Source organism: Gobio gobio, assembly GCF_949357685.1.
Source record: "Gobio gobio genome assembly, chromosome: 11".
In the NCBI taxonomy this organism is placed as follows: Eukaryota; Metazoa; Chordata; class Actinopteri; order Cypriniformes; family Gobionidae; genus Gobio; species Gobio gobio.
This window is the reverse complement of record NC_137104.1, coordinates 8,369,573-8,440,673: the sequence shown is the minus strand read 5'-3', so window position 1 is coordinate 8,440,673 and position 71,101 is coordinate 8,369,573. Positions and strand designations below refer to the sequence as shown.

The window sequence follows — 71,101 nt, the reverse complement described above, 5'->3', positions numbered from 1 at the left end:
ATATGTATATATGGGTTTCAGGCTTAAATAACCCACTTTGTAGTTTGTATATAATGTCATTTCTATTTTTGTATTGCATTTTAGTGCCATTTTTGTTGAATATTATTTTTAGCAACTGTATTAATTAGTGTTAGCTCTCAGCTCTCATTGACCTTTTTACCGTTAATGACATAAATGTGATCAAATTTACCACACATTGTCCACAAATATTATAAAACAACTAACATGTCGGAGTTTTTATTTTTAATTTTGACATGAGCTCTAATTTGTCCATTTTTTTGTGTGTGTGTGTGTGTGTGTGTGTGTATATTCATTGTTTTTAACATCCGGCTTTTTGAATGCAAGAACGTAAATAAGGTGACTGAGCAGAGAGGGCAGAGCGAGCGAGGAAAGACCAAAATGACAGGGAGTTTAGTGCCGAATCCTTTTAGTAGACCACTGACACATGAATGAGGGGAGAGTGAGAGAAAGAGAGAAAAAAGTAGACAGCCAATTTGGGAGTAATGCAACTAAAAACAGACAAGTGTAATTTCATCCATCTGGACAGATGTGTAAAAGCGCTCCTCAGAACATTCCCCATGATTCCCCCTGATTGATCTTCCCCCGGACTGAAACACCTATTATTAGCCACGAGCCTAATAGCACCAGGATGGCTTGCTGCTCTCCCAGAGGCCAATTCTCTGGTCATATCTCACTCGCTGCAGCTGTAGAAACTGAACAGGGGTGACGGAGAGGAGAGGAGAGGAGAGGAGAGGAGAGGAGAGGAGAGGAGAGGAGAGGAGAGGAGAGGAGAGGAGAGGAGAGGAGAGGAGAGGAGAGGAGAGGAGAGGAGAGGAGAGGAGAGGAGAGGAGAGGAGAGGAGAGGAGAGGAGAGGAGAGGAGAGGAGAGGAGAGGAGAGGAGAGGAGAGGAGAGGAGGACGTGTAGATGAGGTCCTTCATATTCAGTCAATAGAATTCTAAAGCAGGCACGTCGAACAAAACAATAACATTGTTTCGTCCAGGTTTCCATTGTTATTTAGGAAGAGCATTTGCACTCCCACCTGATTATGCAGCGAGGAGATGCTTTTGTACAATACAATCATTGTTTTTTTTTAAATATATATCATAGTTTAAAGCTACATTTTTTACTCTGAAAGAGATGTTTATTGAAGGCCAGCTGTGAAACATCAAACGATGCTGGATTTGCTTGAATTTGGACTTCACAAACACTCGCCTTCTTCCTACGCCGGTCTGCTGGCTTGTGGAAAAGAAGGAAAGCGGTTGAGGCGAGCATGAGAGCTTAAGATTGACAGCTCACCACCCCTGCCATGCCATTCAAACCGCCACATGTCCAAGTCTGGTGTGATCAGATCCATTTTGATCCAGATCCAAACACGAACAACGTTCCCACTGTCCTTCATCTTTGCTGCTCTATATGGAGATGATTTTCAGCTCAACGCCCTCCCCCAGTCCCCCCCCCACACACACACACACACACACAAATCTACCCCGCGTGAAAACATACCTGCATCTCTGTTATTTCTATGCCAGCTTTGGTGTAATGTGTGGAAAGCTGCTTTACTTCTGTAGGATTATTTCGCTGTATATTCAGCATTCTTTTGAACACCCTCTCCTTACATTGATTGAATGAGCTCTATGGTTTAATGCATTTCCAAGAGCAGTTATCACTGTGATTGCCGGCGTGTGTTTTGGTAAAATGGGAAAAGCCTAAAACCCTTCAGCTGAAATGGCTGTTAAATTTTATGAAAATAAACGCTGAAGCGGATTTGTTTTGCAGCATTAACAAGCTTGTATGAGCTTTAACAACATTTGTTCAAACGATCTTATGAATAAATTGAACGTGCACGCTATTATTTGTTTTGTTTGCTTCTCCCTGTATACACTTGTGTTGTTAATGTTACTGCACACAAGACCAAGACATAGGGCCCATTCTTTTATTAGATAAGATTTGTTTATTTATTAAAAGAAAAACAATTCTCCAATCTACACAAAAATAAGTACCTTGTGCAGTTGTGTCTTCCATTAACCCTACAGCCATTAATTCATTACTATGCAAAAACAGACACAAATCCTGAGACTAATGTTTTTATACACTGCATAAAAATACATAAATCCTCACTTGTGACGTAATGTATAAAGGACTTGCCTTTTCATTCTTGGAGTTGAATATTTCAGTAATCTACTATATTAAACAGCTTGTGTTTTTAAGCATTAATTGTTGGCGACCAGCCGTTCTTTGGCTTCACAGTCTTCATAGCTCCCGCAGAAGCTTTTGTGTGTGCATTTCAAATGTTCTTCACCAGCTAGAATGTGGAAGTTTGTAGTTTCAGGCAGTCTTTGTGTTATTGCTCGTCATTTGTGATTATTAAGCCACGAACAGGAGCTTGGGAAAGGCTCCTGCAGACTGGTTTTCACTGGTGAATGAATGTGGTGTAGGAACAAGGCGGTTCTCCAGGTGTGACTTTTTTTTTTCTCTCTCTCTGCTGTTTTTACGCCTCATCAAACTCACTGTTCTTGAGTTTCAGGAAAACTATTATTGTCTGTGCTTCATTGTTTGTGCCACTTCCTCACCTGACAGAAATTGAGATCAGGGGAAACTTCTTAAATCACACGCAACATCAGCCCACCAAATGCCATGAGCTACAGCATTATTTTTTATAAATATCAGCTTTGTCATTTATAATACCTTTTAAAGCATTATTTGTGCAATGCAATTCTCAGCTGCATCCAAAAAAGAAAGAAAAAAACAAAATATCAGCACACAATTAAGCAAATACAATTGCTATGTTGTATGGATACATGATTAACACACAAAGAAACCGTAACCATGGTCCCTCGAATCAGATTAGCTGGACCAGCTTCAATCAAAGATCAAAATCTATCAGAGCCAGCTAATAGCAATGATTATAAATAATGACTATGGGTGGATAAATAGCTCAGGCAAATGTACTGCAGGACATAAGCTATATGTTCAGACAATGCGGACATGCATTCAAGGTAAATGTGTGTTTTTACTTTAATTAATACAAGGGTAAACCACCTGCATGCAAAGATTCATATGCAAAATACTCTCCTTCCAAGGCCACATGATCTCCGTTTCACGTAAATATTAATATAGCCATTGATTTCACCCGCTTTCAGAGATCAAAGAGAATTCAGTGTGAATAAATGAGTGTATGATGATTTTTTTTACGCACTCCATTTTTAATTCTATCTAGCGTTGATTTATATATTTTGGAATTGTTTTGAATGCAATTGCATCAATTGTTAACGACAGCTAATTTGCATTTCGATATGAGTAGCTATAATAAACCAACATGGCTTTTTATTATTATTTATTATTAGGCTATACGATTATCTTTCTTATTTCGTTGTACGTCAGTTTAACATTTACAAAAATGCTGATCTCCTGCTGTTGATATTTACGAGTTTCCCCCGTTTTGGCGAGCAATGACAACTGGTGCTGTTGCTTATCAAAATTATGATTATATGGTTGTCTTCTTGCTAATCTTGGCTTTTTTCACCTGTGAAATGTCTGGACAAGGAGTGTTGGTTATTCGAGCATCTTTTTTTTTCCCCTCGCGCGATTGTTTACCAAATGTTGTGGTCGGCCACTGCACACCCAAATAACAATAAAGCATGTGTCTGTCATGACACGTAAACCCACTATTCGTTGGGTGTGTTTTCAAACTGTCATAACAAGTAATATTCTGGCAAACCCCTCCCCGAGATTTTGTGGATTACTCGTTAATAAATATTATCAATACGAGGCGAATGACGAGCCACTTGTCGAAACGATTAATTTAGAATGTCTGTATTTTATTGTTGTGCTGATTTAATGAATGTGCAGATATTTCAATGGACCTTCAAAATTAATGAAGTGATATTGTAAACAGTGGTATGCAAACAGGAACAAATTGCACTTTGCTTTACATTTTCGAATTTATTGAAAATGTGTAATTATATCCGGTGCACATCAGGAGCCCATTATTTTGAATTCAGTGAATTCAAAGGCTCCGAAAAAGCAGATAACGAAAATTTACAAAATGAAAGGAGGCTCGGCGCAAGGAAATAAAGTGTATCTTTGTTTGCCCCTCTTTGTTTACCGCGGGATTTTTTTTTTCTTTCTTCATTTTACTAATTCATTTCAATGGCTTTCAAACTGGAAAATGGAAATGTTGCTCTTGCCCTCTATTTCAGCAGCCGCGTCCTGGCAACAGAGCAATTTTCTATCATCAGGGATAAACGGCATCGAACAGTACATTCGGATAAAAAAGCCTGTGATTGCTGGCCTTCCTGTCTGTCATCTCTCTAGAAAATCCTCTCCCCCAGACCTGAGCCGTGTGCTGTCAGAGCTAATAATGTCTTCTATTAAGTCGAAAAAGAACCCCGAAAAATCCCACTGTTCTCAATTGTGCGACATTCTCAAAAGATAAAAGATATTTCAGCAGAGCCACCTTCATTTGGATGAACTGAAAATTAATGCGAGGCAACGTGCATGCGCCTCTGTGTTGGCTGCAATTTTGCATTGAAGTTTCACACAGCCTTGTGTTCTTATTTTCTAGACATAAACAAACTTGTTGTACATTGGGATGAAATATCCGATGCAGTCAAATGCACAGACACAATATGACATAATATGCCTGTTGGTTCATTTGCTCATGGCTATCAAAAAATGGACAACCCCTGCTCTTTAAGCCATGGTCAGCAACCCGTGACCACTGTTAATATGAAGTTATAGGCTAAATTAATCAACCCACCAATCAGTCAGGTGGAGCTTTTTGCAAGAGTGAAAATGACACGATAATTAAACACAGCAAGTCTTAAGAGAGCATTTCGATAGGCTCTTGCTTTGTGGTCAGATACATTTTTATACAATCTCAAACTTTAATAATGATCAAGTGACTATTTTTTTAAATATTTGAAATGTTTGAATCGAATTTATGCATATTTAATAGGTAGCCGACACCCCTTTTGCCTCCTCCTTTTTGGTCTTTAGCCTATTTAACTTTATTTACATCGGCTTCCAATAAATGAAGCAAATTCTCCGAATATTAGTTCAATATTTAGTGTATATTTTTAAACTATATGTGACTTAAATGGCAGTTCGGGGTTCTGGTGATATGCGTTCTCCTCTCTTGATTTCTATTGTAGTGATCTCGTGCAGAATGCCGACAGCTGCGCGTGCTATCCATCTGCCTTCGCTTTGCCTCGCCACTTCCTCTGCTCAGCAGCCGTGGAGATCCGTAGACGCCTGCGTGTCTGTGAGTTCGCTTCTACCGGACTGGCAACGCTTTACAATCCGAGCCGGTCAACATGCCTGTTCGGACCGATGACAAGAAGGTCCTGCGCGTTTCGGAATGAAGACCAATGCATTTCAAACTAGTTTTGTGTTAAGGCTCAGATAGGACCGCATGGATGCACTCGAGCGCCGGCATGTCCACACACATCCCCTCTCTTTCTTTTTATTTTTGACAGATTTGTAATATGATGCTTATGGGTTTGCCAGCATGCTTTGCTATAATATTCTGAGCAGCATTAATAAAAAAAAATAATGCAACACAGTTAACACACATTTTTATTTAAAGAAATTTAGATTTTTTGTTTTGTTTTAGCAATAGTTTTGTTTTGGTGAAATTAGACGCCATTATGATACTAAAATATTATAGTATCCAACAAATAGTAATTTATTTTTTAAAGGTCAATTTAAACTATCAAAACGTCCTCAAAGGCACTCATACTTTAATTTAATTTAATAAATTTTTTTCAATTCCTGCACATTTTTTTTTTCTATTTTAGATATTGGCATACAACTTATGTAGCGAAACAACACCATTTATGATCATTCAACAGCTTGTAAATATAAGCTATTGAGTTTTAATCGAAATACGCATCCTGCGGTCAAGATACGCTGAAACGGATTCACTGGCCTGTTGTAGGATTTGTATCCAAATGACTTTAGATCAGTCCTTGGAAATATAAACCGTTCTAGATGTATGTCCTTAACTGTCAAATGTAAAGTGTCAACGCAGGTTTTATAAAAGGATGTCATTTTAAAAGTACCAAACCATGAAGTCTCGATCAATTAAGCACTTAAAATGCCAGCAAGAAAGCGTAATTGGAAGATTTGTTTGTGCCATGCCATGGCTATATGTGTCTGGTTTCGCTCTCACTTGCTTGACAAATATTTTCACACTGATGATCATGCAGCAGCAATAATCAATCAAATTCCTGATCAAAACGAATGCATTTAAGCAAATCATGACAGCTTTTTTTTTTTTTAATCAAATTCTGAAGAAGACAAAATTAATAAATGAAATTGCTCAAACAAATGCTCCACGTTTCCTCTTACCTGCATGCACAATTCGAAAATGTTTGATATCTCGACTATAAGCAGAAATCCACACGCTTTCAGAGCGACCAGATGCCTTTCTGTCTCTCCCAAGTTCAGTCCACCATGGAAAATGGTTATCTACGCCGCTTGTGCACTCTTAAATCCGGCAAAGTAAATAACATCCCTGGTAATAATAGCAAGGTACGCAGTTCTTGTTACAGAAAGGGAGAAAATTGAAACTAAATGCTGCATTTAGGGCTACCATTTTTGATAAGAGGATAATTGAGGCGACACTGGTGTATAATTAGCGGATAATTTATGCTATATCCACTTTTAATCCACCTCCCAAAATAAACAAGGTCCATAATCATTACAGACGAATTGTTCTTAATTTTATAGCGCCAGTGTAACGGATAATCAAAGAGGATTTGGGTATAACTGATTGCGAGCGTAATTGCTTTTTCATTACCATTTAAAGTAAATGTATGCCATATCATGAGGAAACTCGTTGTCTATAAAATAAAAATTGAGTGAAATGAGAATGAAGAAAGCCTCGCAGTTGTAGGGTATATTTACATCGTGGTTTATAATGTGATCGCGATTTGCCAAACCACAAACTGCACTCGTAATTTGCATATATTTTCAACTGTGACTGGCTCGTGATTACTACAAGGAAAGGCTGTCACTAACCCGGGCCTTTCAGTGACTGGGGCTTAATTAAACCAGACCATATCTGGCGTGTTTATAGTTGACGTGAATCCTCACTGAAGAGGCTTACAACTGAACTAGACGTCGCACCTAATTTTTTCACCTAATGTGGCTTATATTTTTATTGTGTAGGCTACTACTGTAAATGACCTTAATTGTGCTATTGTGTTATTATTTTACTGCTGTGGTTTGTTTTCGCTGTTTTGCAAATGCATTGAGACATCAACTTGCATATAACGGGCTTTTTTAGCTGTGCATGTGCCACTATGTTCGCTGTATCCTACCTAAAACGATTCGATTCGTGTGGTGTTCTCGCGGTTTGTAGACTAAGCGTTATTTGGCACCTCAGCTGCGGTTACGAACCACGCGATTAATTACTTCGATGGCAGCGACATTGTCTCCGGAGTCGTATACTATCTGAGTGGGAATTTTGCGAATATCAGAGGGATATCCCAGCATTATTATTCTCCACATGGTTATGGCTACGGTGGGAGCTGTTAAGGTAGGTTAACTCACTGTGAAGTCTCAGCTAAAGCAGAGAACTGATGACGTTAGGTTGAATGACCAATCGGAAGGCGCTGCCCTTTGGAGACAAACCATTTTACTTGTAGTGGCTGCATCAAGTCTGGAAGCAAGGACTCAAATTTAACAGAATCCACCTTAAAATCTCTGCCTTTACTCAAGCCCACCTTCCACCATACCGCGTGCGAATTACAGGACAAAAAAGGATAAATTGTGGAGGTAATAACGCAATATCCCCTAACCAAGGAGAGAAAGAAACGAACACGGACTCATTGGGACTTCAGAGATAGGGGGTAAGTGCTCTCAAAGCAGAAAATTTGATGATGACCATGACTACGATGGCTGACGGTCTGGAGGCTCAAGACTCGTCAAAATCTGCTTTCATGGAGTTTGGACAGCAATCGCACTCACAACAGAGCTCCCCGTCGATGGCCGCCAGCCATTATCCGCTCCACTGTCTCCATTCCGGGTCTCATCATCATCATCATCAGCACGACAGCTCTCCGTACTCCGGCTCGAACTCCTATAACAGGTCGCTACCTTACTCCTATGTCAGCCATCCCCACCACAGTCCGTACCTGCAGTCTTACCACAGTAACGCCAGCGGAGCACAGACGAGGTTAGACGCCACAGGTAAGCGTCAAGATACAGCTCTGTTTTCATGGTTGAATTCTACGAGGAAAGCCGTATGCTATGTCGATAAAATGTACATTCAAAGTTCTAATCTAAGGCACCTTACCCGTTCCCCTTTTGTTCTCGCCTAGTTTGCCCGTTGTATGTCAGCAATAACGGTGTTCTCAAAATGATTTACTGCGTTCCTCCAGTGATTCTACCCACCATTGCAAATTATAATTAGCATCTAATTGTCTCAGTCTCGACATGTCACTACATGCAATTTCCTAAATATGACAGACAATGCAATTATGCTATATAATGCTTGAAAGAACGTTACCGATTGTATGATGTGTTTGTCAAAAAAAAAAAAAACACATTTAAAAATTCTTATAAATATTTATGTGCGGGAATCATTCCACAATATTCACCCTTTTCAGAACAGCAGAAAACGACAGTGATTGAAAACGGAGAAATACGTTTCAACGGAAAAGGCAAAAAGATCCGAAAACCGAGGACGATTTATTCCAGTTTGCAGCTCCAGGCATTAAATCACCGGTTCCAGCAGACCCAATACCTGGCGTTACCAGAGCGCGCGGAACTGGCTGCCTCTCTCGGGCTCACACAGACGCAGGTGAGATATGTGGACTCGTTTGCATTTAATGGCGAATTATGCTTTTCGTTTTGGTTGAGTATTATATATCTCACACATACACAGATGAAATGTGGACTCGTTTGAATTTAATAGTGAATTATGCTTTGCATTTAGATTTTTGTTATTAATAAAAGTGAACCTATATCTGTGAAGATAGATGATGACAACAAAAACAAAAAACTCAATTAGACACTTTCTACAATTTACAAATAACCCGATTTTTTTTTATTTGTATTTCTTTTCAGGTAAAGATATGGTTTCAAAACAAAAGGTCCAAGTTCAAGAAGCTGTTGAAACAAGGCGGTAACCCTCACGAGAGTGACATTTTGCCCGGCTCCATCGCCCTGTCCCCGCGCTCTCCAGCCATTCCGCCTATCTGGGACGTCTCAGCCTCCTCTAAAGGAGTAAACATGTCTGCTAACAGCTACATGCCCGGCTACTCACACTGGTACTCGTCGCCTCATCAGGACGCCATGCAGAGATAGGCAACTAGCTCTGTTTTAGGCCAGAGGCCTTGACGTTGACATCTTGTCTTCGCCCAGACGTTTAACAGCCCTAATAGAGACCTATTCTAGTCTATTAAGGGGACGATTTCTTTTGAAGGATGAAGACATGTGGTGTGGCGAAGCTCGACAATGGAACTAAATGTCAGTAGCATCTTAAACGGATGATTAAAAATCTTTTCTCACGTTTGGCTGTAATCAAACACAATCATCACCAACATGAAATTGGGACATGCAGCGAAACGTTTTGTCACGCGCTTGAGTCGCATTTGAAAACGAACTCAAACCTCCTGCGTTTATGTTTTTGATCATGCAAACGAAAGCAGTTTGATTGTAAATATACTGTCCGATTTTAGTTGTTAAAAACTTTTTATGTTTTGTCATAAATGGAGTAAACCATGACTTCAAGCAACGTGTCGTGCCTTTCTTTTCAGGGAATACTATGCTTTCAAAATCAGTTATTGGACTAATCTGCATTGAAAACGTTTCTTTATAAAATATATTTAAAATAAAATAAAAATAGGACCAATAAACAACCTGCACAGTCATTTGAAAGTAATCACCTCTACATTGTGGCATTTTAAGATATGAAGCAATAACAAAATGGCTTACCCGGGTTGGTGATTTCTCAAAGTGTTTTTCCTACAGAATAGAGCTGCATCTTGTCCATCTTGTCATTCTCTAGCTCAATTATTAAGGTATTGACAAAATGTTTTTCCCCTTTCTCTCTGCCTTGATCTGCGAGACGCTGAATGCCTTTCGCCACAGGATCGATCCTGAACAAAGCATCCAGCTGCAGTCTCGTTCAATATGAAGGAGATATTTGGGACAATTTATGGGTTTTATCCAAGAGAGGTTTTTTTTTCCATTCTCATAAATGCAGACATAATTAGGGTAATTTTTGATGTAGCCCGCTGATTACAGCGTTTTTACCGTCAAAGATAATTACCTGTAATTTTCTACCACTTTTAATACTAAAAGGCATCTTTATTTGGATTTGAAGTGGCAAAGACGAAACAAAAGATGAAATTATTCGGTTATTCATGTACAAATTGCCGAGGAGAGTGAACGCTAGGGATATTATCTAAAATTACAATGTTGAATAGGGAGACGAGAAGCCCCTGCAGCTGTCATATCGTGGATGCCCCAGCCGCGGAGAATGGGGCTTGATTTTCTAAAAAGGTTTCCTCATCAACGGATTGGGATGGTTCATTTAAGTGTTTGCTCTGCCTATAAGAACATAACATGTATCTTGAAATGGGAACAGTCAAAAACACATTTGTCATTGGTTTTTTAGCAATCTGCACACAGTAGCCTATGTCTAAAAATATTTGCAAAAAACCTACAGCTAAATAATCTTTGGAGGAATGATTCTGCATAATACTAAAAATAAAATGTATTTGTGGGAATAAGGCCCCTACACATATACTAGCCCCCCTGACAGACATGGACAGACAGAATAGCCGGATCCCGACATCCTCAATATAGATATACTGAGAATTAACCAAGACCAAGAAGCTAATAATTCTGAGTGTGTGTGCCTATGAAAAAGAGAGCGATAAAACAAATACAAATCATCACCGGTTTACTAGATCCCAGCGTTCCTACATGTTACACGTTTTCTTGTAAAATAGCCTGCCTTTCCCAACAAGTCGAACTGCAGTTCATAACAACACCCACACATCAGCGGCACGCATATTAGCCAACAACAAAACAACATGCTAGGCTAATGGAACAACACTTACCTTCGGTATAGCTATTGTTTGGCATAGACCAAAATCTCTGGTTTCAATGTTTCAATAAAGATATCGTTGTGAAAGCGGACGGTCCTGTGTACCGCTTGTGTTGAGTAAGCAAATCCAGGTGTGAAAGTGTTTGCACACCCCGACACCTCTTATATATTGCCTGCAAAATTAGCCGTTATTACTGTCACTGTTTAGAGATGGTGAGCTAGGGAAAAAACCGTCTGCAATCAAGAACCAGGCGCATCTTTGCAAATTATAGATAATTGTAAATGTCCAGATTATGATAATGGAGCTAATCCTGGTGGAAGTATAATTATTGTTGAGTGTTACAGTTGAGGGTGTCCAGTAAAGCTAACTGTCATTATTTATACACGGTTTGCCGTGAATTCGTTGAGTGGAAAATGTTCAGTTGGAATTTAACAAGGCTCTCGATATAATGGCATGGGATATAGCGTGTTTGTGTTTGTGAAATAGGAAGTGAGGCAAAGTTACAGTTGATTTGGCGAGTGTGTTTTGAACGTGAAGCGTGTGTATGAAAGCGCGTGTGGGCGGGGAGGGGATATAAACAAAATGCATATTAGTAGGCTACTACGTACTACAATTTTCTCATGATCATGTCATGGGTTTCTATTGGGTAGATATGTGTCACGTTGATTTGTTGTGCAGGCTTCACTGCATATTAAACCATAGGCCTATGTTTTATAGCCTAGTTATTGTTAACCAAAATTTCAGTGTTCAAAACATGGCAAATACCAATTCGTGGGTGTTATGCACTCTATAAAATGCTGGGTTTCAACCCACGTCTCGGTTGGATAACCCCAACCGTTGAGTTTAAAATCTGAATTTAAAAATGTAAACCAACTGTTGGGTTTGTTCATATTTGACCCAACCATGGGTTGAAACAACCCAGTATTTTAGAGTAGGGGAAACCGTGTGACAAAGTATGAACGTGATGAATGATTGTTTATTTTGAACATTTAAACGACCATCGAGGACTTGTGTGGAAATATATTTTCCAGTAAATTACCATGGGCCGATTTTTTTATTCATCATTATTTAGGATATAGGCCTACAATAATATCATAGTCAACAAAGAAATCTCCACCTTGCCCTGGTGGCCTTATTCACGATTTATCCGTGGCAGTCAGCTGTAGAAATGTTAGCACTGGTTTTAATGAGATGTTCAGCATTTTTCCATGAGGAGGATCTGTCAGGGCTGGGTTGTGGTCGCTGGAGCCGGTTTGCCCCCACAGGCATGCGGACTGACTCAGATCCCCGCGCCGTTCCTTCGCCTCCTCACTACAATTCAAAGCTACTAATTGTAAGGAACACAAAGGCAGAGCAAACTGTTTGCCAGACTAACAACCAATTTTTTTTCGTTCGTCATGGGTGGTTCAAATATTCAGTCCTGCTAGCGTAAAAACAATCTAAAACTTGTTTGGAATTAGCCAATAATAATACTGAATATTAATTAAATTCTATTAGGCTAGCAGAGGACCAAGACCGAAGTAAATCCGTTCCCCCATTTTTTTAAGAAATGTTTTCCATTTCTTCGCCATTAAACAGTGACTCATCCTAGAACACATGATCCTAAAATGTTAAAACAATATCATGGTTTTCTCGAGCTATAATTTCCATTCGACATTTCTTTTTAGACTTGAAAAATGAAAGTCCCTTTCCCAATCACAGGAAAATAACACGCTAAGGCGGGCTAAAATGCTCGGTGCGTTTTGAGTTACCTTAAAGAAGACAAAATGTTTGATAATTAAAGAAAAACACACGTTTATTTGGGGCTGTCCTTAATGTTTTGGCACATCGTCGGATGTACGCGTTGAGGTCAAAATTCAAGGCACCATTCAGAGTGTTTGGGTCCATTGTCCATTTAAAACATTTAATAATTCTTCCAAATGCAATAAATTACATGCACACAATTTACACATTATACACGTTCTTCTAGGACTGCCATATCGATACATTGCATATTCCTCAAAAAAAATTGTTAACATCAGTCCAATATACAACAAAATAATAAACAAATTTCAGTACAACGTTCCTGATCCGAGTGCCAACGAGTGCTGTAACGTGCCAGGCGCCTGAAGGTGAGAATTCATGGCCCCGGCGGCGGAATACCAAGAAGAGCTGGCGCTTTCCAGAAACGTGGATGCCACTGTGTTGATATTTTGCGGCTGATGGTGAGGTCTCTGAGGACCCTGTGAGTCCCAGACCGCGGGAGACTGCGGGGAGTTACACGCCATCGGGTCGCTGGAGCTGGGACTGTGTTCCGGAGGCAGTTCGCCGTTTTTCATGATCTTCTTTAGTTTTGATCTCTTGTTCTGGAACCAAATTTTCACCTGTGAAGAATTAAAAAAAAAATGTTTTTTAGTTTCTGGGGACAAATAAATACTAATGCACGACGACTGCCAAATGTATAAATCTTTTTTTGTTATATCGTTTTACAACCTATTAAATGTCTTAACGTGCATTTTCTGCAGAAAGCTCATTTTAATACAGGCTATAATAAATAGGCCTATTACTTTTTGAGTATTACACGAAGACAATGCAATAAAACAGTATAAAAAAATAATAACATCGTAAAATATCGTCGAACCTGTGTCTGTGTGAGTCCCAGCGACGCCGCGAGCTCGGCTCTCTCTGGAAGCGCGAGGTATTGCGTGTTCTGAAACCGTCTCTGTAGAGCCGCGAGCTGAAAACTGGAGTAGATGGTCCGGGGCTTCCGGACTTTCTTGGGTTTTCCATTGACCATCCTCACCTCGGGCTCGGCTGTTTCTTTTTCTGACGGGTGAACAGAAATTGTAGCTATAAATGCACGGGGAAAGAAACGAACTCTTTTGATTGTTGGGTAATTATTGCCGTGATTTATGTCAAGTGTCGCAGTGCTATAAAATTGCTACTTGCTAGTGGAATAATTTGTCAGAAAATCTTTATCCATTTTACGCTTTTCTATTGCCTCTCTATTAAACACAGTAAAGCCTTAAAGAAACTATTTCGAATTAAATGCAATACAATAACAGCTTCGTTACTAAATTCAGACCTCACAACAAGAAACAACTCTAGTTACATAATGTTCAATAAAATGATTATTATGTATAACAATATGCTTAAATATAGTACTATAACTGACCTTGTGGGCTCGGTTGTGACTGCACCCTATTATATGTTCCGGCATATTGGTGGTATGCTGTGGAGTATGAGCCGTAATCAGGGTAGGATTTTGCAGGGTAATTTCCAGAAGATCCATTGACTCCGTGGTATTGGTACTGATAGGCATTAAGAGGTTTCCCAAACGTGCCCGAGTTCGGTGAACAATAGCCATGATGAACTCCTCCAGCAGGGCTGTAATAGCCAGAATCCGTGGCTGTCGACTCCGGTAGGGTTGGAGATTCCTGAGATGGATGATGCATCGTGGAGAGCTGAAAAGGGTTTTGGAAATCTGCAGCTTTAATACTCGGAATCCTTCTGTCGAATACTCCAGTCATAGTTTGGATAAGACAACGTAAAAAGGCAGTCTAACTCTATAGGGGTCCACAGAGTCTACACTAACATTGTGTGTGCAAGCGTCGAGCGTCTCTCTTGAAGACTGCTTTAAGCCCCGCAGCAAAGACTTGGTTAAATCCTAAATTGCGCTGTTACGCACTGCAGGGAGGATCTAGTGCCATTGGCCAAGGAGCGCAGCAGACGGCAGTTACTCCCCAACTCGTTCAACCAGTTTAAGAAGAACAAAAAAACTTAATAGAGGTATTTATGGTATGTTTACAGGCAAATGGAAAGGGAAATTGATTATTATTTGATAAGTCGCTCACCGGGCATAACGCTTTTTGATCTATTCCATGCAAATCAACCTCTCACCAGCAGGAATGTCTGATTCCTTAAATTTGTTTGGAACTATTAAATATCCAGATATTGTTTTGTATAATTATATATTTTCAGACGGCTCAACGCCATTTTTTGTTTGTTTGTTTTGCTGTTCTGACTAAATCCTGCCCTATTGATGTTTCGTCCTAATCTACATATTCATTTGCATCTTTGTTTCACATCAAAACGTGTCATATTTTTCAGATTTACAGTAGTATGTCACTAAACACTGAATTAAATGGCCTATGGACGCGCGTCTGTGTCTGCCGCGGGTGCTTGAGGTTTGTTTATGGCACCAATGCATTTTATGATAGCCTACATCATTGAAAAACAATTTTGCTCATTTGTACTATTATTGTTCCTAAACCTTAATGAAGAGCAATTAGCTAGCAGGCATTCACAGCGACTAAGGTAGTCAGCAATAGTGGTGAAATGGTGCCACCAAGTGGAGATAAGTAATATAAGTCATCGTAGTAGGCTACTCGATGTTTCCTTCATCTGCTATCCTTCTCAAAGAAGACAATGCAGGCCACCAGTGCATTAATGCCGGTGTTGACTACTCATAAACATGTGTTACAAATGAAAAATTGACAGTCTAGTAATACATTAGTGATTAGGTTAAGATTTAGGTAAGACTGATCACACATTTAAACTCCTATATAGGCATAAACCAAACAATCTAATGAATTATGTTTGTCCAAAAAATTATGAACACATTTTTTTGTGAAAGGAGTACGTATGTTTCAAACAAAAGCAAATTAATCGAATTAAACTAGGTAATACAGTTGTTCAAACACATGCTTGAATAATCAAATGATAAAAACATTCACCCTCTGGGTCAAAAAATACACACATTTTGAGGTAAATATGAGAAATAACTCAAAAACATATAAAATAAATATAACAAAATAACACAGATTAAATATATTTTAAAAATGATTCAGCTGCATATATGAATGTTAAAAAATAGGTTTTTATTTATTTTATTAACACAATAAATATAACCACAAATTTGTACATTCATTGTTTTTATTAGACATTAAGGACATTAAAAAAAAAAAACATTTACAACTATAACGACATCCAACAAGACACAATTTGGGTTTACAATACATGAAAAAAGAAAGGGGAAAATAGGCCATATATACAAAATGATATTGATTTAAATAGAAGTAAAGATAATAAAAAATAATTAGTAAAATGATTCAGCTGCAAATATGAATGTTAAAAAATAGGTTTTATTTATTTTGTTATATTTATTTATAAAAATAAACAAAACAAAATAAATATAACCAAAAATGTGTACATTAATTTGCTGTTAAATAATTTTTTTTTATTGTTTTTATTAGACATTAAGGACATTAAAAAATATTACAACTATAACAAGACATCCAACAAGACAAAAAAGAGAGGGGAAAATAGGCCATATATATACAAAATAATATTGATTTAAATAGAAGTAAAGATAATAAACAAATAAAACAATAACTAGTAATTAAAGAAAGAAGACAACATAGCCTACAAATAAAATGTTCAAGTAACTTAAACTCTTTAGTGAATAAAATTGTATCTACATTTTGTGAGAGACTCAATAAACAAATGAAAATCAGCCATAGGCCTTCAAACAAGGTTTATCATTATTTATTTTATTTTTATGAATATGAAATTAACCAAATAAACCATAATATTCATTATGAAATTAACAGATTTCCAAATATATAATATATTTTTATGTTAATTCACAATTATAACCAGATTTCTGTTGAACATAAATATTCCCAGAATTTTCTGGCTCATCTGAACAAAATGAGCATTTTTCATCAATATCCATACATTTTGATGAAGTATAATTAATATACTAAAGCTAATTACCTTCAAACAAGGTTTATAATTATTTCTTTCACCTTTATGAATACGAAATTAACCAAATAAACCATAAGATTCATCACGAAATGAACATACATTCTTGATTCAAAATATATAATAACTTCTTTGGATGTTAATTCGCAATTATCACCAGATTTCTGTTGAACATAAATTTACCCAGCATTTTCTGGCTGATCTGAACAAAATGAGCATTTTTTCATCAATATCCATACATTTTGATAAAGTATAATTACTTATATAACATAGCTAATTACCTTCAAACAAGGTTTATAATTATTTATTTCACCTTTATGAATATGAAATTAACAAAATAAACCATAAGATTCATCACGAAATTAACATACATTTTTTATTCAAAATATATAATAACTTCTTTGGATGTTAATTCACAATTATCACCAGATTTCTGTTGAACATAAATATTCCCAGGATTTTCTGGCTGATCTGAACAAAATGAGCATTTTTCATCAATATCCATACATTCTGATCAAGTATAATTACTAACATGTTATTTTGAACAACTTTCAAATGAAATCATTTTTCAAATCCTCTCCATACAATCCCGGAAATGACGTAACACGAGCGCCAGTATTATTTAGACGTTAAGTTAAATGTATTGAATGTTACTACTATTGGGGAATTTGAATAAACAGACGTACAATAAAACGCAAAAGCGTCGCCAGATACCTCTCGCATAGATAAGTGTGTGTGTTCCCTGAGCGTGTGTGTGTGTGTGTGTCGGGTAAATAGGCGCTCGTGCTGTGATGGGGGGATGGGATGGGGCCACTCAGAGCTCTCGTGCTCCACTAACTCAGCGCGCTCATTAATCGCAGTTTTCTCCTCTATATCGATGCTGTTTTAAAATAAAATTCAGCTTTCCCGTTACCGCATGTGTTACCTGGCATCAGAAGAGCAAAAAGTGTCGGCCTGCGATTGAATTTCGGTGCAGAAAGCGTTTAAAATGTATCCCATTGGAGCAGCTGGTGGTGAGTATTATTATGATTAGCGAGCATGCTAGCGACGAGATGCTAGCTGAATAAGTGTAGCGTTTTTGGTCATAATAAAATATGTGGTTTAGTGGCGTTCGGTTGTGCACGACTTCGATGTTCAGATTATGTTTTAGCTTATAGTACTGAAGTCTTGTTTTCCATCTCTGTCGAGGTTTTGTTTTGTAGGCCCATTGTTATTGTTAGCCTGCTAGCTAAGCTGGTTGACCTGCTGGGTTTTGAATTTACAGCAGCTGGTTTACATGATATCTACGTCAAACTTAAAACCTCGATATGGTGTACGTTGTAACTATTGTAGATTTGGATACAGTGAAGTAGTTTATAGGCCTCAGTCTAGTTGTTTTATGTGGATTTTAGACGTTTGAACGGTGGTTGTTTGGCACCAGTTTGACTTTCCAGCTAACCAGGTACTGAAAGTTACTAACTCAAGTTCTAGTCGATACACAGTTAACTATTCCACTTCCAAATGTTTCCTGTCGTTTTGTAATGTATTTGAACAATCGAGATGTTTAGCTAACTTGCAAAGTTGTCTACTAGAATTATTATTGGAGTTTAGGAAATGTTATTTTACTGTTTTATACATGTCAGTAAAACGTGTTGATGCATAAACTGCATTTGACACATTTTAAGAACGAGGCGTTAAAATTACAGATTGTTTTTGGTCATAAACGTATTCAAACCGGTTGGTAACACTTTACAATAAGGTACAATTTATCTAAAAGTTAGTTAAACCAACCATAAACATTGCTTCTACAGCATTTACTATTTTTAGTTTAAGTTAATTTAGTAGTGCTAATATAGTCCTTTTGAATCAATGGTTGAATTTGTTAATATTACACTGTGAACTAACATAGGAAGCAATTACATTTTTATTAATAAATGCTGAAAGAAGATATTGTTTATCGGTAGCTAGTTAACAAATTTGACCTTATTGTAAAGTGTTGCCGCTTTTTTTGTTTTATTGTATGTTTTAGACTCCGATATGTGTGAAGCATCTGAAATGGTGATGTAGATAAAAGCCTTTGAAAAGAGGTGTGTTTGTGGGAGAGTTTGGCAGGTTGTTGAGTTGCTTGTGTGGCATTGGTGATAAGGAGGTAAAAGGCCTGTTGCCCAGTGGGATGGGTTCACGCTCCTAGTATCTTCCTGCTGTGTTGTGTTTTTAGGGTTGATAAGACACTTCAGTGAATCTGTCAGCCGATGACTTCAGATACCCACAACCTCCTTGTACATCAAAAGTTTTTTTGAGTTTCACATGTTTAACATTGTTGCATTAACCATGACCTGTTTTTCCCCAAATGAACTAACTGTGTGACCCAATTTTATTGTAAGCTAGACATTTGTAATCAACTAAATCTGATGTAGCTTTATTTTGATCTTATAATCAAATTGTAATGTGGCGTAGTTGCAAACCTGTTTGCAAGTGAAATGGCTGCATTTTCATTGTTTTACACATGTTTCTGCACATCATCACCAATGTAGAGTTTTGTTTGAAATAAACCTGTTATGTCTTTTATTTGTTTGAAATAAACCTGTTATTATGTCTTTTATAGCTGCTGAGCTGTGTCAGTCCCCAGGGTCAGATGTTTCTGGTAAGCAGCCCAGACTAAGCTGGCCAGTTGAAAGCCTAGCAAACATGTTCACTATGTTTACCAAGTTGCCTTGAAGTGTGTAAAGGAATGGTTGTCTTGAAACTTAATTTACTGTTAAGAGCTTTGTTTTAAGACTAAGGCTGCGTTCACACTGCAGGCTGAAACGACCCAATTCCGATTTTTTTGCCCTTATGCGACCTGTATCTGATCTTTTCATGACAGTCTGAACGACACAGATCCGAACTTTTCAAATGCGACCCAGGCCACTTGGGTATGTGGTCCAAATCCGATACATATCCGATCTTTTGAAATGCGTCTTCAGTCTGGACTGCCAGGTCACATGTATCCGACCCGCACGTCGTTGATACGCGACAAACGTTCCTTACTCCAGTCCAGTGGTGGCGGTAATGCACAAGAAATAGTTGCTAACCGCCAATAAAAGAAGAAGTACGCACCTGTTGCTAGCCAATACACTCCAACTCCAACGCGTTTCTGCACTGTTATGGGCCGCCGCAGACGTGTCTCTTCCCGTGACAAAGTTAGTTGAAGGCGCTCACAAACATAATTGAAGGTGGATCTGGTCAATCTAAAGTTACTGACGAATTCTGTATCAGTAAAGCCACTCACATCAGTATCCCACCACTCCTGGCTGCGACTCCGCACACACACGTTTCTCTGTACCGACGTTGCTACCACTGCTCCACAAAACGCCATGGCCAAAAACCTTGCTCTCCTCCTCTTTTTTAATTTTCTTCTTAACATGAGAAGGTTGTAATGGTGCTGGCTCCGTTGCGAAAATAACTTTAATAAAGCTAAACGAACTCCAATGCTGACACCCATATTTGGCTACTTCCGTAAACAACAAGTGACATCGTTGACCGTTGAGTACTCTTCTGCGCATGCGGGTCACTTCTGGGTCATTTCACGTTCACACAGGAGATCACAAAAGGTCGCATTTAATTGGAAATGTGAACGGCCTTGCAAAAAAATCACATTTTTTCAAAAAAATCGGAATTGAGGATTAAGCCCTGCAGTGTGAACGCAGCCTAATTCTCTAAACACTTGAGTATTGCTTAGCATTTTAAATTAGGTTAGTTACTATTGTTCTAAATTAGGTTTATTACTTAAAGGGTTAGTTCACCCAAAAAATGGAAGAAGAAAAAAAAAGTTTATGAAGAGATCATAAAACTAATCTATATGAATTGAGTGGTTTAGTCCAAATTCCCTGAAGAGACGCGATCGCTTTATTTGATGAACAACAGATTGAATTTAGGCTTTTGTTCACACATTCACATTCCGTCCTTAGGATGAGACGTTAAACCGAGGTCCTGACTCTCTGTGGTCATTAAAAATCCCATGGCACTTCTCGTAAAGAGTAGTGGTGTAAACCCGGTGTCCTGGCCAAATTCCCTCCATTGGCCTTTACCAATCATGGCCTCCTAATAATCCCCATCCATTGATTTGGCTCTGTCACTCTCTCTCCTCTCCACCCATAGCTGGTGTGTGGTTGAGGAGAGACCCCTAACATGGTTGTAAAGCGCTTTGGGTGTACAGTAGTATATATTAATGCGCTATATAAATACCTCATTCATTTATATAAACATTGATTTGTTTGACGTGTGAGATCTAACCTTATTGGTTCTTGCTGAAGCTCAAACGTGCTGCGTCACACAAGAATGAACCTCATTGGTTCTTGAGGAAGCTCAAACGTGCTGCGTCACACAAGAATGAACCTCATTGGTTCTTGCTGAAGCTCAAACGTTGTGTAACATGAGAATGAACCTCATTGGCACGTCAAGCGAACACGCTTGAGCTTCCATTTACCTCAGTGAATGAGTTGAATGTTTTTATGTGAATAAAAGGCTAAATTAAATCTGTTTATCATATTAATTGATTGAGTCTCTTCAGAAAATTTAGATTAAACCGCTCAATTCATGTGGATTAGTTTTACGATCTCCTTTATTAATTTTTTTTGAAGCGTCAATGGTAGTTGCATAGCTGTCAAAGTCGGATTTCATTCAAATATCTTCATTTTTGTTTCGAAGATGAACGAAAGTCTTAGGGGTTTGAAATAACATGAGGGTGAGTAAATTACAGAATTTTCATTTTTGGGTGAACTATCCCTTTAAACAATATCACATTCACATCAGTACAACAGATTGAGTATGACATTGCTTTTCAATACAGTTAAACAAACAAGAAGTTAATAGCATGTGACTTGCATTTCAAACTAAAGTTGGCCAGTTTTTATAGGCCTATATGAAAATAAAGCTGTTATATAAGGCGGGGTGCTTGAGTTTGTCACAGTAGAGCTCTAATAGTCTTACCTAAATGTTTGTGCGGGACTAATTAATGGGATAAAGTTGCTCACTGGACTAAAAATGGACATTACTAGTTTGAAATTGGCCGGTAAAAAAATCGATAAAGTGAAATCTTGGTAACTAAATGTTTAATTTGTACAAAATGTGAAAGAAGCTATATGCTTTTTTTCTGTTTAATGTAGAAAATGCTTTAGCATTATATAATTTATTGCTTAAAGTGCATGGAAAAAGTCTAGTGTTTGTAAAATATACATTTCTCCCTAATTTTCTTGTTTTGTTCCCCTTTTAATACTTTGAAAAAACCTGTTTGTGTACGTGTCCCACAGCTCCAGTGTCTCCTCCAGTGCCAGAGTATGTCTTCAAACCACCTCAAAGGCCAGACTTTGGCACAATGGGTAGGACAATCAAGCTTCAGGCCAACTTCTTTGAAATGGAAATACCCAAGTTGGAGGTGTACCATTATGACATAGACATCAAGCCTGAGAAATGCCCACGGAGAGTTAACCGGTAAAATCTTCAACTGAAACTTGAAATTTGAACTCTTTGTTTGTTTTGGAAGGACATTTGTATGTATTTGTTTTGTTGTTTTTGTAGTGAAATTGTTGAGCACATGGTCCAGCACTTTAAGACGCAGATCTTTGGAGATCGAAAGCCTGTGTATGATGGAAGGAAGAATCTCTACACTGCCATGCCTTTACCCATTGGAAGAGACAAAGTATGCACTATTAAAGTCTCTGTACTCTGTTCTATACATATGCATACTGAACTGAAAGACCCTTACCAAATGTTATATTCTTACGCTGTACCTTCTCAAAATGCTACATTGAGGTCTTTTTATATCTAATGGAGTGTCACAGCATAATGATGTCCCAAACTGCTCTTTTAGGTGGAGCTGGAGGTCACAATTCCAGGGGAAGGAAAAGACAGGAGCTTTAAAGTAGCTATAAAGTGGGTGTCCTGTGTGAGTCTGCAAGCTCTACATGAAGCACTGTCTGGACGGCTACCAAACATCCCCTTTGAGACCATTCAGGCTCTGGACGTTGTCATGAGACATTTGCCCTCTATGAGGTTAATGACTACATTATATTGACTCTGTGTTCCACATATCCCCATTAGAGAGGGAACCTCATGCTTCATCCTTCTGCACATGCACACGGCTGTTTTAACATGTAATGTTGTCTACAGGTACACCCCAGTTGGACGTTCGTTCTTCACTCCGTCTGAGGGCTGCTCCAACCCCCTCGGTGGAGGAAGAGAAGTTTGGTTTGGTTTCCATCAGTCTGTTCGACCGTCCCTCTGGAAGATGATGCTCAACATTGATGGTGAGTGTGCGCCGACATCAGCCGTTGGATTTTTAAAAATGTTTTTGCACTTTTCTTCTGCTAACGTTTCTGTAAAATGTGTTTTTAGTGTCCGCCACTGCATTTTACAAAGCTCAGCCCGTGATTGAGTTCATGTGTGAGGTTTTGGATTTTAAAAGCATCGAAGAGCAACAGAAGCCCTTAACAGATTCCCAGAGAGTGAAGTTTACCAAGGAGATCAAAGGTAATTTAATACAGTGATTGGTGATACTGACTTTTTATGGAATTAATTTGTGTGATTAATCTGAACTTTGGACTTGTTTCACAGGTCTTAAGGTTGAAATAACTCACTGTGGACAGATGAAGAGGAAATACAGGGTGTGTAATGTGACTAGGAGACCAGCAAGCCATCAAACGTAAGATCTCTCACATTTGCACAATTAAAAAAAAAAACATGGCTCTTTCTGTATGAACGCCATTACATTTATATTCTTCATTGAGATGATGCTGTGTTAAAGGTCGATACTTTGCTTGTCTCCAGGTTTCCCTTGCAACAAGAGAATGGTCAGACCATTGAATGCACTGTCGCACAGTACTTCAAGGATAAATACAAACTGGTGCTGCGATACCCACATCTCCCATGTTTACAAGTTGGTCAGGAGCAGAAACACACCTACCTTCCACTGGAGGTTGGTCAAGACGACATCTTGCGCTTGCTTTCCCCCTCCCCTTCTTTCTGAATTCTTTCTCTGAATGTCATTATACTTTTTTTTTTTTTTAAATCCAGGTCTGTAACATAGTAGCCGGACAGAGATGCATCAAGAAACTGACAGACAATCAGACCTCCACTATGATACGTGCCACAGCCAGGTCTGCGCCTGACCGTCAGGATGAGATCAGCAAACTGGTATGTGATCTGCAAACTCAGCAGTTTTTTTTGCAGTCTCCTAAATCTCATTCACACCTCATGAGATATTTAATTTCTTTGTGACAGATGAGAAGTGCCAACTTTAACACCGATCCTTATGTGCGTGAGTTTGGAGTCATGGTAAGAGACGAGATGACTGAGGTCAATGGTCGGGTCCTTCAGGCACCTTCGATTCTCTATGGTGGAAGGGTAGGAACCTCTTCTGGTCAACTAAACCTGACATTTTTTTTCTGCTGACTTTTTGGTTGAATGTATGCCTTATTTGGTCATGTCTCTCTGGCTGTTTCAGAACAAAGCAATAGCAACCCCAGTCCAGGGTGTGTGGGACATGAGGAACAAGCAGTTCCACACTGGGATTGAGATTAAAGTGTGGGCGATCGCCTGCTTTGCCCCGCAGAGGCAGTGTACAGAACTCCTTCTGAAGTAAGTCAGCTTGAGCTGAGTTTTGCATTTGATTTAATTGCAGACCCTTAAATCAGTGGTTCTCAACCAGAGGGACTCGGTGCACTTCCAAAGGTGCAGCAAGATGACTAAATTATTTTAAAACAAAATAAGGTTTAATGTAAGCTAGGGCTGCACGATTAATCAAAATGAAACTGTATGCGATTTGGCAAAGGCACACACATGTACACCGATCAGGCATAACATTATGACAGGTGAAGTGAATAACACTGATTATCTCCATCACGGCACCTGTTAGTGGGTGGGATATATTTGGCAGCAAGTGAACATTTTGTCCTCAAAGTTGATGTTTTAGAATAAGAATAAATGGGCAAGTGTAAGGATTTGAGTGAGTTTGACAAGGGCCAGATTGTGATGGCTAGATGACTGGGTCAGAGCATCTCCAAAACTGCAGCTCTTGTTAGGTGTTCCCGGTCTGCAGTGGTCAGTCTCTATCGAAAGTGGTCCAAGGAAGGAACCGTGGAGAACTGGCGACCAACCGGTCTTGGGCGGCCAAGGCTCATTGATGCACGTGGGGTGCGAAGGCTGGCCCGTGTGGTCTGATCAAACAGACGAGCTACTGGAGCTCAAATTGCTCAAGAAGTTAATGTTGGTTCTGATAGAAAGGTTTCAGAATACACAGAGCATCACAGTTTGTTGTGTATGGGGCGGCATAGCCGCAGACCAGTCAGGGTGCCCATGCTGACCCCTGTCCTCTGCCGAAAGCGCCAACAGTGGGAACGTGAGCATCAGAACTGGACCACGAGCAATGGAAGAAGGTGGCCTGGTCTGATCAATCACATTCTTTTACATCACGTGGATGGCCAGGTGCGTGGCTTACCTGAAGAACACATGGCACCAGGATGCACTATGAGAAGAAGGCAAGCCGGCGGAGGCAGTGATGCTTTGGGCAGTGTTCTGCTGGGAAACCTTGTCCTACCATCCATGTGGATGTTACTTTGACATGCACCACCTACCTAAGCATTGTTGAAGACCATGTACACTCTTTCATGGAAACAGTATTCCCTGGTGGCTGTGGCTCTTTCAGCTGGATAAGGTGTCCTGCCACGAAACAAAAATGGTTCAGGAATGGTTTGAGGAGCACAACAATGAATTTGAGGTGTGTACTTAGCCTCCAAATTCCCCAGATCTCTATCCAATCGAGCATCTGTGGGATGTGCTGAACAAACAAGTCTGATCCATGGAGGCCCCACCTAACAACTTAGGGGACTTAAAGGATCTGCTGCTAACATCTTGATGCCAGATACCACAGCACACCTTGAGGGGTCTAGTGGAGTCCATGCCTCTACAGACCAGGGCAGTTTTGGCAGCAAAAGGGGGAACAACCCAATATTAGGTTATCTTAAAGCAGGGTTGTCCAAAGTCCGGCCCGTGGGCCAAATGCGGCCTGAGGATGAATTTCAAACGGCCTGTAGCCTGTCTATTAAAATGTATTATGTGGTCAGCCACGAATAATTTACAAATTGCGCAGTTTCACAATGTCAACACAAGATGGCAGTACTAGATTTTAGGCCAGGGAAACATTAACACGCCAAAAGTGGAAAGAAACAGCGCAACTCGCAAGCTGAGTCTGATCAAATGACCTCTACAGCCAGTGAGAAGTGTTTGAGTTCGCTGTAAAGGTCTCCGGTACTGCACATCTCTCTGATTTAATTTAGTTTAAAGCCAGTTCAAACAGCACTGACTTAATCAACAACACTAACGTGCACATCAGGAGAAACACTGAGCTAATCCAATCGGAATATAGTTATATTATATAATATTTAAATTTCAGGTTGTTGAAAGTTTCACAGATATTTTGTATTCAATTTACATACGTGTCCTATCTCAAGCTACTCTACTGTCAGCTCAAGCTTTTGTCAAATCTGTCATGTTTCCAAGAAACAAAACGTTTTATATCATTATATTTATATATATATATAATATATATATATATATATATATATCTCGAATCTGGCCCCCTTTTAAAAACGTTTGGACACCCCTGTCGTAAAGTTATGCCTGATCGGTGTGTGTGTGTGTGTATATATGGTCAAGTTCTATAATTATAGATATCGCAATTTGTGGGTTAAAAAAAAAAAAAAGGCCTTTTAAAAAGCCTTAAATTACAAACTTTGAACAACATTGAGTTATTAGGATTGTGGAATTAAATTATTTTGTATTAAAAATTATTTTTAGTGTTTTTTTATTTTATTTTATTTTTTATTTTTTTAGTTTCTGTAAATAAAGTTTGAAAATGAGTAGGTTTGTCATAGCAGAAGTGGGGGGGCCTTTAAATATCGTCTCTGACAGTGGAGTGAAAAAGGCTTTAGTCTAATCCTTTGCTTGTTTTCTCTAGGGCGTTCACTGACCAGCTTCGTAAAATCTCACGTGATGCTGGGATGCCCATTCAGGGCCAGCCGTGTTTTTGCAAATATGCCCAGGGAGCAGACAGTGTGGAGCCCATGTTCAAACACCTCAAGTACACTTACCAAGGCTTACAGTTGGTGGTGGTTATCCTACCCGGGAAGACCCCTGTTTATGGTAATTTAACTCCTGTTTCTTCAGTGTTTTTGTTTGCAGTGTTTTTTTTTATAATTTAGGTTGTAACAATCTAAACACTGTAATTCTCATAGCTGAGGTGAAGCGTGTTGGAGACACTGTTCTTGGCATGGCCACGCAGTGTGTCCAGGTGAAGAATGTACAGAAGACCACACCTCAGACCCTTTCCAACCTCTGCCTCAAGATTAATGTCAAACTGGGTGGAGTCAACAACATTCTTCTTCCACAGGGCAGGTGAGGGCAGCTTTTCAAAAAGCTTTTGACATGTAGAACGCTTAAGGCACTCCTCTGAGTCTTTGTCTGATTGTCCGTTAAGTCCTTGGTTGCTTTCCCATGAAACTTAAAGGAATGGATCACCCAAAAATGAAACTGTACTCACCCTCATGTTGTTCCAAACCATTAACTTGGTTAATCTTCGAAAAACAAAGTAAGATATTTTTTAATGAAACTTGGGTGGTTTCTGAAGAGGGAAGATCCACAAAAAGTCACTAAATTGTTGTAAAACGAATCCATATGAATGAAGTGGTTTAGTCCAAGTCTTGTGAAGAAATATGATCACTTTATATGATGAAGAGATTTAAAGGACAACTCCGGTGAAAAATTAACCTAGGGGTAATTAACACAGTTACCGAGTAGATCGTTCTCTGGGATGCGTTTTCATGAAAATCTTGATAAAGAGTTTTATCTCTGTTTTCCAAGATGGCTCTTGTCTGTATACGCGTAATGTTCTGTCTTTATAAAGTATCTTCTTAAACTGTTTGTACACTTACAAAGTTCTCAATGCTTCGGTTTGCATGTAGGGACCTTCATTATGCTACCGTGTTAGTGTGAGACTATTTTGAGCCTTGTTAGTGGTATTAACTAGCGATTTAATTTTACTTATTCTGTCCCCCATTTACTAGTGTTATAAGCTAATCTGTTTTTAGAGATAAAACTCTTTACATTCGATTTTCATGAAAACGCATCCCAGAGAACGATCTACTCGATAACCATGTGTTAATTACCCCTAGGTTCATGTTTCACCGGAGTTGTCCTTTAATTTAGGTTTTTATTTAAATCCAAGCAGTGGATGGACACCTATATAGAGCACATCACATTTGGTAAACATGGTAGCTCAAACAGGCGTGCGTGATGTGCGAGAGCCAATGAGGCTTATTTTAGCCCATGATGCACTAACAAGCTTCTGTGTATGTGTACTTGTATGGAAATAAAAGCTCAATTTAAATTGTTCATCATATAAAATGATCATCTCTCTTCACAAGACTTGGATTAAACCACTCGATTCATATGGATTGATTTTACAACTCTTTAATGACTTTTTTTGGAACATATAAAATGATTTTACCTCTTCACAAGATTGATTTTATGAACTCCTCATGACCTGAAAATCTTATGGGTTTGGAATGACATGAGGGTGAGAAAATTACCATTTTTGGATGAACTTTCGCTTTAAATTGGGTAGAAAATACATCTATCACTGAACTATTCTGCACTACTTTATCACTTGTTTTGGTCTTTAGGCCCTTGGTGTTTCAGCAGCCAGTCATCTTTCTGGGTGCAGATGTGACTCATCCACCAGCTGGAGATGGCAAGAAACCCTCAATTGCTGCTGTAAGCCTGACAAATCTGACAGCCTTAAAATGGCTGATTTATACTCATTACTGAGTGCCAAGTAGCACGAATATCACAAGTGTGACCAATATCGGCTTCTAGTACACAATTTTAAACCAGATCATATAGCCTCAAAAGTCTCTAAAAAGGCTTTTTTTTTTTTTTTTTGATGACATGAAGGTTGTTGGTAGTATGGACGCCCACCCAAGCCGATACTGTGCCACAGTGCGGGTGCAACAGCACCGTCAGGACATCATTCAAGATCTGGCCACCATGGTGAGAGAGCTGCTCATCCAGTTCTACAAATCCACACGCTTTAAACCAACGCGCATAATCTACTACAGAGATGGCATCTCGGAGGGCCAGTTCAACCAGGTAAGCTGCAGGCCTACACTGTTGCCATCACTTGATAAGTGTGCAGACACATTACATTTAATCTTCATCGTCCTATTTTGCCCGTGCAGGTTCTACAGCATGAACTGCTGGCTATCCGTGAGGCCTGCATTAAGCTGGAGAAAGACTATCAACCAGGAATCACCTTTGTAGTAGTGCAGAAGAGACACCACACCAGGCTCTTCTGCATGGACAGGAATGAACGGGTTGGTTATTGCACAGACAACTCCCTTCATTGAAAGTATTCAAATGATTATATATAAAAGTATATATAAATCATTCATTCATTCAACACTTTGTCCTCGAGGGGCCACATAGAGTAACAAACAATAGCTATACATAAAACCATCAATAAATAAATAACAATGTGCACAAAGGGCATAATAATATATTCTATTAAAAAAAAAAAATGGTGAATATTTTTCAAGAATTTGCTCTACAAGTACATGTCCTTGAACAAATTTTCTTTGTAAAACAGAGCAAAACCTATTAGCCTTTTTATTGTTTAATGTTTTTTTTATTTGCCTTTCAAATTGGCTGTTTGTATTTAAGGTTGGAAAGAGTGGCAACATCCCTGCTGGCACCACAGTTGACACCAAAATAACTCACCCATCGGAGTTTGACTTTTATCTTTGCAGTCATGCCGGAATTCAGGTACAATTGAATATTTTAAATCGAATGTCATTTAAGAGTGAGATCAAGATTCCTCAAATGTATAGACTTCTTATACAATTAAATGCTTATGAATGCTTTATTTCTAGTTATCGGGCTCTTTAAAGAGTGGAGTTTAATTAGCTTTAGTGTTGGTGAACATTATACTTGTCTAAGAGTGTGAGAGTTCAGTCATTTGCATAATTTCTGAATCTCCACAGGGAACCAGCAGGCCATCCCACTATCACGTGCTGTGGGATGACAACCATTTCACCTCTGATGAGCTGCAGGTCCTCACATACCAGCTGTGCCACACCTACGTGCGCTGCACCCGCTCTGTCTCCATTCCTGCACCAGCCTATTACGCCCACCTGGTGGCATTCCGTGCCCGTTACCACTTGGTTGACAAAGAACATGACAGGTACTGATGGGAGGAGTATTACTACCATTGATGGAATGAATGGCGTGGTTTATTTCAGAGTAATAACTATACTAATTTAAGACCGTATTGGCTATGACTCAATGACAAATGCTTGAAGAAACTCTTCTCCACTCCTCAAAAACATAAAACATTAGACTTATATTTATATTTATTAGGGATGCAGCAATACAGTTAGTCCACGGTTCAATACATACCTCGGTTTTTAACCACGGTTTTCGGTTCGGTTCTGATGGCTTGTCACATCAGTTTTTTGCTATTCTATTCTTAAGCGACAGGAACAGCAAGAGGTTAAGGAGAAAAAAATACTATTTTTTAATTGCAATACTCTTTCTTTATTTTTCTTAAAATAATTGAAAAACCTTACTTAAACTTAAAACTTTACTTTAAAAAAAAAAACCCATGTACACATTCCTAGTGTATTGTATAATATAAAATATATATATAAAGATTTACACCGGCAGCTCAGAGCTGTACAGCATTTAAGTATGAAATTGAATGAATAAATGTAAAAATAAAACACTACATAGACTTCACTATAAAATATACATTGATTCTTATTAAAGCTACTGTATTAAAGTTTTTCAGTCAAGAGCAGTGAGTGATTTTCTCTTTGTCTTTTGTTGTTGTATTAACATTAAATGGATAGTTCACTCAAAAATGATAAATGAATACAGGTTTGGAACAATATTAGAGTGAGTTAATAATGACATCATTTTAGAGGTGAACTGTCCCTTTAAGGACAGCATGTTCACTAGGCTGCGCTGCTGTCAATTAAAGACCTGCATGCATCTAATACAGACATGCGCCGATTTTACTTTCACTTTAGACATAACCGACTGTGTTTATGTAAACCTTGTGTGTATTTGACAGTATTAGCGCAGTAAGACGACTTAGTCCAGTAATCACGTGTTTGACAAGCGTTTAGTGCGCGCGCTCGGAAAAGCTCATGTTAAAACCGCGCACACGCCGGCAAGGCTTGAAAACGCATGCAAATAATGAACTTTCGTGATTGTGAATTACTATAGTGTTCCCTGAGTATACCTCTACCACTAACGTGTGATGTGAATGTATGTCGCATTGTTCAGTATATTGGGATGGAGGCAAATGATAGAATTTGTAGAAAAATACTTAATTAAATGCAAAACCGAAAAACCGCCATTCACAGGCCGAACGGTTCAATATTATATTGAGAATTGTGGCATCCCAAATATATATATATATATATATATATGTATATGTGTATATATATATATGTATATGTGTGTGACAAGACGCTTAGCTCACAAAACGAGACACAAGATTGGTTTCATGAGAATGAGAGAAGATTTTTGCACAGTATTTTTAAGAAATCCTTAATTATTCATGACTGGAAAAATAGTCTGCAGATGCATTTTGAAATGTTTTAACTAATCCTCTTGTAATGAAGGTCGCATTTTATTTAAAATGTCAACTTCAGTACAGAAAACACTATTTATTCAAACAACCTGTGGAGTTAAGAGGTTTGACTGGCAGTTGGAGGATCCAATGCAGTTTGGAGGTTTAGTCACAACTCCCACAGAGAGACGTAAAAGGCAACCAATATTAATAATGATTTATGGGAGAAAAAAAGACAAGTTATCTGATTGCGATGATAGCCTTTTTTGATGTACCTCTTATACCTATAGTCTCTGCTCCATACAGTATGCTAAAGAAAAACTTCATAATGTTTCCAACTTGATGCGACTGATCTGTGTATAAATAATTGAGGGAAATCACCGTAGCGGTGCATTCATTATACATCCGCACAAGGTCTGATTTATGTGTGTTGTATCTGTTTCCTGGCAGTGCTGAAGGCAGTCACACATCAGGTCAGAGTAACGGCAGAGACCAGCAAGCCCTGGCCAAAGCTGTGCAGATCCACCAGGACACACTGCGCACCATGTACTTCGCCTGAACATAGCCAGAAACAAGCCCCACATCCTGAAAACAGCACGGTGTGTGTGTATGTGTGTTTTTATGTGTTTGCCTCATTTGTATAATGAGACCTTCAAACGGGGGAAAAAAACAAGAATCGCCATGCTGTTAGGTTTCCCATTGCCCATGTAGTCAATTTCCAAACATCTTAAATATCCATGATTTTTAGAACTGTAACTTATTAATTTATCTTTTAGTTTGGTGGGCATGGTTGTGTATCTGTTGTACATGTGCATGTCAGATTAGAGGTTAACATGTTTACATAGTCAATCCAAAAATTCAGACTATTTTTACACTGAAAGTTACATTTTGCATCCGGATGGGCTTGATTCAATACTATTGCCAAGGCTGGTGATGGAGACTGTTGAACAGTAGTTTTTACAAACTCATCAAACCAATGAATTCGGGTTAGTTTAGGACAACACCGATCAGGTTAAGGGGTTGTGGGGATGCAGTTTCCACAGCTAAATTATTTATCAGCAAAAGCAAGTGCACTGACCAGAAGAGGACTTCAGGACAAAAGTACTTATCCTGTTTTGTTTCATTTATTTGTGCTAATATGACTTCTTTTTTTCTTTTTTTTTATCATGGTGTCATTTTATTGTTTAGTCCAGGACTCAGTCAACCTACTGTACCTGTCCGTGTCTGCCAATGACATGATTAACCAAGTGCTATCATGTGCTTGTGTCAGAAAATTTGCAGAATCAAGAGCGCATTTGGAAGTGAGAATGTAGGAATTGTTCTGACAATCAGTTTTCTGGCGCTCTGCCGCTCATTTGAGGCTGGTTCTCATCAGTGACGCCCTCCGTTTACCTGTGACAGGGTTCTCGGTGCAGAAATAGCTTTGATAATTGTCCTGTAAAGTACTAATATTTTGGGACTCCAAGCATTTAGATTGAGATTATCTTGTATGTACTTTAAATTCTGCTGCCGTGAGAATTTCTCTGATTTGTCCGATGTGATTGTAACAACCTAAGGTTTTGGTGGGTGGGTGTAGGAGTTACATTTCTTTCACATCAAAATTAGATCGCATTTCACTTTAAGCACCTATTCTGAAATTTTCATTGTGACGTTGTCAAATATTCCCCACGTCGAAAGGTTTTGTGCTGAGTATTTGGGGAATCTGGAGCCCTGTGGTTTGTTTGGTTCTGTGTGCTGTTTCCAACGGTGAAGTTTGACTGACTAGGTTTAAACGCCGTCATCGTACTCCAGTTAACTTTACAGGCAATCGAGACTTCATATTAATACAGATATCAATTGCATTGTTCACAGAGACACAAGGTCAGTGAAAATTTCATACAAATTTCGAACGCACCTTAGTTTTTTGTTTTGTTTTTAAATGTCTAGCTTATAACCATTTCCATGAATATTTTTCCGATCCTTTTCTTTGAGATATTTTTTTTTTGAAGAACCCTTTTGTAGAGTCACAGGGTTGGCGAGTGGTCATTTAGCTTTTTATCGCTTTTTGTCGTTTAACCGAATAGGAACATTTATTTAGTGCGAATTGATCCAGACTTAGTTCAAATTGAAGCGCAATACATTGTATATGTGTCGGTGAACTGTTTTCATGTAAACAGTCTTTATGCCTTCTAAAGCATATCATGATGTGTGTAGTGATTGATCTATCGAGTCTTGTTAGTTTATTAACTGTAAGATCACTTCCCCGAAATAATGTTTCAATTTTAACTTGAAATTCTTGGGTTTTTTTAACCATCCTTTTCTAACTATGCATTCTTAACCAAGAGATTTTAGTGGTATGTTTGTGTATATGAATTATGAATTTAGAACATTTGTAATGTAGTCGTTTTCATGCTGGGTACTTTTAGTAGTGTAAATAGTGCAAACCCCGTACCCACTGTAGCAGTATTAGCTTACAAAATACTCTATTTTTATTATCAACAATTGGATGTTCTTTATATGGCTCTCAATTATTCCTGTTAGCCGAACAAGATTACATATGTACTTGTAGTTAATGTCCTACCATAACTGAAGCACAACAGGACATTATAATTGTAGGTGCTAGATTTTATTCTCGATCGAGACTACCAGTTTTTTTTATATCTTGTTTAACTTCACCTGTTAAACAAGAATCAGTGACTGGTCAGAGAGCTTAATGGGTATGTTTGGTTTTCGATCTGGTGAAATCTGACATTTGACCCTGAAACTTTTTCTAAACCCAACAGACTGTGTACAAGGGGCATTTTAATTTATCTTCAAATACTTGACTAGAGTTATGATATTGTTTGGCGCTGGTCTCGTAACTCGTGAAAGTAGATGCACTTTGAAGAGCAGTGGACGCGGACCCCTGGTTCCGGTGGTTATCTGGATCACAAGTGCGTTATCTGGATGCAGTTGTGTGGAAATGACTAGATGTCCTACCTCTTGTTACCTGTTACTTGTATTATGGTAACATTACCGCACTGGTCATTTCCTCATAATTGCATGAGTGGGGAACGTCGTCTTTTTCGTCCCTCTGAAAGTGAAAGTGGTAGATGTCGCAGAAAATCTATTCATATTTGTTCAGAGGCCATGCCTGCTGCCTAGATTATTTAGCATTGCTATTGTTTTGTTATGGTAGTTAAGCTATGTATTCAAAACTACAGTTGAGTGCTGCAAGTTTCAGATTGATCCACAGTCAGACATGAATCCAAAAGAATATTATATGCTTTTCAGTGAATAAATGGCTTGATGCTTTAAATGCATGGCATAAGCTATAAAAATGTTCATAAATATATAGTGTGAATTCCAGTTGTATCATTTTTCTGTCCTTTTTTTTCTCAGTGACAGCGCATTGTCGCTTTATCCATGTACTCATTTGAATGTGTGTCACGTAGCTTCCATGTTTTTCTTAACTTTGTTTGAATAATAGTATTTATCATTTAGCATCAGAAATATGAGGTGAAATCATTGCTCAAACTACTACTTAGATTTTCTCTGGACAATCTGATTTTTTTTTTTGTTGGTAGAAACCATTCTTTTCGTCCTCATGACCTGCTTTAGTTAGATGTTTGCAGAAGTTACTGAGTTTAGTATTTGAACCTTTTTAAAAATCAGCACCTTAGTCAAAGGTCTACAACATATGCAATTTCTCAAATATGAAATATGAGATGTTTTTGCACTATATCAGAAGAGGTGTTACTAATTTGCATGCTGGTGGACAGATTGTAAGGTTAGAGAAGAACCATCAATTTTAGACTAGTCTTGGCCTTGTTTCTTTGTTCATTGGCATTAATCTATTAATAGTTGACAGACGTGAGGAGAAGGTCTTGAGTTCTTACACTATGCAACAACTCATTTCCATTCTGGGCAGCCACTGTTTTTATATATGGGGGTCAAATTGTTGGATTTTTCATTGTTTGTAAAATCTGTCAGGCACACCAAATTGAGTTAGGGACTTTGAGTGAAGTCCCATTTGTTTTCGTTTTCATTTCCGCTGTTCACTATACAACTGACTTTTTTAAAATGAGGACATAAGGAATCTGATGCAAATGTTTGATACAAATAATTCCGTTCAAATATCGTGAATGCAAATGTAATCGAGGCCAAGGAGGAATGAAGTACACTGCTGGTTTTGTAGAGGCCATCGCGTTAATCAATGCTGCAGCATCTCCGTTTTTGGATTTTCAGAGGCTCATACAGTGTTAATAACTACAAATTTAAAATGGTGCCTCAATTACCCTGGAAGCTTTGAATTATCTACCAATGCTATGACATTGACATTTAACGGATGTCTCTTGCTTCATCGTTTCTAGAGTATCGTCTTTTGCTGCTTGAGTGAAGCTTGTATATTGCTTGGCGAAGTATCTTTCCAGCTCGTGTGGGGTTACTGTGTCCACATGCCTCTTCGTTTTTACATGTTATGGTTTAATTAGCTTAGTTTGTGCCCTAACAACTTTTAAGATTTGAATTTAAGACACAAAAAAAGTCTCCTCAAAAGAATAGAGCCCCCCCCAGCTTAATGATCCGAGGTGGTCTTTTAACCTATAGAGATATATTGCTAATGTATTTGCATTAGAACTTTGCACTAGTGTTTTTAAGCAGAAATGTAAGCCTCTCTTTACACACCGTGGTAGTTTTTATTACTGTAGTCATTGCTTTTTAAATTCCTAAGGTGGCAAGTTTCAAAGATGCTACCTTGTGACTTGCTAAAACCATAAAGATACAAACGAACAGTTTGAATGTACTTCATACACCTGCATACTGGTAAACAACATCCATTACTTTCATCGGTTTGCTCTAGTTTTTTTTTTATGCATGCACATTTAAAGCAGCATTGAATCGTTGGGCTTTTATTCATGCATATTTTGAACTATCTCACCATTCATGGTTGTGATGTACTAGATTAACAGATATGGAGTGGCAACGTTTAGGCCAGGGGTCTCCAAACTTGGTCCTGGAGGGCCACTGTCCGGCAGAGTTTAGCCCCAACCCCAATTAAACACACCTGAACATGCTAATCAGTGTCTAACTAGGGCCTTGTAAGACACTGATTAGCTGGTTCAGGTGTGTTTATTTGGGGTTTGAGCCAAACTGTGCAGGACCGCTGAGTTTGGAGACCCCCTGGTTTAGGCAGTTGATTCAGAATACGCACTGGCACAAAGATCCATGTATCGCTGACGTTTGTGGTGCTGTACTGTAAAAAGTGTACATAAGGCAGTTTTTTTTGGCGTGTACTGCTTGCCAGAATTTCCAACCAAAGGGTTTGGAGACATGCCATAATACCCATGTTTGTACATCAACCCAATAAGCCAAATTCACTGTTTTGACTCTGTGATGGTCCCATAATCATGACAGTGGTACATGCTGAGCCTCAGTTCATTGTGTGCACAAACTAAAACTCTACTTGGATTCATTACAGGTCATTGCCATTCAGCTTGTTGATTTTATTGGGGCATGATGGCATACAAGTGGACCCCCCCCCCATCTAAGTTCTAAACTAGTTTTAACACTAGTCTAAAATGACCAAAATTGAAGCTTGTTGTGAGGGATAAGAGATTTCAAAGTATTCTGTTAAAAAGAGCACACTTCCATTAGTTCATTACATGCTAATATGTTATTTATTCAAATACGAGCATGCATGTATAATAATTAAAGTAGGGTCTTGAGACTGATTTATTGGAATAATTGAGAGCTTCATCATGACCTGGCTTTTTAAACCAACTTTTAAAAACTACCTCAATAGTGTCAGGTGCTAACATTTAAAAATATCCCTTATACATATATGTATATGTGCTCATGACAAAGAACAATAATTGTGACCAAACAACACAAGCCTATACTGTGTATTAAGTGTTTAGCTTTGTTTTACTTTTTTAAAAATTTGTATGGTGGATCAACATGAGGGATGTTTCAGCATGTAACAAATTTTGCAGGGGACCAAAATAAATATGATCTGAAAGTTTCCCTTTTTAAAATGTAGTGATAAATACTCATCCGCTTTTAGAGGACTTCATTGAAATCACTGAGTTGGAGCTGGAACTAATGGCTAGGGAGAGAGTTCAGGTCAAGATTATTGCCAAAACACGGTGGTCTGTCTGGATCTCGACTGAGTTGAGTTGGTCAGGTGTGTGGCAGTGTCATCCCCATGTCCATCACTAGCATTGTGCCATATTATGGATACCATACTTGACAAGAAGCGTCCAATGACCACTGCTCTGTGTCTAGTGTACGTTCGGGAGAAACTGACAGGATTTTCCTATGAAGCAGCTTGTCGACCTGTGTCAAATGGCAATCTAATCATCGTTGAGCTTTACTGTCTTTGGAGTGCTAGGATTATACTTGATTCTACAACTTGATTTCTATCCGGTATTGCAATAAAGATATCTCGCACTCATTGAATCCTGATCCGTTTGATGAAAGTCCCACGGCGAGTCTGCGATTTAAGCTATTTGTATTTAAGCATTGGACATGCAAGCAAGCAAGCAAGCGTGCCGTTCATTGTCGTCGATGCGTATTTTCCTTGCTATATTTTATGAAGGGAATTCAGTTTTTCTCTCTTTAAGGACTCTGATTAAGGATGTTAAGCATCCGAAATACACTGGCATTTGAGTTTCTTGAGGGATGAATATAAAGGTACAAAAGGTTGTATGGAAATCAATCGAGTTTCTTGTTTTTTCTTTGGTGAGCTTAAAAACGTCCAGTGTGTTTTTTCTCGTGTATGTGTGCCTTTTCAACAAACAAAAAAAAATCTCTCCCGCCCCTGATTGAGGGACTATCCTTTTTAATTTGATACTCGGCTCCACATTGAATAATTTGTACATTTATCATGCAACCTTGAGTGAATGCTGCATAGAATGATCAGTATTTGTATTTTGCACTTTCTAAGCAGTTTTAAAGGATGCCCTGTTGTAATTGGGCTCACAGACTAAGACTATTTAAGACGAGGTATTTTCTGCTACAATAGGAATTCTAAGGAACCATAATGACTTGTTGGTGTTTTCGAAAAAGTGTATAGATGTGAAGTACCTCATAAGCCTGATAAATGCTGCATAAACTTCATTTATTGTTCTTTTGTGAACCTCATTTTTTTTTTTCTTCAAACAATTTCCCCTATAGGGAGGTTTGACGCCCACGTGCCGTTCAAGCACCTTCTGAATTACGTGATTTATACCAGAGCCGCTATTTAAGAGATTACCAGTGATGCACAATAATTGTATTCACTGGCATGATTCAATATCACCAAGCCTCTAGCTATATAGCATTGCTCAGTTGACATGACTATTGGATACGTGGCGACGTCTTGCAGTCAAAAGTTACAGTTGACTCAGGTATTGCCATTTAAGGGCTGTATCTGCTATTGCCTCTCGTCCCCAATCCCCTCACCTGTGTCTTAATGTAGCCTTAGAACTGCATTTATGGATAGATCATAATGAAGAATACCTGGCCTTAAAATATGCACTATTAATTACAACATGCAAATCACTACAGATCAGGCCATACGTTTTTGCCATTAAAACTACCTCCTGAGAATGTAGGAGTGTCCTTTTTCTCTTTTTCTCCCCTCCTACCCCTAAATAGTACTCTGTTAATTGACAATCATCCTTTTTTTAAGTTCTCAGTGTATTACAAACGATTATTTCTGGGACACTCTAGTTTAATGTTTCATTTATTTGACTTTTTATTTGAAAACCACGTCCTATGTTAAGTCATGGAAGAGCCGAGCGACCAAAGTTTCCATCCGAAGGCTTTCTTGCCCTGCCGTGTGGCGTCAACCTCCCTCTCACATCAGCAATTTCTTTCATTTAACCTTGTGTTTGCTCCTTTTATAACATGCCAAATTAAATTTGCTGTCATTCCTGTCATGGTGAAGTCTTTAATTTCTGATTCATGTGTTTGCATTCACTGCTAAGCTCCTTGTTGTTGTTTCTTGATAATGTAACGTGTGAGCTTTTTTTTTTTTTTTTTTTTAAACGAGTAAGATTACAAACCAAGATATGCTGTAAACCCTGCTAAAACATAATGTGAAAACGTATCATTTAATATAGCTCACTTTCGCTTGACTGTGTATTGCATCATTTAATAAACTTAATTTCCTCTGACTGGTGTGTCTTGTGTTTTAATGTTTGATGTTTTTGGACATGCTGGCCTCCGCTGATGTCTGGATCTTCCTGCTGCTTTTGCCAGGTTTTTGCCATTCCTATTTGCTGAGATAATGTTGGGGGGAAAAAATCCCTCTACACTTATGTTTTTCTAGATCGCCAAACAACCATCTGTAAGTAAATGCAGATTGTGTGGATTCTTGCAAACCCAAAAACAATGTTGCCTGAGGCCAAAGTTGGTGTTTTCCGTTTCTTCTCAGACTACACTCTTAAACTAAGCTTTATATTGTACTGTTTAGCTCAAATAAGTAAGGGTTTTTTACGACAATCCTTGTATATCTGTAAAAAAAAAAAAAAAAGAGCCATGGTGTCACAACTTAAACTCTTGTCTTGCTCCCTTAAACATCAAAAGAAAAAATCTCAAGTCAGACAGGGAAGCCCTCCTTAAAAAGTTTACAATGGCCGTGTTTCAAAACCTAGTGCACACCTACAAAGTGTTACAGAATGAGTGTTCTTCCGCGCGCAAGTGATGCTGTCTAGATAGGCAGGTCACTAGATATCGAGACGCGGCCACTGACTCTTGCAGCTGGTCAAAACTTTTCAAGAACATCTTTCAGACGATTAATGTCTTTCCATTCCACTCTGTCGCTTTGTATATAAACGCTTATTTTGTTCCATATCGTTGTTAGTAAGAATAAAAGGTCTCCCTCAGCCAAATGAGTGGTGAACGGCTCTGAGTTGAGCTGTGAAGAGCGAGTCAGATTTTCCAATAGCTCATTTATGAGAGGCACGCGAGCCCTTTTTCTTCCTGCTGATCTACAAGTCTCTGAGAGGTACGTTTGTTTTACATTTTAAATGCTTTTAGCATTTCACTGAGTCAAATGCTTTTGCTTTATTTAATAGTTGCGAGTCAAAAAGTTTAGGGAGATGGCACACATAAACCGTTTTAGAGGACTTTCCCTCTAAACACTAACGTTTAATGCGCGACGGCATTTCTACGTTTCATAAACGCGTTAATTCGACGGAATATTTAGGCAACAGTTGTTATTCAAAACCAGCTTTATTTGTTTATTTCGTCCGTGTGCGGTGTTTTTGCTTTTAACGTCACTCAGGAGAGAACAGTTAAACTAACAAAATGATGAATGTAATGTAAGAGACACATTGTTTGGATGTTAAATACTTTCTACTATCTCAGTTTAACAGCAGTGGCAAATTTAAGTCTAGACTGATTCCCTCGAAAAGTGTAAATTCTGCGGCACTATTAAAACTGCTCTGTTTGTTTGAGCAAGACGACCAGCTCAACATAAGTGTCACTGACAAATTAAAAAAAGAGAAAACATATTTTCAAAACTGCTGTAATGCATTTTTTTTGAGTCATGAACAATGTGTTTAAACTAGTTGTTAAATAACATTCAAAGGGTTCATTAAAAAAAACTTTGCCGGGCAGTACAACCAAATTGTTGTTCACCGATCAGCCATAATATTATGACCTAATACTGTGTTAGGCTGCCAAAACTGCCTTGACCCGTTGAGGCATGGACTCCACTAGACCCCTGAAGGTGTGCTGTGGTATCTGGCACCAAGATGTTAGCAGCAGATCCTTTAAGTCCTGTAAGATGCGAGGTGGGGCTTCCATGGATCGGACTTGTTTGTTCAGCACATCCCACAGATGCTCGATTGGATTGAGAACTGGGGAATTTGTCAAAACCATCAAACTCGTGCTCCTCAAACCATTCCTGGACCATTTTTGCTTTGTGGCAGAGCACATTATCTGCTGAAAGAGCCACAGCCACCAGGGAATACCTTTTCCATGTAAGGGTGGACATGGTCTGCAACAATGCTTAGGTAGGTGGTACGTGTCAAAGAAACATCCACATGGATGGCAGGACCCAAGGTTTGCCAGCAGAACATTGCCCAAAGCATCACTGCCTCCGCCGCTTGCCTTCTTCCCATAGTGCATCCTGGTGCCATGTGTTCTTCAGGTAAGCCACGCACCTGGCCATCCACGTGATGTAAAAGAAAACGTGATTGATCAGACCAGGCCACCTTCTTCCATTGCTCGTGGTCCAGTTCTGAAGCTCACGTTCCCACTGTTGGCGCTTTCGGCGGTGGACAGGGGTCAGCATGGTCACCCTGACTGGTCTGCGGCTATGCCGCCCCATACACAACAAACTGAGATGCTCTGTGTATTCTGACACCTTTCTATCAGAACCAGCATTAACTTCTTGAGCAGTTTGAGCTCCAGTAGCTCGTCTGTTTGATCGGACCACACGGGCCAGCCTTCGCTCCCCACGTGCATCAATGATCCTTAGCCGCCCATGACCCTGTCGCCGGTTCATCACTGTTCCTTCCTTGGAGCACTTTTGATAGAGACTGACCACTGCAGACCGGGAACACCCCACAAGAGCTGCAGTTTTGGAGATGCTCTGAACCAGTCATCTAGCCATCACAATCTGGCCCTTGTCAAACTCACTCAAATCCTTATGCTTGCCCATTTTTCCTGCTTCTAACACATCAACTTTGAGGACAAAACGTTCACTTGCTGCCTAATATATTCCACTAACAGGTGCCGTGATGAAGAGATGATCAGAGAGATTCTTAAAGACACTTTAATAATGTACCAAATAAAAAGAAATACATAAAAAATACAACAGCAAGTTTTGAAGTCCTTCCTGTCCGATCTGATATGTAAATCTGGTATTTCGGTTGTAATAAAATGTCTGTTTAATGTACATATTTATTTTTAGTGTTTTTTTCTTCTTTAAGATGATATAACTTCATTTTAATAATTCTAAGACTTTTGGGGGGCAGTTTGCCCATAGTTTGTTTCACACACTAACAAATGTAATACTTTTTGATATAAAACTGCTGTTTTTTTTTTTCTTTCATAATGTCCAGCCTTCACACATGCACCACACCAGGAAAAAAATTATCAAAATGAAGATGTTATTTCTTTGATGTAGTGACCGCAAAATAGCATTCTTATTGATTAAGTTAAAGACAAAGTCCTTTCATGTTATATATATAGTTAACAAAAATCTCATTCTTTTACTGCTGTCTAGTGTCTGTTCAATAGCTCCAGTATGCTGTTGCTCCAGGATAAAATGAGATGGACGTGTTTGTCCCGCTGCCTTTTCCTGCTTTTTGTCTGGTACTCAGCGGGAAGTGTAGTGACTGAGCCGGAGGACTCGGACCGGGACTGGGACTGGGGTTCCGGATTACACGAGCTCATAAACAGCTTTCCAGCAGATAGTCCTTTTCTCAGAGAGACTCCTGGCAGGCCGGCCAACTGCACTCAGCGCTTCTGGCTGCCTCCGTCCTCCCCTGTGTGCTGGGACGATATAGCGGGCCCAGAGGAGTTTGAGAGCTCACGCCTCCTCGTGCTGCAGAACAGGGCGGCCCTGCAGGCTGTATCCACATCCAGTGGTCTGGAGGAAGGGGGGGCGTCCTATGATCAACAGGCCAGGGAGGATGTGCAGGGCGTCCGGGACGACCATCTCGTCGTGACTCAGACTGCCGATACAATGCAGAAAGTGTTCATGGAATTGGATGAGAAGAGGAAGGAGGATAAAGAGCATTTCACCTTCTCAAGGTAAGTGAGTCATTTTGAATGTTTTCATGTTAATTCGTGAGGTAGAAAATATTAAGCAGAATTTTACTGTAAAGTCGTCTTTTCACTATCTCCATCAACGATTGACTGGAAGTCATTCATTTTCAGTGGAGCTGCGTGGGGTTCCAACTAGTCTCGCATATACAGCAGAAGGTCTGGACTCCATTGCAGCTTTTATTGTCCAAGTGTAACCCCTCTTGTTCGAACCACCCGCTCCAAGCGGGACTCGAACCCGGGTCGGTCGGCATGAGTCAGACGCTCTAACAAGGAGGCTAAAGGCTGCAACCCTCAGCTTCAGTCGCTAGAGCATTTCTTGAGATCAGAGGAGTGAGGTTTACTCGCACAGCGACTACTAGCTGGCCTCCGTTACACTCACCCCTCTAAACCTCACTCCAATCCGGGTCACAGCACCAATGTAACCCCTCTTGTTCAAACTGCCCAAGCATGACTTCTTGCTGGCCTCCGTTACACAAGGACCGCCCAGACCAATCACAGTTAGTTTTGTTCTGCGTCATGTTTAGGGGTGTGAAAACACAACGTCGCTGTCCCCACAATAACAGACCGGTTTGTAAAACTCTTAGATGTATTTAATTGCTGCCTTCACGTAGGGCTGGGCAAAAAATCGATTTAATCGATTTATCGATTTTGTAGTTTAAAACGATTTTTTTTTTGCAAACTCGAGTTTTTTACCCCAATAGTTTTTTCGGACTTTTCCGCGTTTCGTCCTTGTGCGTTACAATAGCGATATGAGCCAGCCGCCCAGCCCCCGCCACGCGTAACAGTCAAAACAACAAAACAACAGTCGAAACAACATGGCATCGTGTACCAGAGAACTAGTTCCAAAGAAAGGCACAGGTAATTCCGTAATTTGGAACTGGTTTGGTTTTGATGCAGCAGACAAAACACAGACGAAGCCTTGCTGCAAAATATGTTTCAAGGCTGTTGCTACTGGAAGCAGCAGTACAACAAATCTTTTCCAGCACCTGAGGAATAAACATCGCGAAGAATGGGAGAAGTGCAGCCGGCTCCGTAGCGAAAACGGCTCCTCTAGCACACCTGCTAAAAAGCAAACTACACTTCCTGAGAGCTTTACAAACTGTGTGCCTTATGATAAGAACGGAGCGCGATGGAAAGCGATTACAGAGGCGATCACGTTTTATATTGCCACAGACATGCTGCCAATTTATTCTGTCGAAAAGCGAGGCTTTAATCAGATGCTGAAAGTATTAGATGCGAGATACGTTGTCCCCAGTCGCAAGTATTTCGCCACTGTAGCGCTGCCTCACCTGTACAATACAACTCGGGAAAAGATCCGCTATATCAGGCTATATATCTGCCACAGGCATGTTTCATTTTTTATATTCGCACTGAGAAGAGTTTTTTTTTATTATTGTAATGTTATATGTTACAAAATTTGTAATTATCTGATTTCTTGAACAGACTACTGTGAAGTTGTTGCACTTTTGCTTAAACCTGGGTTAAAGCTTGAAATTGTTGATTGACAGACAATCATAGCAATAAAGTTGCACTTTTGACACTATATCTGATGTCTGCAGTCATTTTTTAAGTGCACTGGAAAAAAAATCGAAAATCGAATCGAAACTCGAATTTTTCTTTAAAAAATCGAAGATTTTTTTTTTAGGCAAAATCGCCCAGCCCTACCTTCACGTGCTATCGGAAAGTGGATGATTCCGACTTCTGAAGTCGTGATTACGAGCGCATTGCATTCAAGATTCAAAATGTGAGGGCGTTCATGTGCAATGTTTACCTAGGAAACTCGTATTTACGATAATTACGAGAGCACGTGAAGGCAGCATTAAAGTGTCTATGCCGCAAACTTTATATACTTCACATACTCCAGCGTTTAGTTAGTTATAAATGTGAAGGCTTGCTTCTTCCATGAGGGGGTTTGACATCAAGGCATCTTTGTTTCCAGGTGGACCATTAAAGATCTCCCGGACATCATGTAGACATGCTCTTCGGTCACTTGACCAAAAAAAATGTATGTTTTTTTTTTCCTCAGTGGAATGGTTTGACACTTGGTGACCTTTGTGGCACTTGTAATGTGAACACACACACAAACATTTTATTCGAAAGGTTCAACGGTCACACTTGTACTCCTCGCAGTCAAAAATGGCTGTCATAGAAATTAATTGGGGAAAAAAAATACTACAGAGAATTTTTTAGGGATATAATCTACAAATCAGCTATAATGCAGGAAAAAACAGCAATGAAGGGGTTAATTGAAAAATTATTTTTAAGAATTAGAAAATGTTTGCATCGATTAATTATATTGTAAAAATTATGGAAACAAATGGATCATAATTATTGCATAGATAAATATTAATTAGTACCATGAAATCCCAAGAAAACAAAATATGAAATAAAAATATTATTAAACAAAAATATAGATTTAACTGAAAAAAAGTCAAATTTAGTTCCACTTTTGGCCATGAGTTTGACCCCTAAATGTGGAGAGGAAAAACATATTAGTTTAATAAACATATATATGCATTCATATTTTTCATTAAACTTGTATATAAGTATATATAAGTTTAATGCAAAATATGAATGCATATATATATAAAGTTTAATGCAAAATATGCATGCACATATATATATAAGTTTAATGCAAAATATGCATGCATATATATATAAAGTTTATTGCAAAATATGCATGCATATAAATATAAGTTTAATGAAAAATATGAATGCATATATATATATATATATATATATATATATATATATATATATATATATATAGCAAAATATGCATGCATTTAAATATAAGTTTAATGAAAAATATGAATGCATATATATATTTATTGCAAAATATGCATGCGCATATATATATATATATATATATATATATATATATATATATACATACATACATACATATATATATACATACATATATATTTATATATATATACATACATACATATATATTTATATATATATATATATATATACATGTGTAATGCAAAATATGCATGTAATGCAATGAATGCAAATATATGTGTGTGTTTATTGCAAAATATGCTTGCATATATATATATATATATATATATATATACACACACACACACACATACACACACACAAGCATTAAGTAGTTTGAGAGTGCAGGGAGATTAACTACGTCATTCGCAGTGCTTCATGGGAGTGGGCGGGCACTAATGAGTACATTAGGTGTGATTTACTTGGATTTGTGGAGATTACTTTGCAGAATCATGGGTAATGTAGTTTTGCACCTAGAATTCCACTGTTAAACATAATTATAAAAAAAAAAAACGTTATATAATGCAGGCTGATGGCTTCAACAAAAGCATAGTATCCAATCACTTAACCTCGCGGCCCACTATGGTCATTATCATTAAAATGAATTGCTCTATGGTGGTGATAACGTTTTAAAAAAGTCCTTACTTCCAGAACTCGATGTCAGAGATAGTGGAAAGACGGCACATGATGAACGAAATGTCAACGGTTTTCTCCTGAATCAAAATCCAGAAAGTAAATCTAAAATGTTGTAAGCACATTAAGTTTTTTCTCTCTCTCTTAGCCTGAAGGACCAAATTGAAATCACGAAGGATTCCATTGCCAACAGGGAGCAAGTAGCAGCGCTTCTGGAGAAACACCTAGCCATTCTGGAGATGTCTCTGAACACTATGCAAGTTCGACTGGCCAAACTACTACCCCAGTAATGTCATTTGAGCAACACAAGCCCATGTCAAACGGACATGTGAAAAATACAATAATGCATGCTTTATTACAACATTTAATCAAACAAGCCGAAGACATGTATGAACGTATACTGCATGCTGACCGCACCCTGTACTTCTCTTCTGGTATGTGTTTTCTTCTTCCACTCTATTAAGTAAGTGAGTTAAATATAAGGTACTAGCAATAAAATCTATTTTTATACCCCCAGACTACAGACTGTTCCATGATAAATCAACAGGTACAATTTTGTCTTGAATAATCTGCGAGCTAGAAAATGTCTTGCACCACAGTTCATTTGATTTTGCTTGACTGAAAACATGTAGAGCACATAATCAGCAAATGTATTTATTGAAATACAACATTGAACTGTTCAAGCATTTAAAAACTATACAGTGCACTATATAAATCTTCAGCTGCAGTCCAGACTCAAATTGATTTTTTCCTTAACAATGAAGTGGTTAAAAGCATCAGTGGCCATCAAATATACCTCTAAAATACATTAAACCCTGAGAAGTATAATTTAACTTTGAAGACACATACGCAAGGTCTAATTTCACATTGAATGGAATGGACTGGATGGATGTTTGGATCGTTGCCGCTGAATGAAAAAACCTACACAAAAAAACACATACAAATCATGGTGTCAAGTAATAATACAACACCGATGCACAACAGTGGCGAGTCTGCAGTGGCTATTGGACATTTTAAACAGCATAGAGTAAGAGGTGCTAAAACACACAGACTACAGAAAGTAAAACATGTAAGTTACCTCTCTAAAACAACAACTCTTTGGGTGAAATGTCCTTATTTGCGAGACAACATCCTATGATTTTATCCACTGTTCTAGCGAGGAAGTGGTCAGAACCAGTTCATAGTGATTTCCTCAGACTTCCTATCCATCACTACAGGTTGTCATCATCCTTTTCCATTTCTTCCAGTGACTTCAGATATTCTCTGGCCAAGATTTTCTTAGGAAGGATATCTAAAAATACAAGGGACAAAACTGTTTACGCATTAGTTTGAATGGTGTTTGCCATCATTACAAATAACCAGGACTCACCAGCTAAAAACTGAAATGTTTCTGTTTCCTCCGCTGCACTGGCCAGATCACTGTATGACAGAGTGTTAGTCTCTCTTCCGGAACCGTTTTTGAATGAGGACTGAGCCAAGTACTGGACAAAAAGCTCCTATGAGGAAATTATGAAGATGTCACACATTGATATAAACATCACTCAATGATAGGAGTCGTCCAATGCGAGAGATATGCATTTAAACTAAAAGCTGGTGCTGCAAATATTCATAGTGACCAAAAACAAAACAGCTTTTCAACTGGATAAGGCAGTTAGCAACTGACCACTGATTAATAGCACATCAAATTACCGTTGCTTTTGTTGTCAAGAACAGAGCGTCCTGGTTAATACAGGACACATCGGGAGAACTTTTCATGATTAATCGCACCCTCGACATAGGCAGAGATACATTTTTACTGTTTGTAGCTTGATCAACTTTCTCCTCCATGTTTCTTTCAGACATGTTTCTGTTAGCAGCCGCTGTGGTTTAAGCGTAACGGAAGTCAACCGTCAGGCTTTCAAAGAGACGTCACTGGATGACGTTTACATGGGAACTGTAGTTTTATGACGAGTCGTTTGTAGTCCTTCGAGGATTTTGTGTCAGTTGAGAAAAACAAATACATTTTTTACTGTATGAATTTATTAGATATTCAAAGTGACAATATATTTCTATCGTATTTATCTTTCATTTATTAATAAAAGTGCCGTGTCAAATAATCTAAGAGCGTCAGTTTATTAAAACAATTTGTATTCAAATGTAATACAACATAATTCATTAACTTTTTAAATTATTTAAACTGCATAAAAGTATTTCAGTTCTAGTATTTCAACGTTTACTTTAATTATGAAGTTTTTTTTTAATGCGACAGAAAGTCTGGCAACAAAACTGCCCGCAAGGTAGTCGTTAAATTGGCATAAACTACGTTTCCCAAAATACCAGAGTTGTTTTTCCCTCCTCGACTCGTCGACTGTAGTTGGGCGTGTGCACTTCACAGATAACGAATGAGCTTGGCAACGATGTTTACTACAGCGGTCATGACTGCATTACCCACAATGCATCGCTTCACCGTTGTCAAAAGTCTTGCTTTCTTGGGTCACTTGTCGAACTCTGGCCGTGTCAGCCAGTTTACTTTCTCTCATTTGACGAAATAATGCATTTGTCAGGCGCTGGGCTTGGGGAAATAGGACACGGACAGGGGCCCGGAGCAGGACCAGCGCCTGGGAGCTGCAATCCGCGGAAATTCAGCGAGAAAATCGCCCTGCACAATCAGCGACAGGCTGAAGACACCGCCGCTTTCCGAGAGGTTATGATGGACATTACTTCCATCAGGGTGAGTCTAGCTCAACACAGGACATGGATTATTCCGTTATAATGTTGTTTTGGCGGCTTAAACTGACAGTTCATGACAACTGTTCAGCTTTAGGTACAGCTAGTTAGGAAGTGCGATGTTAAAAACAAAGTAAAGAATTTACTTTATAATTAACAGTTAAGTTTGGGGATGGTTCTACATATTAACCCGTTTAATCACATTTTAAATCCCAGATAAAGTATTTTTTTACTTGTGGATGCCTAAAATAATAATAATGTTTTTGTTTTCTAAAATAATAATATTTTAAAAATTAATTAAAAGCCTGTATTTTATTCCTTGTCACTATTTTAACTGGATGGGAAGTCAAAAACTACTTGTTGCACCATAAAATCCAATATAAAGTTTCAAACAATGAACATAATTACATCAGGCAGTTGTAGGGAAAAAGAAAATGTTGCCCACAAATAAATGCATATTTCTTTGTACTTTTACTATTTTATTTAATGTAACAAAACATGTACAATGTGAGTCAATCAGCTAGTTATTAAAAAATCTGGATCAGTGTTTACATGTGAGATCATGACTTGATTTATATGAGACGGCAATCTTCATAAACATAAATAATATTAGACCCTTGAAATATTGTATGTACCTAAATGTGATAGTTGTAACTCTATGAAGGGCAAACTGGTGTTAAACAGTTCTGGTCATTACAGCTGATGTTTAAGAAAAGGTTCACATGAAATCTAGACCGTATTAGTTTTTTAGATCCTTTAATTAAACTAAAATGAGAAAGTAGTAAGGTTTTTTAGGATTACATGGGCTACAATCTGTATATGGACTTGTGATTCAGCAGGTCCACGTGGATTATGTCAATGCACATAAATAGCACTTTGTCAGTCACTCATCTTTGGTCTGTGTCACATCGGTGTTGCAGACTGAGGCAAAGAGATCTGTAAATCCCAGGTACGGTGTCTGTTTTAAATTATGATGTAACAGGCGTTTGTTCCCCTGAGGGTAAAGCAGTCTGTGAGTGAGATTTGTGTTGTGCTGCTGTGACCGGTGGGCATCCATTCATTCCCTCCTCAGGTTCAGGCTGAGAGAGTTCGGCAAACCAGAGACATGGTCCCGTACTGTGGAGGATCACTGCCAAATGTCAATCAGATCTCAAGATGCGCCACAGAGACTCAGGTGAGCGATTGCATGAAGTAACGTGCATAAAGGATGTTTCTTTTTGTTATGTGTTTGAATGAATTGCATTTCTGCTCTTTACAGTACCCGAGTTATCTCACACAGCAGCTCCTAGAGGCAGATGAAGAGTACAGAGACGTCCAGCCTAGTCCTCTTGGCAGGCCGCACAGGAGACATGTATCCCCACTGTAACAATGGCTGATAGGGTTACACTTTATTTCGATGGCTCACTTTAGACGTGGTTCACAACTACATGTCAACTAGCTCTCATTAGAGACTTCGTTTAGGGTTAGTAGAATATGTGGACATGTAGTTGCAAAGTTACTTATAGTCTGAATATCCGTTAGGAGCATCAAAATAAAGGGTTAGCAGATATTAAGCACACCGTTTCTAATGACTGATGTAGTTGCAACGTTACTTATAGTTAGTTGAGTGGCTAAAGTGGACCATCGAAATAAAGTGTTACCGCTGATAATATACAGATGCATGTTTATAGTAATATGAAAGGAATATTGCAACAACTCTAATCTTGAAAAATGTGTTGCTCTAGTTTTGTATTGTACTGATAAATATGTGCACAGTCAATTAATGGTTGTATACAGAGAACAGTTATATTTAATAATGGTAATTTTCACCACCATTGGGGGGGGAAAGGTAACACTTTAGAATAATGGTCATTAGTTAACATTAGTTAATGTATTAACTAACATGAACTTACCATGAGCAGTACATTTGTTACTGTATTTGTTCATCTTTGTTAACGTTAGTTAATATAAATCCAGCTGTTCATGGTTTGTTCATGTTAGTTCACAGTGCATTAACTAATGTTAACAAGATTTTAATAATGCATTAGTAAATGTTGAAATTAACATTAATAAAGATTAATAAACGCTTTATAAGTGCAGTTCATTATTAGTTAATGTTAACTAATGTAGTAACTAATGTTAACTATTGACCATTATTCTAAAGTGTTACCGAAAAAAAAATGTATTTGCAGGGCTGGAAAAGCCATGTAACTTGTTATAGTATATATATATATATATATATATATATGCATTAAATGCAGTTATAACGTGTACAATATTACACTAAGAACACAACCATTCAAATGATTTTAAGATATTTTGGCCATACCTTAGATTAGGGTCCAATTCTCACTATTAACTATGACTTTTGCCTCAGTAAACTCTTAATTACTGCTTATTAATAGTTAGTAAGGTAGTTGTTCAGTTTAGATATTGGGTAGGATTAAAGGATTAGTTCACTTCAAAATGAAAATTTCCTGATAGTTTACTCACCCCCATCTCATCCAAGATGTTCATGTCTTTCTTTCTTCAGTCGATGATGCAAAACATTCCAGGATTTTTCTCCACATAATGGACTTCAATGGCAGCCAACGGTTGAAGGTCCAAATCAATGCAGTTTCAAAGGAAGGGCTTCAGAGGTTCTGCACGATCCCAGATGAGGAATAGGGTCTTATCTAGCCAAACCATCTGCCATTTAAACACCATCACGTCGGAAAGGTCACGTAGGTGGAAGTACTGACCCAGTGCCGAAAAAACTCCATCTCATGTTCTCCTCCAACTTTCAAATTGTGCAACAACGTTGTTTTACCTTTATTTTTGTGTAAAGGGCGTTTGATTTAGTCTTTGTTCACTGGGTTGGTTCTTCCACGTACGTGACCTTTCCAACATGATGGCGTACATTTTTTTTATTTAAATGACCGATGGTTTCGCTAGATAAGACCCTATTCCTCGTCTGGGATCCTGCAGAGCCTCTGAAGGCCTTCAAAGGCCTTTGAAACTGCATTGATTTGGACCTTCAACCGTTGGTTGCCATTGAAGTCCATTATGTGGAGAAAAATCCTGGAATGTTTACCTCGAAAAACTTAATTTCTTTTTGACTGAAGAGAGAAAGACATCAACATCTTGGATGAGGGGTTAGTAAAATATCAGGAAATGCAAATGAATATGATCATGCAGAATAAGGCATTAATATGTGCTTTATAAGTGCTAAAAAAAAAAATTCTTCATAATATTCATGCTAATAAGCTACTAGTTAATAGTGGGAATTGGACCCTAAAATAAAGTGTTACCGATTTAAAAAAAAAAAGAAATCAATTATTTTATTTAGCAAGGACGCATTAAAAGTGATCAAAAATGACAGTTAAGACATTTATAATGTTACAAAGGAGTTGTTTCAAATAAATGCTTCCTTTTATTCATCAAAGAATCCTGAAAAAAAATCACAGTTTCCACAAAAATATTAAGCAGCTATTTCGGCATTGATAATAATAGTGATAAGGCATCCTTGCTGAATACAAGTATTCATTTCTTAAAAATAAAAAAAATAAAAATCTTACCCCAAACCTTTGAATGGTAGTCTATCACAGTTTCCACAAAAAATATCAAGAACAATTGCAGAATTCATGGAACTTTGTAGGTCTGAGAAGAGCCAGAATGAATGACTTCTTAAGCCTTAACTTCATTTCACAGTTTGACAGCGCTCCCTATCTCTCTAACCATCTCTCTCCTCCTCGAGGTCCTAACTGGAGAAGGTAAGGTTATAAATACCACAATCACAACATTTCCCTTTTGGTGCACAATCATGTGGTTTGAGGTCCATGTACTTTTGTTTGTGCCAGTATTTTGTTTAGTACTTTTCATTAATTTTGCTCGTGTCCAACCAGAAACTGGTCCAGTTGTTCTGCCACTGAGAAGAGCCAGATGGTCCGTCTTCCTCTGACAGCTCTAAATAGGTAAAGAGATCTCATAAGTCAACTGCTGATCCAAGATCAGCTCTTGTGCATGTACAATAATAATTGTATTAGTTACACCCACTGATCTCACTAATTGGGGATGAACATGCTTACTCTGGAACATTTAGAAAACGTTATTAATGTTTACGCCCATCACTCTCCAATCCTGTTTATCCTCTCAGAACCAACTCTGACTCAGCCCTCCACACCAGTGTGCGAAACACCCAATTACACGGCCATTCGAAATCTGCCCAAACCCTGAACCCTCAAACCAGACACCATGGTGAGTTTAACAGTTGCTTTGTTGCATTATCTTGTTAGATACTCTACCGTTCCAATTTTTGGGGGCTTTTTTATTTATTTATTATTGATCAAAAGTGACAAGAATGAATTAAAATAGCAAAAAAAAATATTTTAAATTGTAATAATATTTTACTGTATTTTGATCAAACCAATGGTCATTAAAGACTCAACGACCCCACACTTTTGAACGGTAGTGCAGGCAAACATGTAATGGACTGTATAATCAGTCAGTAAACTTCACCTTTAGATAAGACTATTTCAGATATTAACATGACATGAAAACATTATTTATTTCATATTATAAGAATTTTGTCTTAAAGTACTTGCTTATTTTGAATGAAACCTATTCTTCAAGGATTTGCGCATCCTGCACCATTAATTGAAGAAAATATTCAAGAGGAGACACAATCTCCCAAACTAAAGAAGGTATTTATTCTGCCTCATTGATATTGTTCTTAAAGGGTTAGTTCACCCAAAAATGAAAATAATGTCATTTTTTTTACTTACCCTCATGTCGTTCCACACCCATAAGACCAAGTTAAGATGTTTGTGTTGAAATCCGATGGCTCCGTGAGGCCTGTAGTATTAATTTTGTCACCTATTTTTAATGTAGTCTTAGTCTTAGTCGTGTGCTAAATGTCCTTGTTAGTTTAAGTCATATTTAGTCATTCACATACCTTTTTTTGCTAGTCAAGTTTTAGTCGACTGAAAGTCTCGTCATTTTAGTCTAGTTTTAGTCAAAGGAAAACTCTATATATTGTGTGGCAAAATAAGTTACATAAAATATATATAACCTGCATAATGTATGTGCCACCCACAACACCATAGCTAACTGGTTGATTTACAGCATAGATGCCTAAAATCAGCATTAGCTAATGAGACGATGGGCACAAATATTGATTTCGATCTTCATATTCATATGTATATAGCCTACTGTACATATAAGGAAAAATAAGTTTGCCTTTTAGCACTATTTTAAGCTTTTTTGGGGTTCAATTATTATTTGCTTGCATTCATTACTATTCACTATTATTAACATTTTAAAATTTCACAAATAAGTAAGCAGTTATGATCTGCAATAGTTTTTTGAGCAACTAGACTACATGTATATTGATTAAAGAGCCATACAGGCACCTAGTGGGTAATGGCATTACAAATGAAAATGTAATATTTCCAGCCACAAAATGACTTTAATTCTCCTCTTTGCATTGGAATTCTCCATTTTAACCTTAATTACTACACTTATTGTAATATAAATAATAAATATATTAGAAGACAAATGTTTTAAGTGGTCATTAATGGACCACACTTATTGCACAAATAGTATTTAGTACCAAAAGATCATTAAAAATGCTATTTATTTTTTTAAATAGTTAATGTGCATGGTCACATTTGACCAATAATGAGTATAAGTGGGACAATTAATAAATACAAGAAAAACATAACATTAATGTAAACAATTTTGCATCTCCGCCACTCTCCATAATATAATGATATACTGTAAATGTGGTTGACGTAATAATAAATGCACACTATGCTGTACTGTTACCAAAAATTGCTGCAAACACCTGTATAGTGAAGATGACAGGCTGGCTGCAAAAGGAGTATGAGACCTGTACATGAGCAACAGCGCGAACTCATTGGGAATATTTTGAACTGTTGAATATTCTATCTCATGATGAAAAAGTAGAGACGATTGTAGTCGAAGATGAAGAGAGATTTTATCTTAGTTTTTATCTTTTACATTACCTCCATTGTATCTTCTTTTGTAGTTTTCCTCAATGTCATCATCAGAATGTGAAGCACCGGTTATTCAGTAAGTTCCTCTTCAGTCCTAGTAATTAAGCTATCGCAGTTTTTTTCTTCTATAAACAGTCTTTGTTTGCTGTCTCTCCAGCAACTTCCCATTGCCTGATCAGCAGGTCTCTTCCCTCCCTGTCCCATCGGCCCTCAGTACGTGTGGCTCTCTTCCAGACCTCTCCAGCCTGCACCTGCCTTCTCCTCTTCCTGCAGGCCAGGACTCTGAGCACCACAGCGGTGCCGATCACCTGAGCAACTCTTCCATGCACCCTGACATTATGGCTGACTTTAACTTGCCAGGTATGTTTTTTTGAATTGCAGAGGGTTTTCACTTTATTTATGCCAAATTAGGATCCTTTCCCAAAGTATCATGATGCAAATAAGGCAAGGCATTTTATTTCTAAAGCACATTTAAAAAAGTGCTGTACAATCTACCACTTTTTACAGTGAAGTACAAAACTTGTAAAAAGGAGAGAATATAAATATAATAAAATACATATAATTGACAAAAAGTAACTAATAAGAATGCATTGATTCAAAAGCAAGAGAAAAAAGATGCTGTAATCATCTTAAATAAATGACACAATTTTGTCTTTTTAGGTCTGTCCTCATCTCTTCAGGCATCTTTAAGTAACCCTTTGCTCCAGTCTTCACTCAGCAATCCCAACATCCAGACCTGCCTCAGCAGCCACTCCCTACCCAGCTCCCTGAGCTCGGCTTCCTTGCGCCTGTCCCTCAGCAACTCTTCCCTGCAGTCATCGCTCAGCAACCAGTCCCTGCAGTCCTCCCTCAGTAGCTCTTCGCTGAGTAATCAGTCCATCCAGTCATCTGCCAGCCGCTGCAGTCACAGCAGTGGAATTGGCGGGTCTCCCTCTTGCTCCTCTTCCTCTCTCTCCGGTTCGCCACGTGTAACTGGCCTCGCCCATGCCACCACATCCCGGAAGAGAGCCCAGCTCAGCCCACTCATTGTGCCCAGTGGTGGAGAGTCCCGCTGGCAGCATCCAAAGCAGTTTTCACCCACAGTGTCTCCAACCATGTCTTCTATATCACAGGCAAGATATGAAGATTGTTGATAATCATATCTATCTATCCATCCTTCCATCCATCATCTGTCTGTCCGTCCGTCCAATCATCCATCCATCATCTGTCTGTCTGTCTGTCTGTCTGTCTATCCATCCATCTATTTATCTATCTGCCTGTCTCTGTCCATCCATTGTCTGTTTGTCCGTCTGTCCATCCATCATCTGTCCGTCCATCCATTATCTGTCTGTCTGTCTCATCCATTCATCTATTTATCTATCTGCCTGTCTCTGTCCATCCATTATCTGTTTGTCTGTCTGTCCATCCATCATCTGTCTGTCTGTCTCATCCATCATCTGTCTTTCTGTCTGTCTATCTATCCATCCATCTATTTATCTATCTGTCTGTCTGTCTGTCCGTCCGTCCATCCGTCCATCTATCTATCTACCTCTCTGTCCATCCATCCATCATCTGTCTGTCCATCCATCCATCATCTGTCTGTCTGTCTGTCCATCCATCATCTGTCTGTCTGTCTATCATCTGTCTGTCCATCCATCCATCCATCCATCTATCTGCCTGTCTGTCCATCCATCCATCGATCATCAGTCTGTACATCATCTGTCTGTCTGTCTGTCCATCCATCCATCCATCCATCTATCTGCCTGTCTGTCCATCCATCCATCGATCATCAGTCTGTACATCATCTGTCTGTCTGTCTTTCCATCCATCATCTGTCTGTCCATCGATCCATCCATCATCTGTCTGTCTGTCTGTCTGTCTGTCTGTCTGTCTGTCTGTCTGTCTGTCTGTCTGTCTGACCTTCCATCCATCATCTGTCTGTCCATCCATCCATCATCTGTCTGTCTGTCTGTCTGTCTGACCTTCCATCCATCATCTGTCTGTCTGTCCATCCATCCATCCATCCATCTATCTGCCTGTCTGTCCATCCATCCATCCATCCATCCATCCATCCATCCATCCATCCATCCATCATCTGTCTGTCCATCATCTGTCTGTCTGTCCTTCCATCCATCCATCCATCCATCCATCCATCTATCTGCCTGTCTGTCCATCCATCCATTATCTGTCCATCCATCATCTGTCTGTCTGTCCATACATCCATCTATCTATTTATCTATCTGCCTGTCTCTGTCCATCCATCCATTATCTGTCCATCCATCATCTATCTGTCTGTCTGTCCATCCATCCACCTATTTATCTATCTGCCTGTCTGTCCACCATCCATCCGTCCATCATCTGTCTTTCTGTCTGTCTGTCTGTCTGTCTGTCTGTCCATCCATCCATCTATTTATCTATCTGCCTGTCTGTCCACCATCCATCCATCCATCCATCATCTGGCTGTCTGTCCATCCATCCATTCGTCCATCTATCTATCTATCTATCTATCTATCTATCTATCTATCTATCTATCTATCTATCTATCTATCTATCTATCTATCTATCTATCTATCTATCTATCTATCTGCCTCTCTGTCCATCCATCCATCCATCATCTGTCTGTCTGTCTGTCCAAGTGTCCATCCATTATCTGTCTGTCTGTCCAAGTGTCCATCCATTATCTGTCTGTCTGTCCAAGTGTCCATCCATTATCTGTCTGTCTGTCCAAGTGTCCATCCATGCATGTATGTCTGTCTGTCTGTCCATCCATCCATCACCTGTCTGTCTGTCTGTCTGTCCATCCATCCATCACCTGTCTGTCTGTCCAAGTGTCCATCCATCCATATATTCATCCATCCATCTATCCATCTCTCAATTAAGACAGCTCTCAAAATAGTATTAGCATATAATTGAATATGGCAATGTTAATGAATTTGGTCATGGTTAGGTAAGGACTTGCTATTGCTAGTAGATACACAGACAAACTGCTGTGAGCATGTAAGATATGCTGCTGCTGACGGCTGTCATGGTGAAGGAATTTCCCTTGCGGTGATTTTGAGTGGCTCAATATCGTGAAATACAATATTATCTGCATATTATTACTATTATTATTTTGCTATATAAATAAGCTTGTTGGGCTATTATTATATTTATAACAGTTCAGATTCTCGAATCTGTCTGGACAAGAGGCTTTCCAAAAGTGCTGATATTTCAGTCAATGCAGTTACATTATGCCAGTAGGTGAAGCGTAATTGGCTAAAATGTTTGTGAAATTCTTTTGTGTGTGTAAACAAACACGCATGTGAACACAATGGGCAATATACCGTGCGATAAGTCAATATAGTAATTATTGAATTATTGAGATCAGCAGAGGCCAATCAGCTTGTGCCATGCGGTAATGATGTGATTGCTTCCCTAACTATAAAGTAGTTAGGCTGGTAGGTCTATATATATATATATATATATATATATATATATATATATATATATATATATATATATATATATATATATACACATATATATATACACATGTATATATACACATGTATATATACACATGTATATATACACATGTATATATACACATATATATATAAATGGCTTATAAATGAATGTTTCTCACAGGGTGCTCCTCTTCTCAACCCCAACAAAGTTCTGAAGGAGACAAAGCCACCAGCATATCCCTGCGCTCACCATCTCCGCTCCGCTCCTCCGCTGTCCCATCAGCCAATGCGGCAGTATTTCCAGCCAGAGGCACAGGATCAGTCTATCCCAGAGATGGAACAGTGGATTCAAAATGACCACCAGCCACAACATCAACAAACACACAGTCAGACGCAACAACATCACACTCACAAACACAGTCGGCACCTGCAGCATCATTCACAACTGCAGGCTAAATATCAACAGCAGTTACTGCATCATTCCCAGACTCCCCAACCACACGTATTGCCGCAAGCGATTACCCAGCAGCAACAACAACAACAACATAATCATCATCATCAGCTGTACACACAGTTCCAGAATCATCAGATGTCTGAGGAGCAGTGGCATTTGCCCTGCCAACAGGACCAATATCAAGGTCAACATCTACAGCAATCTGCAACTTTCCCCTCTCCGGGTCATGAGAAAAACTGGAATCATATGACCGGCCCACATGAATTGCAACACATGCAGGTGAAACGTAGACACTGTATGCAGATGCAGGAGGAAGCAAAACCACAATCTAAAGTCGCTGTCCACGAGACTCGAGGGGCGGGATTGAAAGTCCCTCATTGTAAGGAAAGTGAAGTCGATGGAGCAAATCCAAGTTTGCAGGATAAAGATTTTGAACTGAACAAGGTGAGCCCTGTTTGCATTAGAGTGTATGAACCAGACTTGATGATGATGATGATGATAAACACCTTTTTTGTTACAGGAATCATATGTCGGGTTACATCTTACCCCTAGCCAAGCAAAGGCCCTTTCTCAGCAGGTACATTGCTTATTTTATTAATCATCAGCTTAGATTGCACACATATACACTGTCTTGGCCATGTGGTGTGTGGCTGTGCCACTGATTTTGAAGATTTTACTCTTCCCACACAGCTTGGAACGCTTCAAAAGGAGCCTCTAGGTGGCAGTAGAGGGTCAGAGCTGGACTGTGAAGCTGCAGAAAGCAAGGAACAGCCCCCGCTGCAGAACCAAAGCTGCAGTGCTGGAGACACACAAAATGTTTTCAACATCAACTTATCTGGTAAGATTAACATGAGGTGCCAGTTTAACCCTGTAAAGCCTGAAGTATGAAATCATGGTCAGAAAAATCTGATTTTTGAAATGGTTTATTGTACCTTTTCTTGACGAGTATTATAATTGATGCATCAGGCTTTTGTAGTTCATATAGGTATGTTATATTGGAGAATATGGAGCACACACTCGAGACCGGCTTGTTGTAGTTGCTGATATTTATATGGCCATAAAGTGTGATAAAATTCTGTTAGCTTGTAATGTAAATCAATGAGATCTTTATAACAGTAACAATAGCAGACTATTTACATAAAATGCAAAATGCAGCTCTGTGGTTTTTAGTGTGGTGCGGTAAAACATTGTATTGTATAATGCAGTTTAACACAACGGCGATTGAGAGATTAACAAATGAACGTTCCTCAAATGCCTGATGGATCATATTTGATATATTTTAACATGATTTTTCTTAAACATGATGTATGGATAATCAAGCAAACCTAAGTTGATTCAGTTCATTAAGTGTTCATCTTGAAATATTACTACTAACAATAAAAAAAAGTTATTCTTAGATTTACAATACCTGTCAAAAGTGTGGAAACATTACCATTTTTTATGTTTTTGAAAGAAGTCTTATATTCACACCAAGGTTGCATTTAATTTAATCAGAAATACAGTAAAAACAGTAATATTGTAAAATAATTACAAATTAAAATAACTTTTTTGTATTTGAATATATTAAAAAAAAAATGTAATTTATTCCTGTGATCAAAGCTGAATTTTCAGCATCATTACTCCAGTCTTCAGTGTCACATGATCCTTCAAAAATCATTCTAATATACTGTTCAGGTAACATTATTATTATTATTATTAATGTTGAAAGCAGTTTTGCTGCTTAAAGGGGTCATGAACTCGCTTTTTACATTTTTTATCCTGTTGTCTGAGGTCAACTTATGACGTTTGCGTGGTTTTTACATTCAAAAACATCATAATAATTAAGTAATAGGCTATTTTCTGCCCTGGTTTTGAGGCTCTCTGAAGAAACGCTTGGTTTTTATGGGCGTGCCGTAAACGCTCATGGCTAGGATTGGATAAGATTAGCATATTTAATGAGCTGAAGCTCATGTACTCCCCTGTCAGTACATGTGGGGAAAGCGCAGTGTTCATTTTGACCGCATATTTTGATTTAGTTTTAGTCATAGTCTTTTGACTAAAATGCCATTTAGTTTTAGTCATATTTTAGTCACCTGAATTGTTTTTAGTTTTAGTCTAGTTTTAGTCGACTAAATATCATAAGATTTTAGTCGACTAAATCTACACTAGATTTAGTCTCTCCTAAAATCTAATGAGTTTAGTTCAATTGTAATACATTAAGCATTTAAGCATTACATAACCGACTGTCACTTGAATTGACATTTTGACATCATTTTGTTTTTGACATTAAAGGTCCCATGGCATGAAATTTTCATTTTATGAGGTATTTCAACATTAATATGAGTTCCCCTAGCCTGAATATTGTCCCCAAGTGGATAGAAATGTTGATCGGGGTAAAACCGAGTTCTGGCTGTCTCTCTCTGCCTTTGAAAAAATGACAGGCCCGACTAGCCAATCCTGAAGGCTCCTGGTTTGACGTCCAAGCAGGCACGGTTTCCTCCCTTTCCTCCGCCCAGAGAATCTGGCACGCCCATGCAAACACTCGAGAGATCATTAACGTTACTTGTGAACGAGTGAACACTGGCAGTTTCTCAGTGTTTGGATGTACAAATGAAAACAGAAGTCTTTCTTCAGTTCCTTCTGATCTGTGATCAGTGATTTCTGATGTGTAGCTAATTATTTATTATTTGTGGACACGCAGCGGCTTCTCTCTCTCCCGACAGAACGGTGTTTTCGTGTTTTCTATCTTGAGAGTCAGTGTTTTTGTACGTCCTCGTCGCGTCTATCTGTTCTTAAATGTGCATACAGTCTTTTCTGTTTAACATCAGCAGTCACATCTTTAGAGATAAACTTCACACACGCCGAAGCTCGGCCTCCAACATCCCCGACCCCCAGTACTGCATCTGGCCCACAGCGGAGGCACCAAACGCGGCGTGAGATTAAGCAGAAGGAGGGTAAGCGTGAGGGTATCTGGGCTAGGCTAGCCAGCTTTCCCCACAATAAACTGGATTACATTCGATTACAGCTGTTGTGTCTTTGTTTGCGCTGTGTAAGTTACTCAATGCGCGTCAAACGACGATATTCATATGTTTGGAACATATCTAGAAATAATGCTATATTCAACACTTACTAACTCGTTCATCTCGCTGTAATGATACATTGCATGTGTTACAAAGTTGGTAGAATAATGATGAAGAGGACTCGGTGTGACTGGGACTCGTGTTTATTCAGAACTCTCAGATACAAACACAATAAACTCGCGCTGACTGACAGCGCTCTCATAACTCAGTAGTTACTATAAATAACTTTGTTAGCAATCGCTTCGTCTCCGTGATGTCCGGTTCGCGAACGAATCATTCTTTTGAATCGGTTCTTTTTAGTGAACCGAACCAGTTCACCAAATCGGACTGAATCGTTCTGAACGGTTCGCGTCTCGAGTCAGCGCTGATCCATAATTTACTAAAGTTACTAACTTTCTGACATGAGTGACAGTCCCTCCGACTAGAAATAAACTAATAACCTGAAGTATATGCTAGTAACTACAACAGTTCACCCTGAACTGAGACATGCTGAGAGAACTGATGAGAAGTGAACACAGGTCCATCCGTCTCTCTGGCAGACTCGTGCCTGCTCGTGCCTCGTTAAACCACGCCCCCTCCGCTCATTTAAAATGCAAAGATGTCAGCCAATCACAACAGTGGGCGTTTTTACTGAAGTCTCACAGCAGACACGCCTCTTGAAGCAGGGCATTCAGCCACAGGGCAAACAGCAGTATAGAAAAAATGCCTTTTATTTCTAAATTATGACATTTTATGATGTAAAAATCATACTAATAATATAAGTACACCTCAGGAAACACTATAAAATAATAGAAAAATGCCATGCCATGGGACCTTTAAAAATACACGAAAGAGAGCTCAATTCACTTTTTTGTTTGTTTTTTAAACGGCTATATAGTTTTTATAACTTTGTATTTCAGTTTTAGTCGGTAGGCCATATCAGGTGAAGCTAAAGCTTCAAATAAGTTTTTTTATTTTTTTTATTTCAGTTAACATTTATTTAATTTCAAGTAATGAAGATTTTTTTAAATGGTTTTAGTTAACTATTATAACCCTGATACTTAATTGAATATGTGTAAAATACTGGTCTTTCCTCCTGACTATAAATTAAAAGGGAATGAAATTAAATACAGTTTATTGTGTAACCAAAAACGAATATATAATGCGTGACTTTTAATGATAAACAAGCTCGAAATACACCGGGACTCTTATTTTGAAATGTCTGTGCCTTTTGCAGTTGCAGGAGCTCATTCAAGTTCAGATAAGAGAGATAAAATATGTATTGTTACAACCGTCTAAGACATATTACTATGTAAACATCGTAAAGTAAACATTGTCATTATTCATCAGCATTAGTTCATAAACAATTGCATGGCATAGGCTAAATGTGCGCTATTCATTGATTGTGAGCCGCTCTGATGCGTGAGTCTGTAGAGCGCGCAATAGCGCCGTGTTTTCCAGTGGTTAGATCAGCACGTTCAAATCAAATGTGCGCATCTGTTACACAGGACATCAGTTCTGACTGGATCTCTTCCCTAATCGTCCCTCCCTAACATTTTAGTCTCGTTTTTATTTGTTGACGAAATTTTCGTCATAGTTTTTGTCATCCAACACTAGTTTTTATTTAGTTATCATCTCGTTTTCGTCAGTGAAAAAAGGTCGTTTACGAAAATGATTCGTCAACGAAATTAACACTGTGGAAGCGTGTGGGGAAACGGCAACCGGAATAGAATCGCCCGCAGGGCTCGCAAAATGTCTTTATCAAACAAACACAATGATTCATCTCTCATCCACCCGCGATTGATTGGAATGTTATTTTTGTATTACTTGGCCGGCCCGATCGGTGAATATAACCGCAAAACACTAGTGTGTTGCTTCATTCATTCATGTTATTTCATCCTGTCTGCAAATCCAGTCTCTTGTTTACAAACGAATCCGTGGTGAAATCAAGTAACAAACGCGCAATGTCTTCCCCACGTGAGCTGGATATTCATTAAAAATAAAGTTCATCCATGCATTCATAATATTGGAATCCGAATGAAGCTTATGCTGTATGTTTATTGACTATAAGCTCGATGCGGTTTAGCGCTATGTAGGCCTATGTCATCTCAGGCACGAGTCGGTGGGCGGGGCTACAGAATCAGGCGGTGTTCTTCTTCTGTTGAGGCGGTGCTTCACCACACGATGACATCAAGGTGTGGCATATTCTGAAATCGATCGTTTGCTGAGCCTGGTATCAATAAAAGCTTTTCTTTGACTAACAAGGACGTTTTCAGCTCTGAAACTTACAGGATATTCTTATATTACCATTACCTTTTAAATATCAAAAGCTCAAGGGAAAGTTGATTTTATGATTCATCACCCCTTTAATATTTTTGTGGAAATGGTGACTTTTTTTTCCAGGATTCTTTGATGAATAGAAAGTTCAATGAACATAATTTATTAAATATATTTTGTAACATTATACATATCTTCACTGTCACCTTTTGATTCATTTAATTCAATATTGATAATAATAATAATCAGGAATGTTTCTTGAGCAGTAAATCATCATATCAGAATGATTTCTGAAGGATCATGTGACTGAAAACTGGAGTAATGATGCTGAAAATACAGCTTTGATCACAGGAATAAATCACATTTTTAAATGTATTAAAATAGACTTTTTCAAAAACATTAAGTAATTGTAAAGATAATGTAATTTATAAAAAATCTGTCTTGCTTCATACTTGCTTAAAATGTATGAACTATAAATCAGACAACACTAACAGAAGGCATGTAGTAGCATGTAGTTGATCATTTAGAATCAAACATGAGTCATTTTGTTTCTGTATAAACTATGTTTTGTCATAGTTCATTTTAGACTTATTTCTCTCACCAATTAATTCTCCACCTTTTTCAGACGCGTCATCCTGGCTGGACCAGGACATATCAGGTCTGCCGGACTCCATCCTGGAATTTGACCTAGAAACTTTTGGCCTGGACAGTGACTTTGGATGGCCATGAATGTGTCAGAAAAGTGCACCAAAACGTCCATATAATGACACATTTATGTGGACGAGTACCTTTTTAAAGGAATGTTTTTGCCAGTGAACTCAAAGTCCTTAGAGTCAAATAGAATGTAAACTATAAATTGGCTTAAAGGTCCTTTAAAGGGAACAAACATGAAAAATATGTTTTAATAAATAGTTTTTGCACACAAGAGGTCTTAGATAGCAGGTCTATGTGCCTTAATATGGAGTGTTAGTTATATTTAATTATAAATAGAATTGAAATAGGTCGTTTATGTACAGATACATGTGGTGAAGTCATTAGGACGTGTATATTTTCACATGTTGCATAGATTTGCCCGTATAATATGGAAATATAAGAAATATTTTTGGCTAGTTTAGGGCTAACTTCTTTCATTAACCATATCATGATGGTTAAAATTAAGATGGTAAACATTTTTAAGCTTTTACTCATTCATTATGTCTAACTCTGATTTGGTTTATAGATTTGATCATATCCATTTGTTTGCATGTTATAGTCTTTATGTTACAGTGTTTTTTTTCTGGGGGGTCATTTTTGTGACTACTTATGTTGACACCTGCCTTTGACTTACCATATCATCATTTTATTGCAGTTTTATTATTCATGATGCAGTTTTATTATATTTTCATATTGATTTTGCTTTATCACTCTCTGGTAGAGGTGATATTGTTATTTTACAGTATTCATCTTCAATATGAAATCAAATATATTGAGATTTTTCTCAGTATGTATATGCGTTTTAATGGCTGACAGAATTTGGGGTTTGTTTACATGACAACTGTGTACTAAAAACGGAAACGTTTGTCCTTTGCATTTTTGAAAAGTTTCGCGTTCAGTCAACGTTCACACAAATTACATTTTTGTACAATAACGGTATCGTTTTCTAAATTTTCAATGGCCAAAACGCATCAAGTTTTCTGTTTTTAGTTGAAAACTGTGTTGTCTAAACAGCCCCTAAATCAAATCATATAGTTTGAACAGAAACACCATCTGTAAACAAGTATTGCAATTAAAAAGTGGACTAATGCATCCAAGTGTACGCTTTCAAATATTGTTACTAGTAAGTGTGGGACTGATTTACCAGTTTACATCAGGTACACCACAGTGAGGTCATAGATGTCTTTGTGTATTAATATGTAGTTTGTACTTAATTAATACTTAGTAAAAATGTAATAATTAAGCAAATTATTACCCCCTGTATAAGTGCTAATGCCCTTAGGCACAAAGGTGATGGATCATCCAAGCCATCTCTAACTAAAACCCAGTTTGTGTGTACATTTCTCAGGTAAACCTTGCATGCGTATTTCAGATAATTCAGTTTGTCATATTAATTCTTAAAGTCCACATTAACTTTAATGACACTATATCCAAAGGACATGCAGGAGAAGAATTGCTCAATTGGTATGTGAATAAAATGCAAATGCAGATGTTTCATATTTTGTAACTTCCCAAATACTGTTGTGTTTATGGCATTTGTTTATTAAGGCACACTCTGGATATTATATTTTGTGTGCTTGTGTTTTTGTGATTGGCCTCTATGGTATCTTCTTGCAGTCTTTCAAAACAAAACGTGATCAAAAGAGGTGATGGCAAGATTTAATATTTTATTATCATTATTTTATATATATATATATATATATATATATATATATATATATATATATATATATATAATATCAATTTAAATATTGCCAAATACATTTTAATATACATATATTAATGCACTGATTTGTGACCAGTGTTATTTTAGTTTTTATTTTAGTTTTTATTAATATTTTATTTAAATTTTTCCATGTTATTTTTTGTTAAATATTTAGTAGTTGTGCTTTTTTTCTTTTTTTTTTTTTTCTTGCTATTTAGCTTTCATTTTTAGTTTTAGTTTTAATTATTTCTGGTTCATAAATTTAGTCCTTCAACTTAAAATTATTTCAGTTTATTGTCAACACAACATTTCACATTTATTTTTAGTTTTTCAACAAATATTTATTTTTATTTCAGCTTTATTTCAAATAACAGAAGTTTGTTTTAGTTATATAATAACCCCGGATGTTGTGTCACCTGGGTAATAAGACTTTTTACATTTTCATTTAATCATTTAGCAGACGCTTTTATCTAAAGTTACTTACAAATGAGGAGAGAGAAGCAATCAAACCAACAATATGCAGTTATTCTTGCACAAAAACGAACAAAAAAAAACAGTGTATATGGCAAGAGAAGCTGTTATACCTTTTATTTAAAGGAACTGTATGTAAGAAATGTATTTCAATTAATCATAAAATGGCCCTGATATGTCACTAGACATTAAGAAATCATGTTAATTTCAAATACTTATATCACTTGACAACAGTTGTCCGGCCAGAATATTGTCATTTAAAAGTGAAGTTGTAGCCCTAAACTGATGTTGATGTTGACATGTTGTGTTTTGGCCTGAAGCGCCACCCTCCACCTGTCTACCAATCACGAAGTCAGTAGTGTTTCGGCATCCGGGTTGCCAGCGCTGCTCTAGTTACCACAGCTGCAGCTACAAACTTTTTGGATAAAAAATAAAACTTTACGAAACCTAAAAGACCTCGTTATGAATCGGAAAAATGTCGTAACAATGAAAAAAAAACTTACTATGTAGGACTCGCCACTTGCCATTGAAAGCTCCTTGTAGTAGCCTACGTTCCTGCTGGATCCTGCAGCCTATCTGGCAACCTCGAGAGAGGGGGTGAGGGGATACACCGCTCTACAGTAATTTGAAAGTGATTGCAGTACCAGTTTTGGCCACAATCTTACATTTCCTTTAACGTTAATTGTATATTTGTTTCATAAACACTGCATCCGTACGGGGCTGTCGTTGTTTTCGCGAGCTATGTGACGTCAGAGCTCGTAACTGGGAGTAGATCGATCTAGTACGAGTTCACGGGTGGGAAGTCACGGGTTTGACTGCCGTTCCGGTGCACTTTCACGGGTAGACGGTTGGAAAAACATGGGTTACATGTTGCCTGGAATGCGGCATAAGTTTTTTTTCGTCAAATAAAAATAGCAGGCCTACCTCAATCCACAGCTTGACTGTTTATTTTTTATTTTTAAAGAGTATCATGTCTAAGTGATGTGGGGTTAGTCTGGAGCGCAGCCTGTTGCAGCGGCAAGAAGAACATGCGTGACAATGTTTACTTTAGTAAACTTTACCAAAACCGCTCTATGAGAAACCTTAAACAAGGCTTCAGATGGCACTGATGCCCCGGGAATACAGAGATAACGCCTCGCTAGAGCGGCCAGCCTCGGGAAGCGCCTTTCATTTGCTTTCCACCAGTCTAGAGCTTGTACTCCTACTGTATTTTAATACCGCGTAGCATATTTTGCAAGTCGAAATGGTCTCACACAGTAGCCCTACTTTTTTTTCAATTGCTTCATTTTGCGAAATACATCAGTGTAGGCACGTGTCGACGCGACCCGTGAGTTAACAAATACAGCATATTTTTCTTTAACCATGCAGCAAAAAAAACAACCTTTTAAAAGGTTTAACTGATCAATATGAACATCCCTAGTAAGTGTTTGTATTAATAGGTCATGTGTTGACGAAAAAGATGCATCTTCATCTGTTTTACTTGAAAATGGCCAAAGACTCAGCAGCTCGGGTTCAGTTGGGCATCCTCCAGCTTGGAAAAGAACAAGGTAAAGGTCTTTGGGATGGTACCACAAGGTGCCATTCACTTACAGAATGCACAGCTTCTTGATGGCACGTAGGTCTGAGGTAGTGAGTTTAGGTACAGTATTTGTTGTGTAGATAAACATCAGTGCCTTTTGATGTGAGCGGCTATTGGCAACCAGTTTATGAGGAGAGGTGTGATGTGCGCTCTCTTCAGCTTGTTAAAAGCTACTCCAGCTGCAGCAATCTGGATCAGTTACAGATGTTTGACAGTGCATGCTGGAAAGCCTGCCAAGAGAGCATTACAATAATCCAGTCTGGATAGAGCTTGGACAAGGAGTTGAGTAGCATGCTCTGATAGGAAGGGCCTGATCCTCCTATGCTGTATTAGGCTAATCTGCAGGACTGGGCGGATCTATCAATGTGGTCTGTGAAGTTTAACTGATCATCAATCCAACTCCAAGGCTCCTGGCTGTCCTGGATGGAGTTATAGCTGAATGTTGACGGACATAGCTGAATGGAGAAGTTGTGACAAAAAGTGTTGGGTTGGCTGAGACCATAAGCAGTTCTGTCTTCGTAAGGTTGAGTTGAAGGTGGTGGTCCTTCATCCAGCAAGCAATCTCTGTCAGGCAGGCTGAGATGCGAGCAGTTACTGTCAGATCATCTGGTGGGAATGAGAGGTAGAGTTGTGGCAGCAGCAGTGATAGGAAAACACATGTTTCTGAATGACAGCTCCTAGTGATGGCATGTAGATGGAGTAGAGAAGTGGTCCAAGCACTGAGCCCTGAGGCACCCCAGTAGCTAGATGTTGCGACTTAAACCCTATTCGGACGGGATTAGTTTTACATGGAGAGGTGGGGTAAAGTAATTATTACCAGAGTTTCTCAGTGATTTTAGTCCTGTCCGAATGTGCAATCTCTGTGATCATTACGGACAATTTCAGTAAAGATTACAGCAACTTTAACCTTCTGTAAAAAGGTCCAGAAAAATGACCTCAGGTCCAATGCGAATGTCTGTGCTTGCTGATGCGATGTGTATAGTACCATCGTGTAACTAAGACCAGAGGTGGACAGTAGCTAAGTACATTTACTTGAGTACTGTACTTAAGTACACTTTACTTGTATCTGTACTTTACTTAAGTATTATTTTTAGGGAAACTTTGACTTTAACTTCACTACATTTGAAAGACAAATATTGTACTTTTTACTCCACTACATTTCTATCAAGGTCCTCAAAGTCGAAAGTAATTTCTGTAGCAGCTTTGAAAGTCAGTGGATGATTTTTTTCTTCTTTAAAAGTTTTGTTGTTGTTGTTTTTGCAGACAGCCTATCAGTAATCACGCTTGTATACGGTCATGTGAAGTTTCCTAAAAATTTTTGAACACTGATCAGTTTATAGCTAAATGGAAGAAAGTGGTTTCTCTGTGCAGTGTGTGCACCCATGGCCATACTTAAAAAGTATGTTTCAGTTTTCTGAAAAGATTAAAGATTCGTTTAGTTGGCATACAGTTTATCAAAAATTTGGCCTTAAAGTGACAGCAGCTTTGTGAAGATCATTGTAACTTTTATACAAGCATTGAAATGAGTTTAAGGTAGTCGTATGCTAGCATGTCAGATGGAGCATCACTGACTGGCTTAAACCACCATGATGGCATAATGTGCATTTATACAACAATGCAACAATAATAAAATAATGCATTGACATAAAAAATGAAATTTACTTTTGATACTTAAGTACTTTTAAAGACAAATACTTCTGTACTTTTACTTAAGTAAAAATCTGTTTTTAGAACTTTTACTTGTAACGGAGTAATATTTGACTAGTAGTACTTTTACTTTTACTCAAGTAATAGAGTTGTGTACTTTGTCCACCTCTGATTAAGACAGACGGAAAATTAAAAGTTGTGATTTTCTAGACCGATATGGCTAGGAACTATACTCTCATTCCTGCGTAATAATCAAGGAACTTTGCTTCCGTACCATGGGTGATATTACGCAATTATATTACGCAACGCCTGAAAATAGACTAACTTCAATCATCATCACCAGCGTGACAACCTGCTTGCACAGAGAGTGTGCTGGGGACTATTTTCAGGCGCTGCGTAATATCATTGCGCCGCTGCACCCATGGTACGGCAGCAAAGTTCCCTTATTACTACGCAGGAATGAGAGTATACGCAGGGAGTGCAGAATTATTAGGCACGTTGATTTTCTGATCATATTTTTTTTC

At 38.3% G+C, this 71,101-nt stretch overlaps 6 protein-coding genes across 7 annotated transcripts; 4 read left to right on the top strand and 2 right to left on the bottom strand.

The window, feature by feature from the left end:
* Positions 1-7,098: 7,098 nt before the first annotated feature.
* On the top strand, positions 7,099-9,742 carry dlx6a (distal-less homeobox 6a). Its single transcript, XM_079828951.1, has 3 exons — positions 7,099-8,198; positions 8,618-8,811; positions 9,078-9,742. The coding sequence occupies exons 1-3, from the start codon at positions 7,886-7,888 to the stop codon at positions 9,315-9,317; spliced, it is 747 nt and encodes a 248-aa protein (XP_079685077.1). The 5' UTR covers positions 7,099-7,885; the 3' UTR covers positions 9,318-9,742.
* A 3,098-nt stretch (positions 9,743-12,840) lies between these two features.
* On the bottom strand, positions 12,841-14,816 carry dlx5a (distal-less homeobox 5a). 2 transcript variants are annotated; one of them, XM_079829422.1, is made up of 3 exons: positions 14,223-14,816; positions 13,689-13,873; positions 12,841-13,431 (listed from the first exon to the last, which is right to left on the bottom strand). In XM_079829422.1, exons 1-3 carry the CDS (start codon positions 14,575-14,577, stop codon positions 13,120-13,122), a joined length of 852 nt encoding a protein of 283 aa, XP_079685548.1. In that variant the 5' UTR covers positions 14,578-14,816; the 3' UTR covers positions 12,841-13,119. The 2 variants fall into 2 exon arrangements, with proteins under 2 accessions (XP_079685548.1, XP_079685547.1); XM_079829421.1 differs by having other exon boundaries at positions 13,689-13,897; positions 14,223-14,716.
* A 2,882-nt stretch (positions 14,817-17,698) lies between these two features.
* ago2 (argonaute RISC catalytic component 2) lies at positions 17,699-39,570 on the top strand. The gene is made up of 20 exons (XM_079830221.1): positions 17,699-17,826; positions 19,398-19,436; positions 22,084-22,264; positions 22,352-22,472; positions 22,644-22,825; positions 22,943-23,079; positions 23,168-23,302; positions 23,387-23,474; positions 23,600-23,747; positions 23,846-23,965; positions 24,053-24,175; positions 24,276-24,409; positions 26,787-26,971; positions 27,064-27,223; positions 28,510-28,600; positions 28,781-28,975; positions 29,065-29,199; positions 29,546-29,647; positions 29,866-30,065; positions 31,911-39,570. The coding sequence occupies exons 1-20, from the start codon at positions 17,802-17,804 to the stop codon at positions 32,017-32,019; spliced, it is 2,610 nt and encodes an 869-aa protein (XP_079686347.1). The 5' UTR covers positions 17,699-17,801; the 3' UTR covers positions 32,020-39,570.
* A 570-nt stretch (positions 39,571-40,140) lies between these two features.
* LOC307134455 (uncharacterized protein) lies at positions 40,141-47,122 on the top strand. Its single transcript, XM_079830219.1, has 3 exons — positions 40,141-40,410; positions 42,640-43,169; positions 46,756-47,122. The coding sequence occupies exons 2-3, from the start codon at positions 42,661-42,663 to the stop codon at positions 46,895-46,897; spliced, it is 651 nt and encodes a 216-aa protein (XP_079686345.1). The 5' UTR covers positions 40,141-40,410; positions 42,640-42,660; the 3' UTR covers positions 46,898-47,122.
* chrac1 (chromatin accessibility complex subunit 1) lies at positions 47,111-48,506 on the bottom strand. The gene is made up of 3 exons (XM_079830220.1): positions 48,297-48,506; positions 47,977-48,103; positions 47,111-47,898 (listed from the first exon to the last, which is right to left on the bottom strand). Exons 1-3 carry the CDS (start codon positions 48,447-48,449, stop codon positions 47,819-47,821), a joined length of 360 nt encoding a protein of 119 aa, XP_079686346.1. The 5' UTR covers positions 48,450-48,506; the 3' UTR covers positions 47,111-47,818.
* A 477-nt stretch (positions 48,507-48,983) lies between these two features.
* On the top strand, positions 48,984-66,739 carry crtc2 (CREB regulated transcription coactivator 2). Its single transcript, XM_079828843.1, has 14 exons — positions 48,984-49,317; positions 50,386-50,487; positions 50,572-50,664; positions 52,983-53,044; positions 53,177-53,245; positions 53,428-53,528; positions 53,904-53,974; positions 55,321-55,364; positions 55,446-55,648; positions 55,949-56,400; positions 58,895-59,611; positions 59,688-59,744; positions 59,858-60,005; positions 65,108-66,739. Exons 1-14 carry the CDS (start codon positions 49,138-49,140, stop codon positions 65,209-65,211), a joined length of 2,403 nt encoding a protein of 800 aa, XP_079684969.1. The 5' UTR covers positions 48,984-49,137; the 3' UTR covers positions 65,212-66,739.
* Positions 66,740-71,101: the final 4,362 nt, after the last annotated feature.

Excerpts from the sequence above, each read along its gene's own strand:
- dlx5a (XM_079829421.1), bottom strand. The coding sequence starts at position 14,577 with ATGACTGGAGTATTCGACAGAAGGATTCCGAGTATTAAAGCTGCAGAT. Across the intron at positions 13,898-14,222 it reads GTCACAACCGAGCCCACAAG|CTACAATTTCTGTTCACCCG; the intron begins GTCAGTTATAGT and ends GTGCATTTATAG. Across the intron at positions 13,432-13,688 it reads TGGGACTCACACAGACACAG|GTGAAAATTTGGTTCCAGAA; the intron begins GTTCGACGATAT and ends AATTCTTCACAG.
- crtc2 (XM_079828843.1), top strand. The coding sequence starts at position 49,138 with ATGCATTTGTCAGGCGCTGGGCTTGGGGAAATAGGACACGGACAGGGG. Across the intron at positions 49,318-50,385 it reads TGGACATTACTTCCATCAGG|GTTCAGGCTGAGAGAGTTCG; the intron begins GTGAGTCTAGCT and ends TTCCCTCCTCAG. Across the intron at positions 56,401-58,894 it reads CCATGTCTTCTATATCACAG|GGTGCTCCTCTTCTCAACCC; the intron begins GCAAGATATGAA and ends TGTTTCTCACAG.
- dlx6a (XM_079828951.1), top strand. The coding sequence starts at position 7,886 with ATGATGACCATGACTACGATGGCTGACGGTCTGGAGGCTCAAGACTCG. Across the intron at positions 8,199-8,617 it reads GACGAGGTTAGACGCCACAG|AACAGCAGAAAACGACAGTG; the intron begins GTAAGCGTCAAG and ends CACCCTTTTCAG. Across the intron at positions 8,812-9,077 it reads TCGGGCTCACACAGACGCAG|GTAAAGATATGGTTTCAAAA; the intron begins GTGAGATATGTG and ends ATTTCTTTTCAG.
- ago2 (XM_079830221.1), top strand. The coding sequence starts at position 17,802 with ATGTATCCCATTGGAGCAGCTGGTG. Across the intron at positions 23,748-23,845 it reads ACACCTACCTTCCACTGGAG|GTCTGTAACATAGTAGCCGG; the intron begins GTTGGTCAAGAC and ends TTTTAAATCCAG. Across the intron at positions 24,176-24,275 it reads CGATTCTCTATGGTGGAAGG|AACAAAGCAATAGCAACCCC; the intron begins GTAGGAACCTCT and ends TGGCTGTTTCAG.
- chrac1 (XM_079830220.1), bottom strand. The coding sequence starts at position 48,449 with ATGTCTGAAAGAAACATGGAGGAGAAAGTTGATCAAGCTACAAACAGT. Across the intron at positions 48,104-48,296 it reads TCTTGACAACAAAAGCAACG|GAGCTTTTTGTCCAGTACTT; the intron begins GTAATTTGATGT and ends ATTTCCTCATAG. Across the intron at positions 47,899-47,976 it reads AACATTTCAGTTTTTAGCTG|ATATCCTTCCTAAGAAAATC; the intron begins GTGAGTCCTGGT and ends TTGTATTTTTAG.
- LOC307134455 (XM_079830219.1), top strand. The coding sequence starts at position 42,661 with ATGCTGTTGCTCCAGGATAAAATGAGATGGACGTGTTTGTCCCGCTGC. Across the intron at positions 43,170-46,755 it reads GAGCATTTCACCTTCTCAAG|CCTGAAGGACCAAATTGAAA; the intron begins GTAAGTGAGTCA and ends TCTCTCTCTTAG.